The following is a 72089-nucleotide window of genomic DNA, read 5'->3' on the forward strand; positions in this document are numbered from 1 at the left end:
GCGGCTTATATGTACGGCGCTTGGTTGTGGTGCTGTATATATGTACCGAGCTTGGTTCTGGCACTGTATCTCTGCATTAGCCGGGAGATTTGTCACGGCTTACTGCGCACACCGCACTGTCCTCCACCCTTCTCACAGTGCACAGCCTAATTAAATGGGCGGAGGCCGCTTAGGACGTTAAATGCGCGCATATATGTCTATTCGTAAAGGGGTGAGTTTAATATAATGTGTGGTTAGATAAGTATGAATGCTTATTTAACCCCTTCGCTCTTTAGCCACTTTGACCTTCCTGACAGAGCCTCATTTTTCAAATCTGACATGTTTCACTTTATGTTGTAATAACTTCGGAATGCTTTAACCTATCCAAGCGATTCTGAGACTGTTTTATCGTGACACATTGGACTTTGTGTTACGGGCAAAATTTGATCGATACATTCAGTATTTAAATGTGAAAAACACAAATTTGGCGAAAAATTGCAAAAATTTGCATTTTTCTAAATTTAAATGTAAGACAGGCAGTTATACCACACAAAGTAGTCGCTAATTAACATCCCCCATATAGCTACATTAGGCCTTATTCACACAAACGTGTTATACGTCCGCGATCCGCGCGTGAAAATCACGGACCTATGTTAGTGAATGGGGCCGTTCAGACTATGTGATTTTCACGCAGTGTATGTGCGCTGCATAAAACACACGACATGTCCTATACTTGCACGTGTTTCGCGCAGCACGCACCCATTGAAGTCAATGGGTGCGTGCAAATCGCGCACGGCACACGGAAGCACTTCCGGGTGTCGCGCGTGATTCGCGCTATAGCTGGTAAAGAGAAGGGAAACCTAAAATACCCTCCTCCTTTACGGTGTCGACACATAAAAAGGGAGTGTCATAAGGATGCCGGCTGCGCGACAATCACACAGCCATGCACCATATACACATGCCACACTGAACATTTGCGCGCGCAAAACGATCACGTTCGTGTGAATAAGGCCTTAGAATGAAATAGTTTTTTTAACATCCTTTTATTTTTCTATGACGTTACAAGGCTTAGAACTTTAGAAGCAATGTCTCACATTTTCAAGAAAATTTCAAAAGGCTATTTTTACAGGGGCCAGTTCAGTTGTGAAGTGGCTTTTAGGGCCTTCTATATTAGAAACCTCCAAAAAGTCACCCCATTTTAAAAACTCCACCCTCAAAGTATTCAAAACAGCATTTAGAAAGTTTCTTAACCCTTTAGACGTTTCACAGGAATTAAACCAAACTAGAGGTGAAATTTACAAATTTCATTTTTTGTTTTTGCAGAAATTCATTTTTAATCCATTTTTTTTTTTGTAACAAAGTTTTACCAAAGAAACGCAACTCAATATTTATTGCCCAGGTTCTGTAGTTTTAGGAAACATCCCACATGTGGCTCTAGTGTGCTTATGGACTGAAACACAGGCCTCAGAATTAAAGGAGCACCTAGTGGATTTTGGACACTCCTTTTTATTAGAATATATTTTAGGCACCATGTCAGCTTAGAAGAGCTCTTGTAATACCAAAACAGTGGAAACCCCCCCAAACGTGACCCCATTTGGGAAACTACACCCCTCAATGAATTTATTTAGGGGACTAGTAAGCATTTAAACCGGACAGTTTTTTTGCAGAAATTTTTTGGAAGTAGGCCATGAAAATGAAAATCTACATTCTTTCAAGTAAAATGTAGGTTTAGCTAATGTTTTTTTAATTTCCAAAAGGACTAAAGGAGAAAAAGCACCACAACATTTGTAGAGCAATTTCTCCTGAGTAAAACAGTACCCCACATGTGGTCATAAACGGCTGTTTGCACACATGGCAGGGCTTAGAAGGGAAAGAGCGCCATTTGGCTTTTGGAGCTCAAATTTAGTGGGAATGGTTTGCGGAGGCCAGGTCGCATTTGCAGAGCCCCTGAGGGGATTAAACAATGAAAACGCCTCAAAAAGTTTAATTTTCTCAACAAATAAAGGATAAAAAGAACCCCAACATTTGTAAAGCAACTTCTCCCGAGTACGGCAATACCCAATATGTTATCATAAACTGCTGTTTGGGCACATGGCAAGAAACAGAAGAGAAGGAGCGGAATTTGGCTTTTGGAGCACAGATTTTTCTGGATTGCTTTCTTGACACCATGTCGCTTTTGCATAGCCCCTAAGGTACCAGTACAGTTGAAACTACCCAAAAGTGACTCCATTTGTGATACTACACCCCTTCAGGAATTAATCTAGGGGTGTAGTGAGCATTTTGACCCCACAGCTGTTTCATAGATTTTATTTGAATTGGGCAGTGAAAATCAAAAAATTTACATTCGTTCAACATTTGTTCAAATCAACATTTGTTAAGCAATTTCTCACGAGTATGGCAATGCCCCATATGTAGTCATAAACTCATTTTTGGGCACACGGCTCAAGATGTGACCTGCACTTGTTTTTCGTGGCCGTTTTTTTACGCGGACGTTTTTCAAAACGGGCCGCTTAAAAAAAACGGCACATTGGAACAGAACGCCGTTTTTCCCATTGCAATCAATGGGCAGATGTTTGGAGGCGTTCTGCTTCCGATTTTTCGGTCGTGTGAACATACCCTAATCCTGCCTGTGATGATAATGAGATGTCCGCTGAGAAGTGATCTCTCTACGGAACAGGAATTGTGTGTCTATTGTGAGGCTCAGTGGCCAAAGTGAAAACTGCAATATTTTAGGATAATTTTTAATATAGATAATGACACAGAAAATAAAAAATTCTACATTTATTTTTAATACAACGTTCACTGTGTGGATTAAATAACATAAGAGGTCGTCGTGGACATCGTAATAGAAAAATGCTTTTTTTTTTTAAGGGTTTTTTTCAGTCAAGTATTTTGTAAGAGGAAAATTGGGTTTTCTCTTTTACTTTGGAATTTTCTTTTTTGATTAGTAACTTTATTAACCCTTTCAACACCAAGCTCATTTTGGCCTTAAGGACCAGCCCCATTTTTTCAAATCTGACATGTCTCAATTTATGTGTAATAACTCTGGAATGCTTTTGCTTATCCAAGTGATTCTGAGATTGTTTTCTCGTGACATATTGTACTTTATGTTAGTGGAAAAATGTGGTCAATAAATTGATTGCTTATTTGTGAAAAACCCCAAAATCTAGAGAAAATTTGCAAAAATTACGATTTTTTTTTAAATTTTAAATGTATCTGCTTGTAAAACAGATAGTAATACCACACAAAATAGTTACTATTTCACATATTCCATATATCTACTTTATATTTGCATCGTTTTTTTTTAACATGATTTTATTTTTCTAGGATGTTACAAGGCTTAGTACTTCAGCAGCAATTTCTCACATTTTCAAGAAAATTTAAAAAGGCGATTTTTACAGGGACCAGTTCCGTTCTAAAGAGGCTTTGAGGGCCTTATGTACTAGATAGACCTCATAAATCACCCCATATTAAAAACTGCACCCCTCAAAGTATTCAATACAGCATTCAGAAAGTTTCTTAACCCTTTAGGCGTTTCACAGGAATTAAAGCAAATTATAGGGGAAATAGACAAAAATATTTTTTTTTGCTGCAATTCATTTGTAATACGTTTTTTTCTGTAACACTGAAGGTTTTACCAGAGAAATGCAACTCAATATTTATTGCCCAGATTCTGCAGTTTTTAGAAATATCCCACATGTGGCCCTAGTGTGATAATGGACTGAAATACCAGCTCCAGAAGCAAAAGAGCACCTAGTGGATTTTGTGGCCTCCTTTTTTTAGAATATATTTTAGGCACCATGTCAGGTTTGAAGAGGTCTTGTAGTGCCAAAACAGTGGAAATCCCCCAAAATTGACACGGTTTTGGAAACGTCACACCTCAAGGAATTTTTCTAGGGGTATAGTTAGCATCTTGACCCCACAGGTCTTTTGCTATATTTATTGGAGTTTGCCTGTGAAAGTGAAAATCTACTTTTTTTTCTGAAAATATATTTAAAAAAAAAAAATATTTGCCAGGAATAAAGAATAAAAAGCACCCCAAAACTTGTAAAGCTACTTCTCCCGATTACAGCAATACGCCATATGTGGTACTAAACTGCTGTTTGGACCCACGGCAGAGCTCAGAAGGGAAGGAGCGCCACTTGGATTTTGAAGCGCAGATTTTGCTGGATTTGTTTTCAGTGCCATGTCGCGTTTGCAACGCCCTGGAGGGAGCAAAACTGTGGAAACCCCCCAAAAGTGACCCAGGCAGAATTTTTTTTATTTTTTCTTCACTGGAGCTGTTTGAGGGCTTATTTGTTGCGGAACAATCTGTAGTTTTCATTGGTACCATTTTAGGGTACATGTGATTTTTTTTTAATCACTTTTTATTAGATTTTTTGGCAAGCAAAGTGACAAAAAAACATAAAATTCTGACAGTTTTTTGTCTTTTATTTTTTACAGTGTTCACCGTGCGCTATATATGACATTTTACTTTATTCTGCGGGTCGATACAATTATATAGTTATAGTTTTTATTGGTACTATTTTGGGGTACATGCGATCACTTTTTATTCTATATTTTTGGAGGGTTGAGGACCAAAAAAAATAGTGATTCTGACATTGTTTTGTAATAAAAATTTTTGCGGTGTTCACCGTGCGGGAAAAATTATATTATAGTTTTATCGTTTGGGTCGTTATGAACGCGGTGATACCAAATATGTGTACTTTTTTAAACATTTTCATTTTTTTCCTATAATAAAAGACTTATTATAGGAAAAAAAGCATTTTTTTGTTTTTGTAACTTAACTCGTTTTTACACTTTTATAAAACATTTTTTATTACTACTTTTTTTTACTTTTTACTTGAATACCTGCAGCACTGATGGCTGCTATAATACATTACACTACCTAGGTCCCGCCATCGGTCCCCGGGAAAGTTTGTTGTAGCAACAAAATTTCCGGTTCGTTGCTACAACAAACTTTCCCTGCGATCACATGACCGGGACCTGAACCAATTAGGACCCGGTCATGTCTCCGGGACTAGAGGCAGGGGATAACAGCGCGATCCGGGTTTCAGCGCTACTCAGACGCCCGGATCGCGCTTTTAACACCCACCATGAATTCACGTCGGCACTGCACAGAGCCCAGCAAGCGCCAACGTGAATTTACAGTGGGCGGTCGAGAAGCGGTTAAACCATTTTTTTTAGTCCCAGTTTGGGACTTCAAAATGTGATTGTTTGATTGCTGTTATAATACGCTACAATAGTACTGTATTGCAGTGTATTATGCCTGTCAGTGTAAAACGGACATGCATCCTATTGCTATGTTCACACTAGGATTGCACAATGCATCGAAATATCGATACTATTTCGATGCCGTGCTCCCCCAAACGGTTCAATACCGTGGACTCATGTATTTCGATACTCGCAGCACAGCTTAGTATTGTAATACATGAATTTAGTCAGTAGAATGATGTCCTGTGGCCGGCCTCAAAGACAGAGAACACAGCGGGTGCACTGCAAAACCTCCAATCTCCGCCGCTATTCCCTTGAAAGCTGCGATCAAAGCTGACCACGGAATTCAAGGGTAAAATGAGAAGGGGGATACCCTTTTGATCGCGTCACAGGAAATCCATGTGACGCGATCAAGGGACATACCATATATGGGCAGACAGCCCAGGGTCCATTGCCCATGGCTGTCTAAACATATTTCCTGTTAGGTCATACTTAGTACACAGGCAGTTGTTAGGACATACCCATCAGTAAACAGGCCAATGTACTGGCACACAGATATATACTAGTACATTAAGTTTAAAAATAGAAAAGTTTAAAAAAAAAGTAACGTTAAAAAAAACTAAAAAAAAACAACATTTTTTTTACAATACACATTAAAATAAGTCTCAATACAGTGAAGGAAATAAGTATTTGATCCCTTGCTGATTTTGTAAGTTTGCCCACTGTCAAAGTCATGAACAGTCTAGAATGCTCCCTGCAGTGTGTTCGGTCCGGGACTTGCGGCCAAAATACGTTCCGTCCTTTACGGACCGAACATGCTCGTGTGAATCCAGCCTTATGCTGCGAATTTTCCGCAGTATTTACACTACGTGTGAACTTATCCTATAAGACCCGATTCACATCTGCATTGGAGCCTCTGTTAGGGGCCTCCGTCACAGACCCGGTTAAAAATGCCGGAAACAATAGTGTCAGGTGCTGAGTGTGTTCGTCATACAACGAAACTGGCGCTTCTGGTATTTTCGTTGTTCTGCTCCTTTGACAAAGCAGAACAGAAAGACCGACGCAGAAGTGAACGAGGCCTTAGGCCTTCACTGATGGCAGACCTGGGATCCTTTGTTAGGCCCGGCTGCAAATGGAGACCATTGGCACCCTGCAATCGTATCATGTAGGTGCGAATGTGGTCAATAGTGACCTCGGCATCTAAGGAGTCAAAATTGCAGAATCTGAGCGAGCACCGATCCTGCCGATTAGAGCTGGAGCTAGGCTGTCTTTAGACAGGCCGATACACACTTTAGCCGGCATGGGATACCCATGCCAGGCTTATGACACACTTCTGTGAAAAGGTGGCGCTGTGGCATAAGTACCCTTAAATAACCAATGGTCATTGAGGTTAAAATTCTTTCAACTCTTGGGTGACAGATACTTAGTAGGAGACTTTTCTTTGAAAGACACTTGAGAACTTTTTTTAAAATGAACACTTTCAGTTAGCATAGCAGTGTAGACCTCTGGACAAACATGGAAATACATTTCTATAGATCTCGAATGGCTCATGCACAAGACCGTTGTGCCACTCAGGCCGTTTTTGATGGCATCAGAGTGGCACCCGATAGTCTTCATGGACCCATTTCCCTTTAGCGGGTGAATCGGGTCCGTGAAAAATGGTCCGAGTCTCAGATCCGAGGAAAGATAGAACATGTCCTATCTTTCCTCGGATCACTGACGGTACTCGGACAGCACACACGGTCGTGTGCATGAGGCGTTAAACTCCACATACTAATACATTAAGGGCCTGTTCACATCAGCGTTGTGCCTCCGTTTGGCTTTCCGTTTCTTTCCGTCAGAGGAACAAACAATCGGAGAGTAAAGTTTCAGTTTGCATTTTCCTTTGAGTTCAATGGTTTTTATTACCGTATTTTTCGGACTATAAGACACACCTGACTAGAACACGTACCCAAGTTTTAGAAAGCAGGAAATAGGGGGGGGGGGGTCCTATTTTACTACTTTTACAAAGAAAAAACCATTTGCTAAAAAAAAAAAAATTGTTCTGTTTCACCACATTCTGAGAGCCATAACTTTTATATTTTTCATCCATTGTGCAGGGTGAGGGCTTATTTTATTGTGGGACGAGCTGTAGTTTTTATTGACACCATTTTTTGATACATACGATTTTTTATCACTTTTTATTTAATTTTTTTAGCGCTAAGGTGAACAAAAAACAAACGATTCTGGGGTTTTTTAACTATTTTTTTACGCCGTTCACTGTGCGAGTCAAAATTTTTTATATTGTAAGGGTTCGGACTTTTTGCAGACGCAGCGATACCAATTATTTTTTTTACATTGTGCTTGGGGAAAAATGGGAAAAGGTTTTTTTTTTACATTCCTGAAAACGTAGCCAACTTTTTTTTTTTTACACTTTATTAGTTCCCATAGGGGACTCGAACCAGCGATAGTTAGATCGCTGGTACAATGCACAGATGAGTTGCGGAAACAGCATAACTCGCTGAGCTACACTGTTTCCGTAACTCCGATAGTAGTCAATGGCAGTTATAGAAGCAGCGTAACATGCAAGTTATGCTGTTTCCGTAACTACTATTCAGTTCTATGGGAGTTACGGAAACAGCGTAGCTCAAAGAGTTACGCTATTTCCGTAACTCGACCATGCATGCTGTTTTCGTAGCTACCGAGTTCCGTAAACAGCGTAGCTCACGGTGCTACGTTGTTTCCATAACTCCCATTCACTTCTATGGGAGTTACAGAAACAGCGCAGCTCAGCGAGCGTTTGGCTGTTTCCGTAACTCCCGACCTCCTAACCAGAAAGTGGCCGGTAGACAGCGGAGCCGAATAAGATAGAACAGGGTTTAGGGGGCCCCGTTCTAGAGATAGGTGTGCGTCCCAGAGGTGGGACACGCATCTATCTGACATTTATGACATATCCTGTGGATATGTCATAAATGTCCTTAATAGGAAAACCCCCATAAATGCTGCGGTCACTAGTGACTGCAGCATTTAACTTGTTAAACAACCAGGAACAGCGCCATCGCGGTTCTTGGCCGTTAGAGCAGCGTGTCATTTGTAAAACACCGCTGACACCTGCAGTGTAAGGCGCGGGCTGAGCGTGTGCTCCTGCTCCGATCCAAACATCAGCCCCTCCCTACTCCATGAAGTGCCCGCACATCATGGGTCGGGAAGGGGTTAAGTAAGGAAGTCAGGGGGTCTGGCGCAGCCAGGTCCCTTGACTGACGACTATAAGACGCAGGGACTTTTAAGCAAGATTTATTCTTGCTAAAAACGGTCTTATAGTCCGAAATATACGGTAATACAAAAAAATATATATATATATAAACAAAATGTGACAATATATTCAAAGCAACCAATAATTAAACCAAAATCTTCACCTTTATCTTGCGGATTATGATACAGTGGCGGTCTCTACGAGACCATTTAGTCGGGGACCTAAATGAGGAAAGACTGGTTCCTAGCGGTTCGGCCCCATTCAAGAGAACTTATTGATACCGACGTATGCTAGAATTCTTAAGATGCTCGGCCGAATTAAGACAGTAAATTAATATTTTTTTTAATGCATGTAAAGTTATTAGATTTTTAAAAAAATATTAAACTTTGTTAGAACTCCTACCTAGACCATAATATTATGGATGTAATGTACAAGTCTACAGCTATAGACTGTACCTAACGGACAAGAATCACAGAACTTAGGTGCAATAATATAACTTTTACGGATTTTAAAAATCAAACTACTGTTAATCTACATATCCTATATCTAACTACTACTGTTTCATATGTGGAACAATATAATTTTTATAAGTATAATGCCAACTTTATATAAAACTGTAAAAGAATTTTAGAATTCAAACAATGTATATGTGTAAAAAAATTCAAATGTAAAATAATTCCTTTTTCTTTCTTTTGGGACAACATCTAGCACTAGGGAGCTTGAAGTCTCTGAAGCACTGCCGGAGGAACCCGCCACCACTGACCCCTCTATCCCTCATATGCACCTCTGCTCAGGCAAGTGAGGGTCCCCTACCAGAAACAAGAAACATCCCCTTCCGTGCTATCTTCCCAAGCAGCTATATCTGCTTTTGTGAGTTCGTACGGTGGGGGGGGGGGGGGGGTATCTGGTAGGAGATGTCCAAGGGAATTAGGGTCTCGCAAGACACACACGGAATGGCTTGCGGAGATTGGACGAATAGATTAAGTCAGATTAGATGGTCTGAGGGAGCGGGGCTGTCCAATCAGACGCCCCTTTCAACGAATAGTCAGTTCCTCGAAACTCTAGCCCTTTGGATGGACCAAATGACACCCGAGCACAGATATGAGTGCCGGATGGTATGGACTCAAACAGTCTGGCAAATTCTTCACCGCCCTCCATCCCACTCCTATCCACCTGCCCATTCCTTTCCAACTAGCCAGTCATACCTTCTTTTACAGCCCATTCCACCAACCCAGTCCTATCCTCCTGCCCAGTCTCAATCTATTGCGATTTCTCACTCTCTCTTCTCCTCATGCTTCCTTCCCGACTTCTCATTTTCCTCTTCCTTCCACTATCTCAACCCCTTCCACACCCAGATCAAAAAAAACTATCCTCCTTTCTCTGAATTGTACCATCTCCATACTGTACCATTCCTGCAGGATTTGCCAGATCAGGAGAGTCGTTGCCCAGTACCATGCCCGAACATAGACAAGAAGATAGAGGGGTCAGGCACATTTGTCTTTCTCCCAACCATCAATAAAGGCAGTTGCCTTGATTTGTTTATTCTATGGTAAAAAGTAAATTTGTAAAAAAAAATATATATATATATATATATATATATATATATATATATATATATATATATATATATATATATATTTATTTTTAATTGAACACTGACATTTAAGTGTTATTTTTTTTATCAAAATAAATTAAAGTCTGCAATAATCATGGACTCTCAAAGTTGTCTTGCTCTTTGCACCATCAAAACCAAGCAGAATATTTGTATGCACACTGTAGCGACTTGGAAGGGCTGCCTTAAACACTCAAACAGCACACTTCAGGGACTTGGGAGTGCGGCCTCACCACACCAAGCTTCTGTATTAAGGACATACCTATCTCTGGCCACCATGGTAGGTTTTTTGCTGCTCTGGGGCAGCCCTTCCAAGTCACTGAAGTGTGCACACAAACAGCACACTTGAGCAACTTTGAAGTGCGGCCTCAGCGAAGCAGAATAACATGAGGATCTGTGTGATACCTCCATAAGGCCACCTTTTTATATTTTAATGATGCAACATATCAAGGAATCCCACATCACACTAGCGTTTCAAAGGTTCACACAGTTACACGATTTGGGTGGGCTCCCTCAACACCTAAAAAAGGAAAGGGGGGGCCATGGAGGCATCACACTGATCATCAAGCTCGTGCTGCTCATATGCTGTGATGAATCAAACAACTCAAGTGTACAGTTATGCACACCAGGGGGGTTGCCTATGAAAAAAAGAGCAAGAAGCAAAAACCTCTCATATTTCTGACAAGTGTGCAGAAAATAAGCACAATTGTTTGATCTAAGAGATATAGGTGACTGCTGCAGATTTAAAACTATAAAAAAAAAATGAAAAAATGAAAACACAGAAGTAGATACATTACATTACTGTGTGAGCTCTATATAATGTTCAAACATAGAGCTTTCAACAATAAATGCTCTATTAAACAAAATTATACGTGGCTCACACAATAATTTTACGGCTGAGATTACACAAGTAAATTTATTTCCTGAAACAAAAAAAAAAAGGGGAAAAAGCATACAATTTTCAAATCTGGCAAACTGATGGAAATATGGAATGCAAAGTAATATCAACAATCTGATGTTACACCATACCGTCCTGTCAATCAACCCACCCTGCATGTGACAGAAAAATTTCTGAAAAATGTTCCTGCATGTGGTTGACAGCTGTGGCGGATTTTGGCCCAGATTGGTCCATGCTATGCAAATCAAAATACATTGTCTGTGGGTCAACTCCTAGTGGCACTTTTGTCAGGACAAAGTAGTGGAGGACGACGACGCAGGCCTTAACAACATCATCAACCACTTCAGGTTTTAACTGGTAAAAATCCTCCATTTGTTTGCCAGAATCCCAAAACAACACTCCACCAGTCACCTCGCTCTTCACAGTCTGTAGTTGAAGATTTTTCAGTAACTTAGTCCACATCTGGAATATGGCTTCAACAAATTGGCACACATCTGGAAGGCCTCATCGCCAACAAAGACTAATGGCATAGGAGGTCCATCAGTCCCAGGTAATGGCATTGGTGGTGGAAGTCCAAAATCTCTAGTGTACAGTCTTCTTTCCAGGGCAGAGTTCTTGAAAACCCTGGAGTCGTTTGTTCTGCCATATGACCCAATGTCCACAGCCACAAACTTGTCCTGGTCATAAGCAATAGTAATCAGAATAGAAAAATATTTATTGTAATTAAAATAGAGTGATCCACTCCTTGAAGGTTTCTGGATAGGAATGTGATTTCCATCTAAAGCACGGACAGTTTGTAAAATGGGTGACTTCCAAAAACTCCTCTTCTATATCCTTCCACTGCTGCATTGAGGGATGTGGAATAAAGTCATTGCGTAGCAAATCCCACAGGGCCCTGCTAGTGTCCGCCACAATATAGGAAATAGACTTTTCCAGTTGGAATTGATAGTTGAGTGATGAAAAGCTTTGTGCAATTGCCAGGAAGCTTAAAGAGGCTCTGTCACCAGATTGTGCAACCCCTATCTGCTATTGCAGCAGATAGGCGCTGCAATGTAGATTACAGTAACGTTTTTATTTTTAAAAAACGAGCATTTTTGGCCAAGTTATGACCATTTTCGTATTTATGCAAATGAGGCTTGCAAAAGTACAACTGGGCGTGTTGAAATGTAAAAGTACAACTGGGCGTGTATTATGTGCGTACATCGGGCGTGTTTACTACTTTTACTAGCTGGGCGTTCTGATGAGAATTATCATCCACTTCTCTTCAGAACGCCCAGCTTCTGGCAGTGCAGATCTGTGACGTCACTCACAGGTCCTGCATCGTGTCGGCACCAGAGGCTACAGTTGATTCTGCAGCAGCATCAGCATTTGCAGGTAAGTAGCTACATCGACTTACCTGCAAACGCCGATGCTGCTGCAGAATCATCTGTAGCCTCTGGTGCTGACACGATGCAGGACCTGTGAGTGACGTCACAGTGTGATCTCTGGAGAACACGGCTGTGTCTGCACTGCCAGAAGCTGGGCGTTGTGAAGAGAAGTGGATGACACTTCTATACACAACGCCCAGCTAGTAAAAGTAGTAAACACGCCCCGATGTACGCACATAATACACGCCCAGTTGTACTTTTACTTTTCAACACGCCCAGTTGTACTTTTGCAAGCCTCATTTGCATAAATACGAAAATGGTCATAACTTGGCCAAAAATGCTCGTTTTTTAAAAATAAAAACGTTACTGTAATCTACATTGCAGCGCCTATCTGCTGCAATAGCAGATAGGGGTTGCAAAATCTGGTGACAGAGCCTCTTTAAGTGAAAAATAAAATAAATTTTAAAAAAGATACAATATATAAAAATTAAGCTGAGCGCAGACAGGTCATTTCTTTAAAAACGAATTTCATTGCTAATATATTACATTTGCTGTCTAAAATGAAGCTGGTGCTATAACTGCAACTAGGGAATTCCTTAAAGTGCAATTCCAATGACATTCATAATATACGCTAGTTAAAAATCATAGGAAAAGCAATCTGTACACACAATATGGCCAATTAAATTCTATACTCATATCTTAAACAATTGTGAAAATAATTGAATGTTTAATGCAATGGATTCACTACAGCAGAATACACATTTATATCCTAGGAGAGATTATTTTAAGAAAAAGGAAAGGGATTTCTAGTGCAATTCTAATGATTTTTAATAATAAAATGACAGACAAATGATATTGCACTTGCCTTAGGGTGACTAGTAGACTCATCTGGTGGGACACTCCTCTGGAACTTTGTGTCCTGTATTTGAATACGGTGTGAAATCCGGGTTAAAAAGGTAGTCAAAACTTGACACCATCATGCGCGCGTAGTCCGAGAACTTGTCTGGGTGCTCACGCAGCTCCAAGTATAGGGTTGTGTACACGCCACGGGTCATTCTGGCAGAAGTGATGGGGTGGACCCAATATCTGCATTGACGTTGCTTCATGGCCAGTCTTCTCCTCATCCTCAGAAGATCAAGGCTGTAAATAAGATGTGCAGGCAGCATTTTTTAAAGAAATTACGCCGATAGGAAAAAAAATAAATTCTGCAGCACAGATGAAATGATACTCACCTCTGCATGCAAGGTTCGCATCCAGAATGATTTGTGAACATTCCTTCTTCCTAGTTTCATCACTTGCCTTTATCCAATAGTAGGGGATAATTAAAAAAAAAAAAAAAAAAAAGTTAAAGATTTAACGGATCTGTTAAACGGATTGCAACAGAATGAAATGCCTCTGTTTCCGTTTTTAAGTAGATTTCCGTTTAACTTTAACAGATCCGTTAAAAACGGAAGCCCAACGCTGATGTGAACAGCCTAAGAGACAACCCCATTTATGCAATTGTTGAGCATATCAACTAAAAACAGTGAATCATTCATTATAATTCTGATATATTCTTTCAAATGGATGAGCTTGGATCGAACAGTATCCCAAGGCTGAGAGAGAGTGTGACTGAACTGCAGCCTTATTAAAGAGTTATCACACCTCACCCATGATTAATAGCTAGAAAGCCCAAGACCAGGACTGTGTGGATGGAGTGGGGACCCACCCATCTCTCCCCACTCCAACAACCGGGCCCTTTTCCAGGTTTAAATAAAACCTATTGCAGAGGGAGAACCACATTCTCTGCTGAATTTATTCCCTGGTTGTTTTCAGATAGCAGAAGACAGAAATCTTGGGGAAATATAGACCCCATCCACAACCTCTCCACACGGTCTGTCACAATAATATATATATATATATATATATATATATATATATATATATATATATATATATATATATATACTTGAGAAAGGTCCAATTGCAGGACTGAAACGTTGCACCTTTTTGTGATGTGGACTGAATAAATGATACCCTTTTTGCTTATTGGAGTGCTGCAAGATCTTTTTCAAAATCGATTTTATATATACACACACACACACACAATCTCCACAAATATGTCAAGAACCTTGGAGGACAGTCTCATCCTGTTAGGCTGGGTTCACACGACCTATTTTCAGGCGTAAACGAGGCGTATTATGCCTCGTTTTAAGTCTAAAAATAGGGCTACAATACGTCGGCAAACATCTGTCCATTCATTTGAATGGGTTTGCCGACGTACTGTACAGACAACCTGTCATTTACGCGTCGTCGTTTGACAGCTGTCAAACGACGACACGTAAAAATACAGCCTCGTCAAAAGAAGTGCAGGACACTTCTTTCAGACGTAATTTGAGCCGTTCTTCATTGAACTCAATGAAGCACAGCTCAAAATTTACGGCTGTCAGAGAAGCCTCGCATGGGAGGAGCATTTACGTCTGAAACGAGGCAGCTGTTTTCTCCTGAAAACAGTGTCTTTTCAGACGTAAAAGCCTCTTATCGTGTGCACATACCCTAAATACGAAGTAGGGATTTCACTTTGAAAGCCTTAGGGAAGCAAAGACTTAAACTAACGGTGTTAATTTCATACAGTTTTAGGGCGGATTTGCACGCGCAAAAGGTACTTAACAGCTCAGTGTGTCCTCACCATATGATGCGTGGCTGCGTGATTTTCGTGCAGCCGCCATCATTATGACACTCTGTTTGTAAACAGAAGCATGTGGTGCTTTTCAGTTTTCAATTATACTTTTTACTGCTGTTGCGCGAATCACACGCGTCCCACGGAAGTGCTTCCGTGTGCTGCGCGTGATTTTCACTCACCCATTTTTTTTTAATGGGTGCGTGATACACGAGAAACGCAGAAATATAGGACATGTCGGGAGTTTTACACAGAGGACACCCGCTGCGTAAAAATCACGGACTGTCTGCACGGCCCCATAGACTAATATAGGTCCATGCGAGGCGCGTGATAATCACGCTCGTTGCACGGACGTATATCACGTTCGTGTAAATCCGCCCTAAGGCCTCATTTACACGAGCGTAATATACGCGCGTGCGACACGCGTGCTTTTCACGTGTGTCGTACGCACCTATATTAGTCTATGGGGCAGTGTAGACGATGCGTGAATTTTGCGCAGCGCCAGTGCGTTGCGTAAAACTCACGACATGTTCTATAATCGTGCGTTTTTCGCTTATCACGCACCCATTGAAGTCAATGGGTGCGTGAAAACCACGCATGCCGCACGGAAGCACTTCCGTGCGAACTGCGTGATTCGCGCAAGAGCTGTCAAAAGGATGAATGTAAACAGAAAAGCACCACGTGCTTTTCTGTTTACAAACATCCAAACGGAGTGTCAAATTAGAGATGAGCGCACCGAACTTCACAGAGTTCGGCCGAACTCGTTTTGACCGAACCCGGCAAAAAATGTTCGGGTACGCGACGGCAGGAGACAGTCACTGTCCACGGTGCTGAAAGAGTTAAACTGGTTCAGCACCATGCACAGTGACTTCCGATCACAATATACATATAAAAAAAACAAGAGGTTCTGACTTACCGATAACTCCCGGCTTCTTCCTCCAGTCCGACCTCCCGGGATGACAATTCAGTCCAAGTGACAGCTGCAGCCAATCACAGGCCAAGCACAGCCTGCAGCCAATCACAGGCTGTAGCGGTCTCATGGACTGCCGCGTCATCCTGGGAGGTGGGGCCGGATGACGAGAGGGACGCGTCACCAAGGCAACGGCCGGGAGACCGGACTGGAGGAAGCAGGAAGTTCATGGTAAGTATGAACGTCTTTTTTTGATTCACAGGTTGGTGTATATTGTGATCGGAACTCACTGTCGAGGGTGCTGAAAGAGTTACTGCCGATCAGTTAGCTCTTTCAGCACCTTGGACAGTGACGGGCGTCGACTAGCCTCATCTCTATGATGGCGGCTGCGCGAAACTCACGCAGCCGCGCATCATACACGGATGACACACTGAGCTGTCAAATGCCTTTTGCGCGCGCAAAACGCAGCGTTTTTTGCGCGCGCAAAACGCACACGCTCGTGTAAATCAGGCCTTGGGCTGAGTTCACATCTGCGTCAGGGCTCTATTCTGACATTTCGTCTGAGCTTTCCATCGAAACGGAGCCCTGACTGAAACAAAGCCATAGGTTTCCGTTTCCATCACCATTGATTTCAATGGTGACGGATCCTGTGCAAAAGGTTTCCGTTTGTCTCCGTCGTTTTGACGGAAACAATACTGTAGTCTACTACGGTATTGATTCCGTCAAAACGACTGAACCCTTGCAAAACTGAGACAAACGGAAACCCTTGGCACCGGATACATCACCATTGAAATAAATAGTGATGGAAACGGAAACCTATGGCTTTGTTTCAGTCAGGGCTCCATTCTGACAATAATCTCCGACGGAACATCAGAATAGAGCCCTAACGGATATGTGAACGAAGCCTTATACAAAAGTTTAAAGTCATGACCGACTTCTGTGTTGGAAAAGAGTCATGATTTACAATGAATAGGTGTATAAATTGCTAAGACTATTTTCTGAGTGTAATCTTTTTTTCAAAGAGCATTTGTTAAACACGTGTTCAAAATTTGAAGTTAATGTTGTTAAATGAACGGTCTAATAAACTAAGGCAGTTCTTTAACGCCTTCCCGCTCTGCGCAGTACTATTACGTCGGGCTGAGCGCATCGTTCATGCTCAGCTCAGTAATAGTACATTGAGGATTTAATAAAGCACCATTTTTCCCCGACGCGTGTATGAGATTTGATAACTGCTGTTTCCGAAAGCAGGCTATCACAGCTCAATCCCCAGAGACCAATTGCGGTGGTACCGCCTCGGTGATCGCTGACATCATATCCTGCCGCTGATATCCGATGATGCTGCACCCGCCCTGAACTTCTCTCTTGGTGTTAGGCCCCATGCACACGACTGTAAAAAACCTCAGTTTTTGCGGACCGCGATTGCGATCCGCAAAAATTGACCCATTCACTTTCATTGAACGCGGACACCTTTCCGTAGCACTACGGAAGGGTGTCCGTGCCGTGCAAATGTTCCTGGAATTATGGAACATGTCCGTTCTTTTGCATTTTGCGGCCCGTGCTCCCATACTTTGTATGGGAGCACGGCCCGAAAATGCGGCTGTCAGTCGGCGGCCGTGCCAGCAATCGCGGGCCGTGATTGCGGGCATGGTCGTGTGCGTGGGGCCTTAGGCCCCACGCACACGACCGTATTTTTAAACCGTAATTACGGACCCATTGATTTTTATGGGCTACGGACACCTTTCCGTATTTTTATGGATGGGTGTCAGTTCCGTAGAAACGATCCGTAAAATACAGAAGATGTCCTATTCTTGTCCGTAATTACGGCACAGACTCCTCATAGAAGTCTACGGGCGCTTCCATAATTTCGGACGGCTGAGGATGTGCACCTGTAGCTGTCCATAATTATGGAAGCGTTGCTAGGCGATGCCAGGTTTGCAGAGGTTATACATCATTTGTGGTTTTCTTCTTTTTGCGGATCCATATATACGGGTGCACTATGGACTGTATTTGCGGATATCTTTCCGTATATGCGGATGACTACTGATCCGTTTTTACGGATGGATGAAAATACGGTTGTGTACATGGGGGCCTTAGGCCCCATGCACTGGACTGTATTTTTCATCCGTAATTACGAACCTTAATTACAGACCCATTAATTTACGTAGAAATGATCCGTAAAGTATAGAACACGTCCTATTCTTGTCCGTAATTACGGCACTGACTCCCCATAGAGGTCTATGGGTGCTCGCATAACTACGGATGGCTACGGATATACACCCGTAGCCGTCCGTAATTCGGAAGCGTTGCTAGGCGATGCCAGGGTTGCAGCTGTTGCACATCATTTGTGGTTTTCTTCTTTTTGTGGATCCGTATACACGGATGCATTACAGATGCACTACGGACCGTATTTGCGGATGGCGTTCCGTATATGCATATTTACGGATGAAAATACGGTCGTGTGCATGAGGCCACCGACGGCCGCGGACAGCCACCCGCATTTTCGGCCCGTGCCCCCATACAAAGTATGGGAGCATGGTCCGTAAAAAGCAAAAGTCTCATCTTCTGCGGTATACTACTAGGGCCCGTAAAAATACGGGAAGGCGTCCACGGTCAATAGAATTGAATGGGTCCGTAATTTCGGATCGCAATTACGGAAAATGTGTACGGTCGTGTGCATGGGGCCTTAGTGAGTCCTTCAGAGTGGGTGTTAGCGTTTGTGAAGAGGAACTTTGCTGTGCTTTTGCCAAGAGCATTTTTGTGTTCCATCCACTTCCCACTCATATCCTCCTTCTCCTTGTGTCTCCCTTGTCATCCCCACTTTTTTAGTCAGTGATCTCTGATCACTGACCACTTTGCAGTCTTCAGGGCCACATTTTTTGGTCTCTGGGGGCTTTTTTTCCCTATATATATATATATATATATATATATATATATATATAAAATAACATTAAAAAAAACGAATATATATATATATATATATATATATATATAAAAATTTAGTTTAGATAGTTACCACTTCATTTAGTATTCAAATGGAGGGGTGTGGCATTATGTGGCCACTATCTATAGGGACTTTTCGGCACTAGCTACATGGGCACTGTGGTGTTTTCAGGGGATTAGGACAAAAAAAAACCTGACAAATTAAATCCATCTGGTTTTTTAACGGCCATGACATGGCAAACGGATGATAAAACTGCCATTAAAAACGTATAGACTGAGTGGAAATGGATGAAAATTTGGAGACACAATGATGCAAAACGGCCATGAAAAACGAACAGTTAGTCAGTTTTTAATGGCCATTTTTTTTTCACGGTCGTGTGACTGTAGCCTAAATGACTGATGCCAGGAGTCTGGTTCACATGTACCTAGGTCGGGCCAGCTGACACACGGACCGTCGTTTTTCACGGGCCGATCACGTCATGTGAATCCAGCCTTAATGTCATTTACTTAAAACCCCATTGTCCGGACGGTACTGCACAGGGTTGTGCTCAGACTTCAGACTCTATAATGTAATCTAGTCTTGGCTCAGGGGGCCCTCAGCCATATTTTTGCATCTTTGCTTCAAAACTGCTGCAAATTAAGCATGGTTTGTGCATAACATGCATTGTTTCTAAAATGGTTCTAGGCAATTGCCAGAAAAACTGCTGCGATTTTGCCGTGATTTTGCGCAAATTGGAGAGGAGCAGGAGCTTTGATACATTTTTTTTTAATTTAGCCATGAAAACAATATTGCATTGGTGGATGGAGATATAAATATCCTATTCTGCTAGCGGGGGGGGGGGGTGTAATATTTTATATTTCTACGTTAGTATAGTTACATAGTTACATAGTTACATAGTTAGTACGGCTGAAAAAAGACACATGTCCATCAAGTTCAACCAAGGGAAGGGAAAAGGGAAGGAAAAATTTCTACACATAGGAGCTAATATTTTTTTGTTCTAGGAAATTATCTAACCCTTTTTTAAAGCCATCTACTGTCCCTGCTGTGACCAGCTCCTGCGGTAGGCTATTCCATAAATTCACAGTTCTCACTGTAAAGAAGCCTTGTCGCCTCTGCAGCTTGAACCTTTTTTTCTCCAGACGGAGGGAGTGCCCCCTTGTTTTTTGAGGGGGTTTTACAAGGAACAGGATTTCACCATATTTTTTGTATGTGCCATTAATATATTTATATAAGTTAATCATGTCCCCCCTTAGTCGTCTTTTTTCAAGGCTAAATAGGTTTAATTCTTTCAATCTTTCCTCATAACTTAAATTCTCCATGCCCCTTATTAGCTTCGTTGCTCTTCTTTGTATTTTTTCCAACTCCAGGGCATCCTTTCTATGAACTGGAGCCCAGAACTGAACTGCATATTCTAGATGAGGCCTCACTAATGCTTTGTAAAGTGGCATTATTACATCCCTGTCCCGCAAGTCCATGCCTCTTTTAATACACGACAATATCCTGCTGGCCTTTGAAGTAGCTGATTGACACTGCATGCTGTTATTGAGTTTATGATTTACAAGTACACCCAGATCCTTCTCAACAAGTGAATCCGCCAGTGTAGCGCCCCCTAGGACATATGATGCATGCAGGTTGTTGGTACCAAGATGCATAACTTTACATTTATCTACATTAAACTTCATTTGCCAAGTGGACGCCCAAACACTTAGTTTGTTTAAATCTGCCTGTAATTCATGAACATCTTCCATAGTCTGAACTATATTACATAGCTTGGTGTCATCTGCAAAAATAGAAATAGTGCTATTAATCCCTTCCTCTATATCATTAATAAATAAGTTGAATAATAGTGGTCCCAGCACTGAACCCTGGGGTACACCACTTATAACCGGGGACCATTCAGAGAAGGAATCATTGACCACAACCCTCTGGATACGGTCCTTGAGCCAATTCTCAATCCAATTACAAACTATATTTTCTAAACCTATAGTCCTTAATTTACCCATTAGGCGCCTATGGGGGACAGTGTCAAATGCCTTTGCAAAGTCCAAAAACACTAAATCCACAGCGGCCCCTCTGTCTAGACTTCTGCTCACCTCTTCATAAAAACAGATTAGGTTAGTTTGACAACTTCTGTCCTTAGTAAAACCGTGCTGGCTGTCACTTATAATGCTATTTATTGTCACATAATCCTGTATATAGTCCCTCAATAGCCCCTCAAACATTTTCCCCACGATGGATGTTAAGCTTACTGGTCTATAATTACCCGGGGAAGACCTAGAGCCCTTTTTGAAAATAGGCACCACATTTGCCCTTGGCACTATACCTGTCACTAGAGATTCTCTGAATATTATGAAAAGGGGGACAGAAATAACTGAACTAAGCTCTTTAAGAATTCTAGGGTGTAACCCATCTGGTCCCGGAGCCTTGTGCACATTTATTTTATTTAATTTAGCTTGGACCATCTCTACATTCATCCAATTCAGTATATCAACTGATATAATAACAGCACTGGCACTGGCTACATCAGCTGCTCTTTCTTCAGTTGTATATACAGAGCTAAAGAACCCATTTAGTAACTCTGCCTTCTCTTGATCCCCTGTCATCAACTCCCCATTACCATTATCTAGGGGTCCTACATGTTCAGACCTTGGCTTTTTTGCATTTATATGCTTGAAGAATTTTTTAGGATTTGTTTTACTATCCTTGGCCACCTGCCTTTCATTTTGTATTTTTGCTAATTTTATTACATTTTTACAGATTTTATTAAGCTCTTTATATTTTACAAAGGCTACAGCTGTACCCTCAGATTTGTATTTTTTAAATGCCCTTTTTTTGTCATGTATTGCCCCTTTCACAGAAGGTGTAAGCCATGTGGGGTTTAATTTGAGTCGTTTATACTTATTACCTGTAGGAATAAATTTTGCACTATAATAACTCAAAGTAGATTTGAAAATCTCCCATTTATCATTTGTTCCATTATTTGACATTAGTTCTTCCCAGTCTATATCCTGAATTGCAGCCCTCATCCTGGGGAAATTGGCTTTCTTAAAATTAAATGTTTTTGCCCTCCCAGCCTGCGTTTGTTTTTTACAGTATAGGTAAAATGTAACTATATTATGATCACTGTTACCGAGGTTTTCACGAACATTGACATTCCCAACAAGATCTGCATTATTAGAAATGACCAGATCCAACAGAGCTTCACCTCTAGTCGGGTCTTCCACAAACTGGCCCATAAAATTTTCCTGCAACAGGTTGAGGAAATGTCTCCCCTTTGCAGTTGAAGCCGAACCATGACACCAATTAATATCCCGGAAATTAAAATCTCCCATTATCACTACAGTACCCGCCTGTGCAGCCCGCTCCATCTGTTTATATATCTGACCTTCCATCTCCTCAGTTATATTGGGGGGTCTATAGATTACACCAAAAGTAATTTTTTCAGTGTTTACCTCCCTTTCTAGTTCCACCCACAAGGTTTCAACCTCCTCACAGTCTTCACCCACTATTGTCTCTTTCACACTCGCCTTCATATCACTTCTCACATACAGACATACACCACCACCTTTCCTATTTGTCCTGTCTTTACGAAAAAGTGTAAAACCCTGTAGATTTACAGCCCAGTCATGTGAAGAGTCCAGCCATGTTTCAGCAACACCAACTATATCTATATTTTCTTCCAGTATCAAGGCCTCCAGCTCCCCCATTTTGCTTGCTAGACTTCTGGCATTTGTGAACATACACTTTAACTTGCCTGTCAGTAGATATTTCATTTAGTATTATTGCCCCATAACTCAGCAATACATTAGGATAACTAAATGAAAGAGAATCCACTTTCACTGGCCTCCTACAATTTTAACCAGTCTCTGACAGCCAACTCTCCTCTCCAGCAGCTGCACAATATTACTTTAAGGAATCCAGCATAGCTGTGTTGGCTCAGTTATAAACAGAAGCTATGACATTAGCACGACCAGAGCTTTATTTTGTTTGTTTTCCATAGGAAAACTTGTATAGCTGCTTTTATATTTCACATTAAAAAAAATTAAGGCACATTTTTGTTGGAGGTTCTGCTAGGTCTAAAATTGCGGAAATAATAGCGCAGCATTTTTCTGGTAAAATGGACACCTTGACAGAAACCTAACAGAACCCATTAAAGTCAATGGGTTCCGTCATGTGACAGATCCGTTACTTTCATTGGAAATGCCAACACTGATATGAATAAGAGTTCATGTTGGTTTCTTGCATTTTTTCTATTTAATTGCTTAATTCGTTAGAAAAAGCTTTATCCTTTCATCATTTTGGTATTCCTTTATTCTGAATCATGTTCACCTGCTATTATTGTGACTGAAACACATGCCCAGTACTTCTGCATGGCACTAATTACCATAATGAGACCATCAAACTGCCCAGACCACCTATACTGAATGATTCATTAGGAGACTATGTGTAACACTGGCAATTACAACATGGCTTAAGTTCAACAACGCTTGGCAGGTTCTAAATTCATTCCTTCCATTCATGATTTTAAAGTGGCCCTGTAGCAGGATATAATAACACACACACATTATATATATATATATATATATATAAAGCAAGCATGGTTAAAAGTGTGACCATAGTGTGCTACTTGACTGCAACACAGGCCTCAGAAGCAAAAGGAGCACCTTGTGGATTTTGGGGACTACATTTTATTAGGGTGTTTTCCAGCCACCACTGTAGGTATGCAGAGGCATCGAGGTGCCAAAACATAAGAAACACCCCTATAAAGGCCCAATTTTGGAAACTACACCCCACAAGGAATTAAACTATATATATATATATATATATATATATATATATATATATACACATAAATAAAATCAGTTGTTTTGTTTGTTGTTTTTTTTAATAAGATGTAGCTCAATTTCTCATGAGTGTGGTAATACCCCATATGTGGTCATAAATTACTGTTTGGGGACACGGAAGAGCTCAGAAGGGAAGAAGCGCCACTTAGATTTTGGAGTGCAAGTTTTGCTGGATTGGTTTCTCGGCGCTATGTCACATTTGCAGAGCTTCTAAATAACTAGTAAAATGGAAACCCCTGAGAAGTGACTATTTAGGAAACTACACCCCTGAAGGAATTCAGCTAGGTGTTTATTAAGCACTTTGACCCCACAGGTTTTTTCTGCTTAATTTATTACTAATGGCAAGTGAAAAAAAGGAGAAAAAGCACCGTAATATTTGTAAAGCAATTTCTCCAGAGTACGGTAATACCCCACATGTGGTCAAGAACGGCTGTTTTGGCTCACTGTAGAGCTTAGAAGAGAAAAACAAAATCACAAAAATGAGCTATAGTAATTTAAAATAACTGAAAAGGCCATACTTACTCACAAGGGCAAGCATACACACACCATTTCCCAACCGAATGCAGACAAACCACAATGCTACATAGAGGGAGATTGCTCACGTGCAATATACTGATGAACAGCAGCCTATTAGTTACGCCCATACTGTTAGATCAGGCAGGCTGCCCAGCACCATCTTAGGCCTCATGCACACGACCGTGTTTTTGCGTTCGCAATTCCCCCGCAAATCCACGGGAGAATTGCGGACCCATTCATTTCTATGGGCCCATACACACTATCCGTGTTTTCACGGGTCTCCGCATGTCCGCAAATCCGTGCCGCAGAAACTCAGGACATGTCTTATTACGGGCCGCAAATTCGATGCGGACATGCCAATAGAAGTCAATGGGCCCGTGGAAATTGCGGATACACCTCCGTGTGTCATCCGCAGTTTTGCGGATTTGCAGAAGTGTTGCTAGGCGACGACCGGGAATTAGTTCTGTCGTCATCCTGTTTTACCTAGGCTTTTTTTTTTTCATCCGCATTTTGCGGATTACATACGGATGAACTGCGGATTACATACGGATGAACTGCGGATGACATTTCACGGAACACGGTCCTGGAATTTGCGGACCAGAAAAACACTACGGTCGTGTGCATGAGGCCTAAGTGTACCACACAAAATACTGACACTATTCTCCCCCAGCATCACAAGGCCTGGCTGCATCCTGAAAAGATATCCATGATAAACGAGAAATATCCATAATAAACATGCGAGTCCCTACACTCCTATTACAAACAAATCACAAAAGTGTTTCGCCTGCATTCTGTTAAGAATTGGTGTGTATAGCTGCCCTTGTGAGGAAGTATGGCCTTTTCAATGATTTTACAAGGGAAAAAGCGCAGTTTGGATTTGCAGTGCAGATTTTGCTAGATTATTTTTTGGGTTCCATATCACATTTGCATGAGGGACCAAAACAGCGGAGACCTCCCAGAAGTAACCCCATTTTGGAACTACACATCTCAAGGCATTTAAGTAGGGGTGTCGTGAGCAGGTTGACCCCACAGGTGTTTGCAACATCCACAGTACAGTAATTACTGGGAGAGTGAAAATGGCAATTTTTCAATAGATCAGCCCATGAGCCGGTTCCAATCTTCCCCTTACTAGCTATGGCGTAGCCCTACGTCAAGTGTCGGCAAGCGGTTAATGTATATTTCGACAGGAGAGTAAATAAGCAAACAAATGGTCACTGACTTTTTCGCAGTACTATAATAAACTACATATTGGTGTTCAAAGAAGTAGTTCTACAATATGTTCTTAGCACAATCTCTATTGAAACCGTGTTCTATTAACTCAAAATTTATGGTAGCGATTTAAAATAAACAGATATACTATATCATGGTCAGTTATAATAATGGTCTCTGAAATTCTAATTACAAGACATTTAGGGATTTTAGTAACTAATTCATTCTTTATTAGTAGAAGCGTTGCAGGCAGCTTTTACTTTATACACATTAAAACGTGATTACTCTTTACCCATCACTGAATTTTTTAGCGTAGACAAATAGGCTGTGAAACCTCAAGGCCTCTTTCACTCCACAGCTTCGTTTATCAAAGCTGACTAAGAAGGAAAACAGGTTTTGTTGCCCATAGCAACTAAAGACAACTTTTATTTTTCCATAGCAGTTTAAGAAATTAAAGCTGAGCTCGGATTGGTTGCTATGGGCAACAAAGCCAGTTTTTCTAAGGCCTATGAAATGTGTGTGGCTTTTTGGTTCACTACTTTATACAATGTCAAATGGAGGGTGACTCACTATTAGCCTCATGATCGTCGTATGTGCGAGTGACACTGGTGATTTCAATATTCCAGATAAATCCCTCAAGCACCACGAAAAATGGTATTTGAAGAAATATTGATATAAAAATGTAGGACAAAATATACCATATCAAATATATACCACAATATTAATCAATAAAAACAATCTATGAAATATGTATCACTAACATATCTATAGAAACAGAAATGATGTACCTTTTTAATGGTGCCTTTACTTGCAAAAATTAGTGACTTGGCGGTCGCACATTAATGTAACAATTGAGTTATTCCTTATACATAGACAGGTATGACTCTTATGGGGTTAAAGTTCTCAGTCTCTTTACTTCCTAATAAACACGTCCATAGCGTTTGGATGTACCTGTCCATTTCCCTGTACTATGATGGCTGCTCTCGGCATATATTTTGCTTTGCGCATGCGCAAACATGCGCTTTGAGGCAACATACTTCTGACAATACTCAATGCCCTGACATGCACAGTAGCGCCACAGGGACGCCGTTATCAGCGTGTATAGTCAACCATTATATGGTACAGCCGGCTGTGAGCACTATTTGCACTTTATTATTATTCCAGATGATGTGGATTCATAATTCTATCTTATTACACTAGTTTTGCATTTTTCTATTGTAGCATTTATCGGATCATCAAGAACTTCAAGGAGAGGGTTCAATTACAGTGAAGAAGGCTTCAGGGCACCCAAGAAAGTCCAGCAAGTGCCAGGACTATCTTCTAAAGAGGAATCTGCTACGGGATTGGTTCAACACCAGCGCTTGTTGAGGAATGACAGCATTCAGGTGTCAGTGCATCTGCACATACAGTGAGGCAAAGGCTTTTGGAGGCTGGCCTGATGTCCAAGAAAAACATCAAGGACAGACTGACATTCTGCAGGATGTACAGGAATTGGACTGCAGAGGAGTGGGGTAAGGTTATTTTCACTGATGAAGCCCCCTACAGACTGTTTGGGACATCTGGAAGAATGATTGTCTGGAGAAGAAAAGGTGAGAACTACCATAGTCCTGTGTCAGGATTCTTTACTGTTGGCATGAGACCATTTATGTGTAGGGTTCCTTTTCATCCAAGGGAGTAGACTCACTGACAATTTTGCCTAGGAACACTTTAATGAATAAAGAATGGTATCTAAACATCCTCCAAGAGAAACTTCCAATGATCCAGGAGCAATTTGGTGCTTTTTCAAGCATGATGGAGCACCATGTCACAAGGCAAAAGTGATAACTAAGTGGCTCAGTAAACAAAACATTGACATTTTTGGTCCATGGCCAGGAAACTCCCCAGATCTCAATCCCATTGAGAACCTGTGGAAAATCCTCAAAAAAGCAGGTGGACAAACAAAAACACAGAAATAGTGATAAACGCCAAGCACTGATTAGGAAGTCTTGTATATAAAAATAAAAAATAAAAAAAGGGACAACACTGTAAATATTGTCTTTGCATAAACGTGATGTTTTTGTCAAAAGTTGGAAAACGTATCAAATGCTTATAATTGTACTTCCGTATACCATAGAAACATCCGAAAGATAAGAAAAACACAGAAGCAGCAAACTTTGTGAAAACCAAAATTTGTGTCAGTCTCAAAACTTTTGGTCAGAACTGTACATGTGCTTGTGTAGTGGAAGATGCAGAACTCCGAATTAGGGATGCACGATGCATCGAAACTTTGGTACCGTTTCGATGTTGTGCACTGGGAAACGGTTCGATACCGTCAATTTCGATACTAAGCTGTGCGTCCGCACAGCTTACTATTGAAATACATGGAGAACATGGCGTGCGCACACAGTACAGCGCCAGCGATGTTCCCTTTCAGTAACCGCCCAGCTCGTCATTAGTGCGGAACGCTCCTCCCTCCTTTCCCGCTGTCACCAATGATGAGCTGAGTCATCCCTCCTGTTTCCGCTGCCACCAATGATGATCTGCTTCTGTAGGTAGGGGCAGGGAGAGAGGAGAATGACGCAAGCAGAACAGGTGGTGGGTTCCTGTTGTCGTGCTAGTGCCTGTGTCGCTCGCGCCCTAAGTTTTGAATCAGGACTGTGCTGAAGTGTAGTCGCTGAAAGGAAAGCCCCAGGCAGGTATCAGAGCAGAATAAAAGCCTAAGATAAAGGCACTAGTATTTGTTACAGCCAGCATTGAGGAACATTGGGGTTAATGTGACCAACATTAACCCTAACGTTGCCATTACTATTAAAGGGGTGTTGCCTCAAATCACATGTATCCCTTATCCACTGGATAGGGAGTACATGTGTGATTGCTGGGTGTCGGCCACTGGGACCCCGAGCGATTAAAGCGGGGGGACCGGAAGTCCCCAAAAGAATGAAGCGTTGATGAGAATGTTCAGCAAGCGCTCCATTGATGGAAACAGCGGTCCAAGGAGGCCCATAGAAATGAATGGAGCGCTAGCCAAGCATGCTCACCAACGCTCCATTCTCATGGAGCACTTAATGGGAATTTCGGTCCCCCTGTACTCATCGCTGGGGGTTCCAGTGGTCAGACCTCCAGCGATCACACATGTACCTCCTACCCTGTGGATAGGGGGATACATGTGTTTGTGGAAAAAAAATCTTTTAATGTGAGGCACATGGTGTATCAATTATGAGACTAACTTTAAGACCGTGTTCACAGTGATAAGTATAGGAACGCAGTCCTATTTTTTGCGGCTCATTTCTATGACCCAGACACACACCCGTAAATATACGGGAAGGGCCGATAGAAATGAATGCGTCAGTATTTAATCCACAATTACGAATCCATAATTGCGGATAAAAGCTACGGTCGTGTGCATGAGGCCCTAGAGTACGCCCATACATAGCGGAAATACTGCGGATTTTCCACAACTTATTTCATTGTTGAAAATCCACAGCATAATACAGTAGCAGCAAAGTGGATGAAATTTGAACAAATCTCATCCTCAAGCTGGATAGAAAAAAAAACAAAATTCATAAATTGACTTGCGGTGCAGTTTTTAATTCGCAGCATGTCAATTTATGCTGCGGAATCGTTGCTTTTCTGTTAAAACCCGCAACAAATGTTGCAATTTTCATGGCGGAAATGCTGCGATTCTGCGGAAAAAATCGTAACTCAGAAAACATTTTTTTTTTGTATTAAATGATTTTAGAAGTTTATACTTACCACCGGCCGTTGTCATAGTGACTCTTTCGTTTTCCGTCCAGCCTGGCCTCCTGGGATGACGTTTCATCCCATGTGACTGCTGTAGCCAGTCACCGGCTGCAACGGTCACATGGTCTACAGCATCATCCCAGGAGGCCTTCCCGGACGATAACCGAAGAAAGCGTCACTATGACAACGGAAACTGGGCCACTGTTTTCCGCAGTGGAGATTCAAGCCAAAAGTCTGAACCACAATTTGGTGTGTTTTTTCGGGCTGAATTCAGTGCGGGTTCCAGGACGGATATGATGCGTACCTTTTATACAGCGTATCCGCCCTGTGTGAACATGGCCTAATAGTAAGTTACCCAATCATGTACCTCACAAATTAACCAAATGTTGCCCATTACGACTTTCAGGTACTTGTAATGTGGATTTATTGATGATACACTGTAGGCAGACTAACAACCAAACAACTTCTTTATTAAACAGCAGCGTATAAGTTTCGGCAAAGCGGTTAATAACCGAGGTCGGGGAACTCGACCTCCGCGGGAGTTTCCACCATGCCCGTTTGTGTCAAAGGAATCAGTGGACACACAGGTCCCGCCTTTTATAGTGCTGCCACGGGTCACAAAGACGCCACTCTCTACCACACGGCTTATCCCGATGTCTTTATTTACCTATGTCACCGAGTTGCGCCAGATTCCTTTGTGGAGGACGCCCTCCTACCCCTGCTACACTTACACGGGTTGTTGCGGAGGCACCACTACCTTTCGCGCACGGACATCCTCGGCGGTACTCTGGCAACAGTCAGAGTACCTTAGGCACAATTATTTAAGGGGGTATTGTAAAGTAAGTAGATAGTCCAAAGTCCATGCAAATCAGTCCATTGAATAAGAGGATTACCGCTCCTTTAAGACCGCTTTGCACTGACTTTAACATAAGCATACCTTGCTTGTAACTTGTATATTTATAACAAGGAAATATTACTTCAAAGATGACTGTTTACTCAAATTACCACAAGGAGTGGAGGGACGACCAGACTTGCCGTGATAATTATATTCTGGATATAATTTATTCAGTCAATATTCAAACCTTATTCTCAGGTCCCTCTGACTTGATGACACTTTGTGGTGTTAGGCTGGGTTCACACGAGCACATTAACGTCCGTAATGGACGGACGTATTTCGGCCGGAAGTCCCGGACCGAACTCAGTGCAGGGAGCCAGGCTCCTAGCATCATAGTTATGTACGATGCTAGGACCCCCTGCCTCGCTGCAGGACAACGGTCCCGTACTGTAATCATGTTTTCAGTACGGGACAGTAGTTCCACGGAGAGGCAGGGACTCATAGCATCGTACATAACTATGATGCTAGGAGCCCGGCTCCCTGCACTGAGTTCGGTCCGGGACTTCCGGCCGAAATACGTCCGTCCATTACGGACGTTAATGTGCTCGTGTGAACCCAGCCTCAGATTCCTAGACACATGTTCAGTTTCTTTCTACCTATTGTCACTAACTCCCTCCACTGTCATTACCTCACACTTTCCCACCTTTTTCTAACTCCACCCCTTCTCTCTCTCTCTCTAACCTCTTTCTAACCAGATGTCGCACCAATCACCTTGACCAGTGCGGTCACCTGATCTGTGCACTAATACAGGGCTCAATAGGAACCCCCCCCCCCCCTTAGTGCAGGGCTGCTGTGTCTCCTTGGTTGTTAGGGAAACCCTGCCTCACCCCCACCCACTGGGAAGACAGCGAAACAGGAGGATACAACCAAACAAGACAGACACCGGGGGACACACACAAGAGGGTGAGATAGTAAAACATGCAACCATTTACAATACCTGGTGGGTGACCAGGAAACACCCAACATACTTGGATCAATTACTATAATGTGAAGCACATGGCGCTATCAATTTTGGACCCCCATAAGCCTCATATTAATAGTGAGTAAACCAATCATGTACCTCACATTAACCCAACTACAAAAGTTCTTATGTCAGGTTCCCTGATTGGACACTGAACATCCCAACAACTCCGCTGAGATTGGAGAGACACACACAGTCAAGCTTGAGCAGCAAGAAGGCAGGAACTAGCATGGCTAAGCCAAAAACGGCAGATGTTCTCTCACGTCCACAACTTGTTGAAAAAAAGTGTGAATTCTGGATATATTTTGCCTACATTGCTGATGAAGACCGGCAGCCAACAGAAATTACAAAACCAGTGTGCAAAAGGGGTTATAAATCCCTCCACCGCAAAGCAGGCAACACCAGCAACTTGGCTATGTATTTGGCCAACAATCACCTCGACTCCTACAAAGAGTTGAAAAGTCGACTGGTTAAATGTCCTGTAAAGAACGTTCATAACTTGAGGTTAAGTTGCACACCCCCATGATTGCTGCATTATAAACACCAATATTTCACATTTTTAAAGTTAGCCCACATGAAATTTAACGATTATGTGGGCTATGTTCTAAATGGACTTTTAGCGATGGAAACACAAATATGTGGAGCATCATCAGGAGTTCACAAAATCACATGGTAAGAGGAATAATTAGCTTGATGCAAAAAGCTGTTACATTCTCAACAGTTCTAATTATTCCTCTTACCATGTGATTTTGTGAACTCCTGATGATGCTCCACATAATTGTGATTCCATTGCTAAAAGTCTATTTAGCACATAGCCCACTCAATCGTTAAATTTCATGTGGGCTAACCTTAAATGTGAAATATTGGGGTGTATAATGCAGCAATCACAGGGTTGTGAAGCTTAACTCCAAGTTATGAATATTCTTATCACACTTTATTTTCCTTACACACAAGCAGAATTCAACTTCTACCACTTCTCCAAGTTCATCCAGTCAGGCTACTATTGTATCTGTGCTAGATAGAAATAGAAAATATGGCAAAGACTCCAAAGAAGCCCAAAGACTAAACAGAGCTGTAGCTGAATACATCTGCATGGACCAAGTGCCTATATTTATGGTTGAGAAAATTGGTTTCAGAAATCTGATACAGCAGTTAAGGAGTTTGACATGCCTGGTAGAAAGGACTTCATGTATACGGAAATACCGCAACTCTACAGTGGAAGTGTCCCTTAGGTTGTTGAGGCAGAACTGGCTGTAGTTCCATTCTTTGCTTGTACTACAGATCTCTAGACAAGCAGAGCTACAGATTCATACATGGCTGTCACCATTCAGTTTATAACAGATCCATGGGACATGCAATCTTGGTGTTTAGGCTGTACAGCGCTGCACACAGATCATACTGCGGAGAGTTTACATGAGGCACTTCAGGAAACAATAACTGAAGAGTGGAAACTGGACATATCCAAAATGGCTGCAATAACAACAGATAACGCCTCTAACAATATCAGAGCACTTGAAGAATATAACTAGGTCCCATGCCTTGGCCACAATTTGCACCTGGCAGTAGACAAAGCCTTAGATATTGACAGAGTGGCAGCATGTCTGTCCAGACTACGTAAGGTGGTCTCAGCCTTCTGCAGATCAAATAAGACGAGCAGAGCACTAAAAGAGAAACAGAAAACACTGCAGATACCTGGACACAAATTCGTTCACAATGAGCCGACCAGGTGGAATTCTATTTATGACATGGTAGAGAGGTTCTGTGAACAGCAGCAAGCGGTCTGTGCTGTTCTGGAAGAGAACCGCAAAAAGTGGCATCTTATGCCGAAGGACGCAGATGCCATCATTCTGGAGACAGTCAGAGATGTGCTTGCACCAATGAGTGACTTCACAGATAATAATAATAATAATCTTTATTTATATAGCGCCAACATATTACGCAGCACTTTACAATGTAGAGGGAACATGAAAACAATATCAGACATTACATAGTGACAAAGTTCATTTACAATTCAAACCTGGGGAGTGAGGACCCTGCTCGCAAGAGCTTACAATCTATGAGGACATAAGGGAGACACAAAGTGTAACAGTGTTTGTTCTGTACAATGGTCCGGCCATTTTTATACACATGCGGTGGTAACATAAAGCTGCATGAGCCGGTCACCAGCCAGTATCCGTGTATGACGGACATGAAGAGAAGGAGTGTGAGGGAATCTTATTCTGATGACTAATCTAAATGGAGGGCCATGAAAAGGAGTCAGATTAGGAAATTTTATAGGCCTGTCTAAATAGATGTGTTTTCAGGGCAAGTTTAAAACTGTGGATATTGGAAATTAATCGGATTGACTGGGGTAGCGCATTCCAGAGGACGGGTGCAGCACGAGAGAAATCCTGGAGACGGTAGTGGGAGGTTCGGATTATGGAGGATTTTAATCTAAGGTCGTTGGCAGAACGTAGAGCCCGAGTAGGGTGGTAGACAGAGATGAGGGAGGAGATGTAAGGAGGTGCAGCACTGTGGAGAGCTTTGTGGGTGAGAGTAATAAGTTTGAATTTTATTCGGAAGGGGATGGGCAACCAGTGCAGTGACTGGCACAGATTAGAGGCGTTGGTGTAGCGGTTGGTCATAAAGATGAGCCTGGCTGCTGCATTGAGGATAGATTGGAGAGGGGAGAGTTTAGTGAGGGGAAGACCGACTAGTAATGAGTTACAGTAATCAAGACGAGAGTGAATCAGAGCAACAATGAGAGTTTTGGCAGTTTCCTCCGTAAGAAAAGAGCGGATTCTGGAGATGTTTTTTAGGTGAAAATGACAGGAGCGTGAAAGTGATTGTATGTGAGGAGTAAAGGAAAGATCTGAGTCAAAAATAACCCCGAGACAGCGGGCGTGCTGCTTAGGAGTTATGATAGTGCCACACACAGAGATAGAGACATCAGGTTTAGGGAGGTTAGTAGATGGTTGGAACACAAGGAGCTCAGTTTTAGAAAGATTCAGTTTCAGATAGAGAGAGGACATGATGTTAGAGACAGCGGACAGACAATCACTGGTGTTCTGTATTAGAGCAGGGGTGATGTCACGGGAAGAGGTATATAATTGGGTGTCATCAGCGTAGAGATGGTACTGGAAGCCAAATCTGCTGATGGTTTGTCCAATAGGAGCTGTGTAGAGAGAAAAGAGGAGTGGACCTAGGACTGATCCCTGAGGAACCCCGATATCAAGGGGAAGAGGAGAAGAAGTGGAACCAGCAAATGACACACTGAATGAGCGGTCAGAGAGATAGGAGGAAAACCAAGAGAGAGCCGCGTCCTTGAGGCCAATAGAGTGGAGCATGTTAAGTAGGAGTTTGTGGTCTACAGTGTCAAAGGCTGCAGAGAGATCCAAAAGAATCAGGAGAGAGGATTTACCGTCCGATTTAGCCGCCAAGAGATCATTTGAGACTTTAGTAAGGGCAGTTTCTGTGGAGTGTAGAGTGCGGAAACCAGATTGTAAGGGGTCAAGAATGGAGTTAGAAGAGAGATAGCGGATAAGGCGAGAGTAGACCAAGCGTTCCAGGAGTTTGGAGATGAAGGGCAGATTAGAGACTGGTCGGTAGTTGGCAGCGCTGGATGGGTCAAGTGTTGGTTTTTTCAATAATGAGTTTATAATGGCATGTTTAAAAGCGGAGGGAAAGATACCAGAGGAAAGAGAGAGGTTAAATATTTTAGTGAGGTGACTAGTGACAGCTGGGGAGAGGGACTGGAGGAGGTGTGAGGGGACAGGATCACTAGGGCAGGTAGTAGGACGAGAAGAAGAGAGGAGCCTCGAGACTTCTTCTTCAGTTATTGGGTCAAATGCTGAGAGTGAAGTAGAGGGAGTGTGGGGGGGAAGGGGATCGATGTTACTAGGGGACTGGGAGATAATATCATGTCGGATGTTGTCAATTTTAACTTTAAAATAATTGGCCAGGTCTTCAGCACTGAGATCTGTGATTGGTGTCTGCACTTTAGGACTAAGGAGGGAGTGAAAAGTATCAAAGAGGCGTTTTGGATTATTAGATAGTGTGGAGATGAGAGAAGTGAAATAGACTTGTTTGGCTCGGTGAAGGGCAGAGTTGTAAGTTTTGAGTATAAATTTGTAATGGAGGAAATCTGCATCCAAATGCGATTTTCTCCACAGTCGTTCGGCACATCTCAAGCACCGCTGAAGAAAGCGGGATTGAGGCGTGTGCCAGGGTTGTCGTCGTCTTTGTCGGGTGGTTCGGAGTGTAGTGGGGGCTGCTTCATCCAATGCATTTTTGAGAGTGTTGTTATAAAGTTTGGCAGCCAGATTGGGACAGGAGAGGGAAGAGATAGGGGACAATGAGGACTGTAGACTGTCTATGAGTTTAACAGTGTTAATGGCATGTAGATTTCTGTATGTCTGATACGTAGGGATGACCTGAGGAGGCAGAGAATATTTGATAGTAAAGCAGAGAAGATTGTGGTCAGAAAGTGGGAGAGGAGAGTTAATAAAGTCAGAAACTGAGCAGAGCCGGAAGAAGACCAGGTCAAGTGAATGCCCGTCTTCATGTGTAGGAGAGTTAGTAAGTTGTGACAGACCGAGGGACGAGGTTAAAGATAGAAACTGGGAGGCAGATGAGGAGATTGGGTTATCAATGGGGATGTTGAAGTCACCCATGATGAGAGTGGGTGTTTCAGAGGATAGAAATTGTGGAAGCCAGGCAGCAAAATGGTCCAGGAATTGGCGGGGTGAGCCCGGTGGGCGGTAGACAACTGCCACTCGGAGGGGAAAAGGGTGAAAGAGTCTGAGGGTGTGGACTTCAAAAGAGGGAAATGTGAGTGAGGGGACCGGGGGAATGACCTGGAAAGTGCAGTGTGGGGAAAGAAGTATACCTACTCCTCCACCCTGCCTGTTCTCAGGTCTGGGGGCATGAGAGAACTGGAGACCACCATAAGATAGAGCAGCAGGGGAAGCAGTGTCAGACAGGTGTAGCCATGTTTCTGTAAGAGCCAGAAGGTTGAGAGAGTTAGAAAGGAATAAGTCATGAATAAAGGTGAGTTTGTTGCACACGGACCGAGAGTTCCAGAGAGCACAGTTAAAAGAGACAGGAGAAGACCTACAAGGAATGGCAAGAAGATTTGCAGGGTTTCTATGTGTGGCAGGTAAGTGGTTGAGCTTGGCAGAAGAAAAGGGAGGCCCAGGGTTGGGAGAGATGTCCCCTGCAGCTAATAGCAGGAGAATGGAGAGTGACAGCAGATGGTTCTGTGATTTATGAGAGCGTTTTTTATGTTGGGCAGTGGGATGAGATGGGTTAAGTTGACTGAGGAAAGTGAATAGTGAATGGGAGCTGTACATGGGTGAGGCCAGGATAGAAGGACTGATGCGGACTGTGTTTGGGCAAGTCTTAAATGGGCGATAGGATTGAAAACCAAGAGCAGCTACAATGATGAGAGCGGTGGCAAACATGTTTGTTTACAGATAGTTAGAAATCTAATATTGAGAGCGTGGGCTAGTTTGTCTGGTTTGGTAATGCAGCTTACCTGTCACTGGCCCTGTCCAACTGCCATGTATAACTGCCAGGACACTTTGACAGTATGACACTTAGCCAGAGATGACTTCTGCCGTCGTGCCCCCCTGCACGAGTGCCTTCCCCATATGCTACATCTAAATTTATAGGGGAGTAGATGCTCAGATCTAGGCCTAATTAAGCTCGTTCAGCTATTAATCAAATCAACTAGACACATGAGGTGAAAAAGCTATGCAGAGATAAACAAACAAACTAGCAGGTCTGGATGCTCATAAAACTTAACGACGATCAAACACTTTGACAAAACTTTGAGATAACATTAGACTATATAGCAAGACAGGAAAGCAGAGTACCATAAAATAAAAGTTTCAGCTTTTTGAAATGCAGCTACAGCAGGGATGAGGTTCATGCAGGAATGAAATGGATTATATACCATAAAATAAAAAGTTTCAGCTTTTTGAAATGCAGCTACAGCAGGGATGAGGTTCATGCAGGAATGAAATGGATTATATACCATAAAATAAAAAGTTTCAGCTTTTTGAAATGCAGCTACAGCAGGGATGAGGTTCATGCAGGAATGAAATGGATTATATACCATAAAATAAAAAGTTTCAGCTTTTTGAAATGCAGCTACAGCAGGGATGAGGTTCATGCAGGAATGAAATGGATTATATACCATCAAATAAAAGTTTCAGCTTTTTGAAATGCAGCTACAGCAGGGATGAGGTTCATGCAGGAATGAAATGGATTATATACCATAAAATAAAAGTTTCAGCTTTTTGAAATGCAGCTACAGCAGGGATGAGGTTCATGCAGGAATGAAATGGATTATATACCTGTATGAAGAGAAGAGAGATGGATGTTAGATCTGTGCCATGTATAACTGCCAGGACACTTTGACAGTATGTGCTTTAAGTGGTGAGAAGGACCCCACTCTGTCTTCAGTTCTTCCCTTGACATGGAAAATATATGCATGTGTAACAGAAGAAGAATCTGACCGCATTCTTGCAAGAGAAAGGAAACAAAAGGGTCAGAAATGACATGAAAAAGAGGTATGAAAACGAAAAGTTTCAACTCATTCTCAACATTCCCACATACCTAGACCCAAGATTTAAGGAGTCGTTTGGGTCTATGGAAAATGTGAAGGAAGAGCTTCTGCAGAGAGCTTCCAATATTTCGCTACCAGAACAGGAGTCAGAAAAAGTTCAGCAAGGTGGAAGAACATGATGCAATGGGACAAGTAGCAAAGAAAAGAAAAACTGATCTGAAAAGCTTGATGTCTAGCATCATAACAGAGAACAGGCGATCAGCAGGCAGTTCTGCCGGTACAACGGAGAGTGAAGCATCATCTGACAAAACTCCTGCTGAAAAGCTTAGCAGTGAGTTCATGTTGTACAGCCAGATGAAGGAGATAAGTCCTGAAGAAGACCCACTTGCCTGGTGGCAGAGACCAGCCAAAAGTCTGCCTATTCTTGTACATTTTGCTAAAGCATATCTGTGCATTCCTGACTCTAGCTATGCATCAGAACGAATGTTTAGTACCTCTGGCCTAATCTGCAGTCCGAGGAGAATGAGACTGACAGAAGACCACATAAGACACAATGGTTTTCCTGGCTAAGAACCTTAAACAGGCAAAGAAACTCGCAACCATATAACTTCAGAAAAATAAAGAGGCTGGCCATGTTCTACATATTATTGTATTTAGTTTTATTACATAGTAAATTTACTTGCAGTTGCCGAATTATAATTTAATTATTATTAGTTAAAGAGACTGTCACCACATTATAAGTGCCCCATCTCCTACATAATGTAATCGGTGCTGTTTTTTATTTTGAAAAACTATCAATTTTTTTTCAAAATAAAAAACACTTGTTATCTACATTACAGTGGTGATCACATTATGTAGGAGATAGGGCACTTGTAATGTGGTGACAGAGCCTATTTAAGCACCATTAAAGAAGTATACCCATTTGAGACATTCATGGCATAGCCATAGGATAATCCATGAATGTCTGATAGATGTGAGTCCCACCTCTGGCAATCTGAACAAAAAAAAATCTGATTCAATCCAATAAACATTTTATGTTTAGAAAATGGAAGGTCTTTATATCTTTGTGTTTGTTTTTTTTATTGTTGGCAAAGTATCGTTTTGATATAGAGAATCGCAATACTACACAAAAGTATCGGGATCAAAGACCAAATTATGGTATTGTGACAACCCTACGCCGAATTGGTTCAGCCGATTTGTTACTTGGATACAGCCAAGACGCTCAATGCACAGTTGGATAGCAGAAAGAACGCTGTAAATATGCAATAGGCAATTATGTTTATTTTCTTTAGATGTGGTTGGTAGTTACTCTTTTCATCAATGTTGGCGTTGGTCAGTCTCAGAGTGACACCCATGCAGACAGGTAGTAGCTATACGCGTTTTGTCACTACAGCCAGCAAAAAAATCAAAACAGTCAATGTCAAATGCACCAGATTCATTAAGGTGTGCGTCTTTGAATAAATTAGGCGCAATTCTCTCCAACGGTCCTCTCTAATTTCTGGTGCATTATATACAACCATTATTATATGTGGGCCACTACAAAAAATAAAATCAACTTTTTGAGGACAAAACAAGTGTGTTTTTTTGTACGTTTTTTTCACTACATCGGCTTCCTAAATGCTAATTAATATATGCAAAATCAGATCAGGCAGTTTTCCATTCAAGATTTTGCTTTGTTCTCCAACTGATGGAGCATTAAAGAAATAGCCTATGGAATTAAAATTTAATTACAGTAAACACACAAAAAGACTAAATAGGGGGAGGGGGGACACAAACATAAACAATACGCCAAGACTAAAAAAATTCAGATTCCTTTTCACAGATGCGATTACAATAAAATTCAGAGCCGGACGCAACAAACTTTCGTTTTGCACAAATGCAAGCAATTGTCTGTGCAACACTTGGAAAGAATTTGAAACTAGCAAGAGATTGCACTTGAGTAATGCAAATAATTGCTTTCACTTCCCCTTGACCTGGGCAGCGTATTCCTTGGTATAGGAAGATTTTGCATTTAACTGTCCAGTTCCTTTTTTCACACATTTTAAAAACTGCATTCGGCAAACGGTCGTTAAATTTAGCGGACATCTATAATATTTGGTGTTTAGAAGGGATAGAAAAGATAAATAATGGGGGAAAGATTTGTCTTAGACCTTATTCACACGACAGGGTTCCCCGGCCGTTCATAAAACAGCCGTCACACGGCCGCAGTAGGAACAATAGACCCCTAATGGGGCTATTCACACGGGAAACCCGGCCGTCAAAAAATGGGACATGCTCTATTTTCGGCCGTACTCCAGGCCGCCCGGCTCCCATAGAAGTAATACACGGCCATCACTGGAATGTGTCCCGAGTGATGGGCGTGTCTTCCGTCGCTCGCTCTCTCTCTCTTCTCCTCCTCACAGTGCGAAGTGCATGTCAGGAGGAGGAGGTGGGTATTTGTTTGCTCCCTTTAGGAGCAGAATCCCCGGCCACAGCTTCGGCAACGCTGTGGCCGGGTTCGGGGATTCCGCTTCAAAAGTGCTTAACGTCACTGTGTCCATATATGTACACAGTGAAGTCAGAGACTTCTCCTTGAGCGGAAACACCAGCCACAGGGTCGGGGATTCAGCTTCAGAAGTGCCTGACGTCATACATGGACACAGTGATGTCAGGCACTTCTCCTGGAACGGTGGCGCTATCTACAGTCAGGTGGGGGGTGCCATCTATCGGGGGGGGGGGTGCTGTGTAGAACTACCTACGGGGGTTGTGTGGCATTACCTATAGGGGGGCTGTGTGCCACTACCTACAGGGGGGCTGTGTGCCACTACCTACAGGGGGGCTGTGTGCCACTACCTACAGGGGGGCTGTGTGCCACTACCTACAGGGGGGCTGTGTGCCACTACCTACAGGGGGGCTGTGTGCCACTACCTACAGGGGGGCTGTGGCAGTATCTACAGAGGGTAGTGTGTAGCATTATCTACAGAGGGAAGTGTGTGGCAAAAAAATGTACAAATTAAATTTATCCGATTTTAAAAAGGACAGGGAAAAAGGACGGATGCAAAACGGGTCAAAATCGGCCGTTAAAAATGCCAACACGGCCCGAAACGGATGCAAAACGGTCGTTATCATCGGCCGACACTCGGACCCTGTCGTGTGGATAAGGCCTTGGGCATGTGCACGGCCGTGATTTTCGGGTCGGCCGGCCACGAAGTGACAGCCGCGAGCCGTCCACAAATCGCGGGCCGTGCACATGGCCGCAGCCATTATTTCAATGGAGGGCTCCGGGGCCATGCACGGACCGTGAAAATCACGGTCGTGTGCATGGCCCCATAAGAATGAATGGGGCCGCAATTCTCCCGTGTACTTTCGGGGGGAATTGCGGCCACAAAAGCATGTTCGTGTGCATGGGGCCTTATTGTAAAATCCAGCCAAAGGAAGGGTTCACACAGTTTTGCAGGAGGAAAATCTGCCTCAAAATTTGAGGCAGATTTTGCTCTGCCTGCACGCCAATGTTCGGAGCGTTTTTCGCCCACGGCCATTGAGCGCCGCGGGCAAAACAACGCTGTGAAATACGCTTTCTCTGCCTTCCATTGATGTCAATGGGAGGCATTTTCTGCAATTTTTTGGGCAAAAAACTCCGCGTGAACTGGCCCTAAGACCAGTGCTGAATGATGACATTGGGGAGAGGCTGTGTCTGGGATTCTTTGTGGGAAATATCCATGGAGTGGGCAAAAATGGTGAATTACTATTAGGAGTTTGGTATAAGGCACTGAACAGGCTGAGGAGGAAATGCTGCAACAAATAAAACGGGAAATAATTAATACATATGAAAGTTTCTATTAACATTGATACATGGGATAAATTTAGTAACAAAGATGTCTGTGTAATTTGCTGTTGCCGGCTTGTATCCGGTTTTATCCATCTATTTGTAATGCTGTTTGTATATATTTCAATTGAAATATAATAAAATTATATTTTTTATGGAAAAACGCTCGGAAATTCTTCTTTATAGGTGATATGTATTGGACTACATGTAAGAGTCCCCTTTCTACATTTTTTGACGTAGAATATTTTTGCTTTAACAAATAGAAAAGGCAGCAAATAATAATGGGGTCCTTATGGGGGATTTCAATTATCCTGACATTAGTTAGGACATAGAGGCCGCTAGATGTGCTAAAAGATGCACGTTTTTATACGCAATTCGAGACAATTATTTCATTCAGGTTGTTGATAAACTAACCAGAGGAGAAGTTTTGCTGGATGTCTTACCTAATAGACTACATCAGGGGTCTAAAGCACGTGGCCCGCATGCGGCCCCTGAGGCTGTCATATGCGGCCCGCGACCCGCAGGGAGAGGAGAGAGCGTTTGGAAGGAGGATCGCTCCTTCATGACTTCAGTCCTCCGGCGATGCGAACGCATTGGTGAGCCCGCGTGGAGAGGATAGAGCGGTCCGAAGGAGGAGCGCTCCTTCATGACGTCAGTCCTCCCGCACTTCGAACGCATTGGTGAGCCCGCGGGTAGAGGATAGAGTGGTCGAAAGGAGGAGCGCTCCTTCATGACGCCAGTTCTACCGCACGGCGAACGCATTGGTGAGCAGTGGCCCGACCGTCCCATGTAGTAGAAACCCCCTGTGGAAAGCTCCCCACACACACACACCACTTTTGACAGCGCTACACACCCCAGTCGAGGAGGAAGTCTCAATGGAGCTACCTACATGGAGGGAGCGTGTGGCGCTGTCAGCAGGGTAGGGTGTGTTGGGCCCATTCTACAGCAAAGGAAACCCAGGCCAGTGCATCGGCATGCTTTGGCTTGGGATTCCACTCCTAAAGGGGGGGGATGTGGTACTATCTTATAAGGGGGGGTGTGATGATATACAGTGGTTTGTGGCACCATCTACAGAGGGCACGGTGGCAGCCTCTACAAGTGGGTGTGTGGTGGTATCTACAGAGGGCAGTGTGGCGGTATCTACAGAGGGCAGTGTGGCGGTATCTACAGAGGGCAGTGGGCGGTATCTACAGAGGGCAGTGCGGCGGTATCTACAGAGGGCAGTGCGGCGGTATCTACAGAGGGCAGTGCGGCGGTATCTACAGAGGGCAGTGCGGCGGTATCTACAGAGGGCAGTGCGGCGGTATCTACAGAGGGCAGTGCGGCGGTATCTACAGAGGGCAGTGCGGCGGTATCTACAGAGGGCAGTGCGGCGGTATCTACAGAGGGCAGTGCGGCGGTATCTACAGAGGGCAGTGCGGCGGTATCTACAGAGGGCAGTGCGGCGGTATCTACAGAGGGCAGTGCGGCGGTATCTACAGAGGGCAGTGCGGCGGTATCTACAGAGGGCAGTATCTACAAAGGGGCTGCCCAACCTTGACATGTGTGTCTGCCAAATGCTGCCAACTGAGCCGCCGGACTGCATTTAGCGAGACTTAAACTGGAAAACTAGATTGTTGAAATAAGCATGTGGAGAATTCTCTCAAATTTTAAACCTAGCAGTATTATTATAGTAATGTAGTATTGTTATAGTAGTTCAAATAACGAATTGATTAACAATAATTTTGTATTGTGTCAAATTTGAAAGTAATGCGGCCCGTCAACTTCCCATTTTTTCTATATGTGGCCCACTTACCCGGCCGAGTTTGGGACCCCTGGACTAGATACAATATCAGACGTTGAGACCTGGAAGCAATTGGGCAACAGTTACCATAATTTAGTAAGTTTCAAAATAATAAATCAATAAAACGGTACAAAAGGGGAGCTACAAAAACCTGGAACTTTTATAAAAGCAAAATTCAAAATAGACTGAGGAAAGCACTTAGGCCTCTCACACACGAGCATGTTTGGTCCGTGATATACAGTCTGTACGTCGACTAGAATATATGAGAGCTACCACCAGGTGTGTGCTACCCTATCCATTAGCTGGTGCTAGGTGGCTGTCTCCTGACTAATAAAGTACAGTTTGCAGGAATCTATGACCTGCAAACGTTTTTTTCTCCCAGGGATTAAGACAGTCACCTAGAAAAATATGGAATGGTTTCCCATCTGGTTAGGATCCTGGGGTAGCCTTCTCGAGGTTGACACCTTGTCTCATTTCTCATACAACAAGCAAAAAACTAGAGGCACAATTCACAGCCCAAATCAGAGACCAAGAAGCAGAGGGCAGTAGCAGTACTTCATCAGTCAAGAGAAGATGGAGACCACTTTCTACTGCACAAGCATGTCAGGATATATGTGCTGTATACATTGTTAGAGACAGCCTTCGGTTGTCTTCAAAGTTAGTTTTGGCATTACTTGCAACAAAGTTTGCAGGAGCTTGTTATGGTTAAATAAACTTGTTGAAGACCTGAAAACTCTGCATGCTGTCTTTACCATCGGTTTACCCTGAGTCTTTGAGAGTCAGGGTATGTTCACACGCACTAATTACGGCTGTAATTCGGGCGTTTTTGCCCCGAATTACGTCCTAAAATAGCGCCTCAATAGCGCTGACAAACATCTGCCCATTGAAAGCAATGGGCAGACGTTTGTCTGTTCACACGAGGCGTAATTTACGCGCCGCTGTCAAATGACGGCGCGTAAATAGACGCCCGCGTCAAAGAAGTGACCTGTCACTTCTTTGGCCGTAATTGGAGCCGTTACTCATTGACTCCAATGAATAGCAGCGCCAATTACGTCCGTAATGGACGCGGCGTTCAAGCGCATGCACATGCCGTTACGGCTGAAATTACGGGGATGTTTTCAGGCTGAAACATCCCCGTAATTTCATCCGTTACGGACGCCCTCGTGTGAACATACCCTCAGGGAGCCATAAATATCTTACGCAATGCAGTTTTGGTGCAGTTTTTGAAACCACAGCCTGGTTGTGGCTTTAAAAACGGCATTAAAAAAACTGCACTGTGTGAGTAAGGCCTTACAGCTAGGGGTTGAACTCAGGTTCAGGTACTGCCTCCTTACAACACAATGTGGATAGCAGTAGAAAATAAGCCACTCGTATGCATCTCTCTCCAGTAAAGCCTATAGTGTGCAGCCAGTTCTCCCCAGGTTGTGCGCATATTTGCGGAGACAGACAATTGCCTTGTATTGAAATCGTGGGTCATAGTACCTCTGTTTTCCAATAAGTGGGGATGATATTACTTTGCTTTATCCCCAATCTGTATTTCTAAGGGTATTTTCATATGTTGCATTTGAGGTGCGATGAAAACACAATAAAAAATGCATCCAAAAATTGCATGCGTTTTTACAGCGATTTGATGCGTTTCTTAGTGCGGTTGCATTTTTTTTTTTTACCATAACCGCATCAAATAAAAGGCATCAAATTGTGGTAAAAAAAAAAACTCATCCAGTTTTTTTTCTTTTTTAATGCGGTTTCAACCGCAACATCTAAGGATAGGTACATAATAGGCGCATACGCTGCCAAAATCTACACAATGTATCCGCATGTCCGCTGCGGAAAACCTGCTGCAATAAAAAAAAAAGTGTAAACTTACACAACCCGTAGTCATGGCGAGGGATCCCTCTCTTCGGAGAATAGCCTGGCGGGTGCTGAAATAGTTACTGCCTATCGTTTAACTCTTTCAGCACCCTGGACAGTGACTATCCCCTGACGTCGCCTAGCAACGCTCCCGTAATTACGGGTGCACACACGTAGCCACCCGTAATTACGGGAGCCCCATAGACTTCTATGGGCTGTCCGTGCTGTTATTGCGGCCTGAAATAGGACATGTTCTATATTTTTCAATGGCACGGGCACCTTCCCGTAAGCATACGGGGAGGTACCGTGGCCAATAGAAGTCTATAGGCCCGTAATTACGGGCGTTTTTACGTTCATGTGCATGAGAACTAAGGCCCCATGCACACAACCGTAATTTTCATCCGTAATTAAGGATAAAATGGCGGACCTATTTCTATTGGCCATGGACACCTTTCTGTAGATTTACAGATGGATGTCCGTGCCGTAGAAATTATCTGCAAAAAATAGAACATAACCTATTCTTGTCGGCAATTGTGGCAAGGACTCGCTCACCGAAGCCTATGGGCGCTTCTGCGATTGTGAACGGCTACCGATGTGTTTCCGTAGCCATAAGATCCATATTTGCGGACAGTAAGAACTATTATGTTACTATTATGGTTGTGTGCATGGGGCCTTAGGCCTCATGCACACGACCATAGCCGTGTGCACGGTCTGTGATTACGGCATGGACGACCCGAGGAGTGTTATCCTCGGGCTGCCCGCAATCATGGACTGTGCACACACAAGATGTGCATTTACTTTAAGGAGCCTGGACCGCAAATTGGGTCAGTAAAATTACTTGTCCTATTTTCTTGCGGTCCCGGAAAATGCACGGACTGTTGAAAGCACGGTCATGTGTATTGGCCCATAGGATAGAATGTGTCCTATACTATCCACAATTGCATGAGGCCTTAATATCAGCAACTATTATGTAACTATGTAACTATGCTGTCACATAAGAAACCAGAAAAACACTTTGAACCTATTCTGAATTTCCCTTCAGACTTTGGTATAAAGTGATTTACTTAACTTGATACCCATGACAAGCAACTTTAGCCAAGTCCCATGAGAGTTAATCTATGTCTACAAACACAACTGTTTAGGACAAGGCGCTCACATGATAAAGCACTGTAAATCCCTGCCTCTAGTTTTGTGCCAATCTGTTGCGTGCACCAAAGATTGCTGATATCTAGCAGCACACAAATCATCTGGCTGATCTGACATAAGTACACAGCGCAACAAGCGGTGTGTATTCGGATATTACAGGTAGTCTACAGTAGTTAACCACATAAACTGTGATATCATGGTCAATATCAAGCAAATAGACAAATGGCCTAAAAGTGCTAGAACAACAGTGATGTTATGTGCTGTAAATTATACAGATTAAAGAAGATCGTGTTTTAACTTCATCACCACAAAAGCTCTTATTAACACCAGCCAAATATCTGGCCATCAAAACCCAATGTAATTCATTGCTTATTTGAACAACGCGGCATACAGGTACGCTTATGCCTTAATATATTGAAGTCCGCTATAAGATCAACAAATATTTGGCTATATATATTCTGCTGGGGAGCATATATCTAACAAAATTATTATAGTAACACAGGAGCGTTTTGTAACAACTACGTTTTTGTTAAGAAAAACGACTAAACTTCCACTAATGAGCAAAGTCATAGCAGCATCTTCAGACTGCGGACATACTTGGTAGTAAAACAAGAACGCGGCTGGTAATGAATCTCAGCTGTCGTGCAGAGGTCAAACATGGAACCAAGAGAAAACGTCTCGGCTTCATTACAACGTTGGCTTTTCTGCCTGGTTGCTAAACATACGGTTTAATTACAAAGTTAGGAATATGAAGCTTCATATACTTTTTTTTTTTACCAGTCTGTTACTGGGTTAGTACATTCCAGGAAAAGATTTAACAGCTCAATTCAAAGACAATTTGAGCTGCCCAGACTAAACCCTGAAATATTTTCTGATTCAATGGATATGGTCACAAGCCGAGTACAAATTCTTGTGGCAATGGATAACACAGTCTGTGAGAGATCAAAATCAGAATGTAAACGTTAGCGATACAGATTCCATAGGCCTGTCGTTGTCGTGTCCCACTCTTTATTTACTGTACACAACCAGCGTGACCACACAACAGCAAATCACACTTGGAAGACTTATAAAGAAAGAAAATGGGCCATGTTTACCAACTATTTAGACCCCCTGCACACGGCCACGGATTGTCACCCGCATTTGCTGGCCGTGTTCCCATCATAAAGTATAGGAGCACGGTCCGCATAATCAAAAAATAGGACTTGTTCTATTTTTTGCGGGTCATTTCTACGGAACGGACACTTACCCATAAATATATGTGTGCATGGGGCCTTACAGATTAAGTAGAAAGGTATGACTGAACTCAGAATACCCGCTGTAATGGGAGAACTGTAGTTATTACAGTCTTTTTGCCAAGGTAACCAGGCTCCTACTATGCATGTGTAGGTGTACCTGCCCCGTAGTAACCTCCTCCTATGTCAAGACTGCGCTGGAGTGATTTATCGATAGAGATAAATGGCTGTGAGATCGCTAGCCGTGATTTCACAGCGATATATCCTCAGTGATAAAACGCTTCAGCAAAGTCTAAGTGTAGCCCTAACCAAAGGCTTCACAAAGCTACAGTACATGAGGATCTAAGAGCACGGTTTCTATTTTTCACAAGAGGTAGAATTTGGCTCTCATCGCACAATGCAGATTTGCTGCAGCTTTTGCATGTATTTTTTAAGCCTAAACCAGGAACTGAACCTGAATATATGAAATCTATAAAAGGAAGGCCTTATAGGTCTGCTTTCCAGGATCCAATTCTGGTTTTGACTTAAAAAAATGCATGCAAAGTGAACAAGGCCTTAAGTAAAAATTATAGAGGTTGTACCAGAATTAAAAATGGTCACCTACCACAGGATAGGTGATAATTGTCTGATCATTGGAGGTGACGGTGACACCACTGGGACACCCAACGGGTGTTCCGAACCCCCTGTGCCTCTTAGGCTTTATTCAGACGAACGGGAAAAATGTCCGTGCAACGTGCGTGATTTGCTCGCGCATTGCACGGACCTATATTAGTCTATGGGGCCATGCAGACATGTCCGTGATTTTTACTCAGCGTGAGTCCGCTGAAAAAAAATTACGACATGTCCGTTCTTTGGGCGTTTTGCGCGAATCACGCACCCATTGAAGTCAATGGGTGCGTGAAAACAACGCATGCCACACGGAAGCACTTCAGTGCGAACTGCGTGATTCGTGCAACAGCTGTCAAAAGGATGAATGAAAACAGAAAAGCACCATGTGCTTTTCTGTTTACAAACATCCAAACGGAGTGTCATTATGATGGCGGCTGCGCGAAAAACACGCAGCCGTGCATCATATGCTGCAGCCACACGGAGCTGTTAAGTGGCTTTTGCGCACGCAAAACGCCGCGTTTTTGCGTGCGCAAAAACGCCACGCTCGTGTGAACCCAGCCTTAACCACATTGAGGAGGACATTGAAAAGCGGTGCCTGTAGTCCTGCATGGGCGCTGCAACTTCATTCAAAAAGTCTACGGGAAAGATGGAAACAGTTGAGTACAGCGCTCGTTTCTGTCAGACTTCAAGGGAAATTTATGAAACCTTCTACGCCATTTCTGGCATAGAAAAGTCGTAAAAACACCCGAAAGTCACAAAATGTGTCGACAATTGCAACTTTTGGGTTTTTTACGCCGCCCTCGCCACTTTTTGAAAAAGGAAGCCTGGCTTACAGAAAGGGGACAAGGTCGCAGCAGAACGACAAATTAATTATCATTTATGCCATTAAACTGGAGTAAATTATAGCCAAAATCTACGGTAGCTTATCTGGCATATATTTCACTCTGTGGGGCATAGCAAAGTAAAGTCCCATTTCGTGCCTCATACATTGCCCCCTCCATCAGACTATCCTCCCATTGGACAATAAAAAATAAATAAAATGTGTATACATGACTTCACGGCTCCGGGGCCCCTCCGGCGATCACTCCTAGTAAATCTCCCCCACTGTTTGGAGATGTATCTTAATGGAAGGCTGTAGCTGGTAGGAATGCTTTTCAATGTGTGGATTTTTTTCTTCTAGGCATTAATGAACCAACTCTATTTTCATGACGTTTAGACATTATAATAAATACATGGAAAAATGGATCAGGATATAAAGCCTCAAAATTCAATGCGTGAATAACTTTTCAATGTCAGGATCCATAGCTAGTATTGTGAACAAGGAACTTCTACACAGTATCCAACAACCAAAATATGTACATTTCAATGTGACAGCTAAAAACACAGATGCGATAACCGATTTAGACGATTTTCCACACAGGGCTACAGTAGAATGCGGATCATCGGAAATGAAAAAATACCCAACTCAGCTTACTGACCACGGACAAGATTATGGAATGTAGAACTCACTGTACATTTCATACTCTATGACTGCCACACATGAAGGATGTCTGTAAAACTCACAGGAAGCAGATACGAACCATCTCACATAGTCATCAATGATATATATATATACCTCCTGCTGCCTTACAATACAGACCATACGTACAAAACACGTGATCAGGAGCTGCAGCCTCCCCAGTAAATAAGGAGCACTGTGTATCAAAGGATCGTCTACAAGTATAATAAATGTCCAATCGTATCCCTAGACCAGAAAACATGGTCTTCAAAGTTTCTCCGCTACTTGTGTTGAATGGTAAGAGCGCATGACCCGGTGACAGGCACTGCTCTCTGCCAGCCAGATGTTCTGGGTCCTGTCAGAGCACCTGCAGACACCGCTAAACACAACAGCATAATGGGCACAAGTGGCAGCTTACCCAAGTAGAGGCGCAGATCCAGGAGAATTTGGGGGGGTCCTCCGTTCAGCTGGTAGAACATGGAGCCCACGCAAAAGAGCAGCAGAGTTGCCATGCAGAATCCATAGTCCCGCAGGGAGCAGCGAGGGGACAACCTGGGGAAGCAGCCCCTGTTATTAGTGGCACCGTGCACGTTGTTCTTGGGGACATGGTGGCTGATGTGATTATTGTTAGTGGTCTTCTTCATCATATCTCCTCCTTACACAGACCGGCAGGAAGAGCTCACCCATCCGCCTGAAGAAGACAAGAGCTGCTGCCGTCTGGCTCATTGGAGAAGTTGGAGGCAGAGTTTGTGAGAAGCCTCTTAAGTTAGGAGAGATGTTCTTTCCATTGGCCGGACAGCGGTGTTCACTGGTGCAGCGCGTTCACTTCTTCCCTCAGGCTGTGCTAACCTCTGGTGATGTCTACGGCTGCTCCTCCGACCTCCTCTGCTAGCTGTCCGGTGTTCTTGCTGCTTCCAGTGCTGCCTCCTCGCCCCTCCTTCTCCTCCTCACTTCTCTCCTGTCCTGACTCCTCTCAGTTACAGTCTCCCGCGCTCTCCAGTGCAGAGCTGCAGGGCAGCGTGAGGTAGACTCGGCTCTCGTCTCTTCTCCTTGTGGCTCCTTCTCCTCAGGTTACGTCTGCTATCACATTACCATTCTCCCTAGAACACCAGGCTTTGCTTTTTTTGCAACGGGCAAATAGGAAGAAAGTTGTTTTCATTTCTCGCTTTCTCAGCCTTGCCCATCCCCCCACATTCTCTTATGAGTTTTCTTTATTTCCACAACAGCGACCTCTTGGGGCATCGACTAGATTTCTTCATGACGGTTTTAAAGGGGTATTCGCAGAATCAAAAACATGCCACATTGTCCCAGATTTGTAAAATAAATACAGTTTTCAAATATGATAAATTTTTTAATTGAAGTGTTTCCCAGGCATAATTTCCCAATGGTATTTTGTTGTTTGTACTTTGGTACTACTGGATACGCCCTCCAATAGTTATTTTTTATTTTTTCCACATGCACAAGGGATGTTCGCTATGTCGTATATGTTCTATGTTTCTCTCCCTGTGCACACATGTACGGTTTTGCTGTCCTCACTGTATAGGCCGTGCTTGTGCACTGTCCGGGTATGTTCACACGGCCTATATTCAGTTGTTTTTCGGGCCATAAATGTTTCAAAAAACGGCTGAAAGATCAGAAGCTGAACGCCTACAAACATCTGCCCATTGATTTCAATGGGAGAAACGGTGTTCCGTTCCCACAGGGGGATTTTTACACGACTGTTTTTAAAAACATGCATGTCACTTCTTGAGCCGTTTTTGGAGCCGTTTTTCATTGACTCAATAGAAAAACAGCTCCAAAAACGGCCACAAAAATCGGCTGAAAATCAGGGGCTGTTTTCCCTTGAAAACAGCTCCGTATTTTCAGGCGTTTTGTGGTAAGCGTGTGACATACCCTCAGCCATACACGGATCTTGCCGTAGCTCTGGAGATTCAGTAAGCGGCAGCGCTACTTGGAGGAGGATGCAGGGTGCTTCTGGGAAACAACGATTGCCAGAGTAAAACGATGGTCACGTCGGTGATGTAGGACCAACCACTTATCTCAGTGCAGATTGAACGGAGGAACGAGAAAAATACATTGGGGCAGATTTACTAATGCTGTCACACATCTTAGAATTCGAAAATTCTAATTTGTCACCATGGCTCATTTTATGCCACCGCTTGGCTAGTTTACTTTACTCCATTGTGCTGCAATTTGGCGCACCTTAATCCACACCCCTTGTCAAGCGAGTCACAAACATCTGTTGTTTTTGGCACACTTCATTGAGAAATTTGTCTAAAATTATTTGCACCAAAAGGAAGGTGCAACTTAGGCCAAAATTCCTGTTCAACACTAATTGTAAGGGTATGTCCACACGACAGCGTCCGTAACGGCTGAAATTACGGGGTTGTTTTCAGGAGGTAACATCCCCGTAATTTCAGCCGTAACGGCATGTGCAGGCGCTTGAACGCCGCGTCCATTACGGACGTAATTGGCGCTTCTTTTCATTGGAGTCAATGAATAACGGCTCCAATTACGCCCAAAGAAGTGACAGGTCACTTCTTTGACGCGGACGTCTATTTACGCGCCGTCATTTGACAGCGGCGCGTAAATATACGCCTCGTGTGAACAGACAAACGTCAGCCCATTGCTTTCAATGGGCAGATGTTTGTCAACGCTATCGAGGCGCATTTTTCGGACGTAATTCGGGGCAAAAACGCCCGAATTACGTCCGTAATTAGTGTGTGTGAACATACCCTAACAGTTGATGCATGTATGAGAGGAATTTATCAACCTTTCTATTTGAGTTTTCTGGCGTAGCAAAATTGCGTCTTTTGGCCTTTTTATGCCGCCCTCGCCACTTTTGTGGAAAGGAGGCCTAGCTTTAAAAAAGGGGGGCAGGGCCGTAACAGCCCGACAAATTTATTATAATTTACGCTAGAAAACTGACGTAAATTACAGTGGAAATTTACGCCAGCTCCTAGCTGGTGTAGATTTCACTCTGTGGGACGTAGCAAAGTAGGGGCCCGAGCCGTGCCCCATACCTTGCCCCCCTATGCCAATACCCTCCCAACACCCCCACTATCTTGTATGAGCCAAAGCATACAGAGTGGACCTGTAGGGGATAATTGAAGAGTGATGAGGTGATTATAATCTTTTTTAATTTTATGTTTGATTTTGTGATGGGGATGGATGGCTCACGGCCGAGGTCACAGCCAACTGGAAGATGCAACAGATTTATTAAGTGGTGTGTGTCTCCTAATAAATCTGTTGCATCTTACTCCATATGAAATGCCAGTCTTAGGCTGGGTTCCCACGGGTCGGATATGCTGCTTTAAAACGACGCAGCTTATCCGACCTGGAACCCACAGTACATTCTGTTGTGGTGCGGTTTTTCGGCCGGAATTTCTGCTGTGGAGAGCAGCGTAGAAAAAAAAAGTTCATACTTGACCAGGCCATTGTCATAGTGACGCGTCCCTCCTTTGCCGTCCGGTCCGTCCTCTCTGGGTGACGCTGCAGCCCATGTGAATGCTGCAGCCTCTGATTGGCTGCAGCGGTCACATGGGATGAAACGTCATTCCAGGAGGCTGGACTGAAGGAAGAAGCAGGGAGTTCTGGGTAATTAGGATTCTTTTCGCTGTGATTCCTCTGCAAAAGTCGCAACACTTGGATATCGGATTTATATTCTGCACTGCAGGTCAATTTGTTAACGTTTTCGCTGCGTTTACTTTCCGCAGAGTGAGCATGAGATCAAAATGTCATCCACTTTGCTGCTTCTGTAAATACTAATTAGTTAGGTGCAGGGTTTTCTTAAAAAAAACAAAAAATACTTTGGATTTCGGCTTAACCCCTAGATAATACTACAGCACTAATCAGGCTAGCGTTGCAAGTGAAGTAAATTGAAAAGTTATTGTATGGTATTTGTACATTACCACAGATAAAGAAAAATAATCTGGTCATCTGCAGCTTTTTAGTTGAAGAATGCTGCAGGCTGGTAAACGTTTCTAAGGGAAGAAATCTTTCAAACAATTAGCACTGCAACCAGACCGGTAGACCACCGATCCAGCTGGCATTTACACTGGGAAAAGTAAAAGTAAAAATGTTTACCTGCAATAGCACGTGTCAATATTTTTGCATAACAAGACGTTCAGCATAATAAGGAAGACAGCCGAAAACACTCAAATTCAGCAGCTGAACACATATACACTACCGGAGTATTCTCAAAAGTCAAGAGCGTAGGTGAGAGGAGAAGGATGCTGACTGAGTTAGGGTGCAGTCACATACAGCAGATTTTGTGCGACTAAAAATCAGTTCCATTCATCTGAATTCAGTTGTTTCTGCAGCAAGCACATGAATTTCTGCCATTTCCTTTCAAATGAATAGAACAAATTTTCAGTCGCAGAAATTTCTGAAACAAAATCTGCCATCTGTGACTGCGTTCTTACAGATATTGTCTGAGGCTCCCAGACTTGGTGGCAAATCACACTGAGTGTGAGGTCATGCCTCCAAAACTACACCTACTTTTTACCCATGTTGGGGTGTATTTACATGTGCTCATATTTGTTTTTTGTCGCCATTTGCATAAAATGTCACCTATAAATACACCCTAAGTCTGGCCGTTAATTTTGGGCGGAAAAGGTGGCAACCTTAGTACAAGTTAGGACAAGTCATAGCAGTCGTACATTGTGGAAGGGATTCCTAAAGTGCAGTGCTGTCCACAAAATGATAATTTTCGTAAATGTTTCCCGATATGTTAAAGTTTAATATTTTGAGGATTTTCACCTTTGCAGCTGTAGTACATAAGTACGGTATCTATCAGATGTGTCCTGTCTGGGCATATCCGTATCTTTGAGGCTGTGTCCAGACTTTTCATTTTGGTGAGGCTTACAAACCTTATTGATATTTATGTAACATCTGGACTTTGCATTTTTAAGCCACGGAATTACCCAGCTTGAAAACCACTGAAAAAGGCAAAGTTTGATCGCCACATTTAACCCCTTCAGGACTGAGCCTGTTTTGGCCTTCAGGACGAAGCCGATTTTTCAAATCTGACATGTGTCACTTTATGTGGTAATAACTTGGGAATGCTTTTACCTATCCAAGTGATTCTGAGACTGTTTTCTCGTGACATATTGTACTTTAATAGGGAAAAATTTGGTCGATAAATTCAATATTTATTTGTAAAAAAACAACAAGATTTAGAGAAAATTAGCAAAAATTAGCATTTTTCTAAATGTAAATGTATCTACTTGTAAAACAGATAGTAATACCACCCAAAATACAGACTAGTTTATATTTCCCATATGTCTACTTTATGTTTGCATCGTTTTTGAACATTCTTTTATTTTTCTAGGACGACCAGTTCAGTTCTGAAGTTGCTTTGAGGTGCTTATATATTAGAAAGTCCCCATAAATCACCCCATTTTGAAAAATGCACCCCTCAATGTATTCAAAACAGCATTGAGAAAGTGTTTTAACCCTTTAGGCATTTCACAGGAATTAAAGCAAAGTAGAGGTGAAATTTACAAATTTCATTTTTTTTTGCCAAAATTCTTTTGTAATACATTTTTTTCTGTACCACAGAAGGTTTGACCCAAGAAATGCATATTTATTGCCCAGATTCTGCAGTTTTTAGAAATATCCCACATGTGGTCCTAGTGCAGTAATTGACTGAAACACCGGCCTCGGAAGCAAAGGAGCACCTACTGGATTTTGGGGCCTCCTTTTTTTAGAATATATTTTAGGCACCATGTCCGGTTTGAATAGGTCTTGTGGTACCAAAACACTAAAGACCCCACAAAAGTGACCCCATTTTGGAAACTACACCCCTCAAGGAATTTATCTAGGGATATAGTTAGCATTTTGAATCAACAGTTTTTTTGATAAATTTATTTGAATTAGTATGTGAAGATGAAAATCTACTTTTTTTTGTGAAAAAACGTAGAAATTTGTAATTTTTACAAGGAATAAAGTAGAAAAAACACCCCAACATATGTAAAGCAATTTCTTCCGATTATAGCAATACCCCATATGTGGTAATAAACTGCTGTTTGGACCCACAGCAGGGCTCAGAAGAGAAGGAGCACCATTTGGATTTCTGATTTTGCTGGAATAGTTTTCAGTGCCGTGTCGCGTTGGCAATGCACTGGAGGGATGAAAACAGGGGAAACCCCCCAAAAGTGACCCCATTTTAGAAACTACAGCCCTCAAGGAATTTTTCTAGGCGTAAAGTTAGCATTTTGACCACACAGTTGTTTTGTTTGCTGAATTGATTGCAATTAGTCTGTAAAGGTAAAAATCTACTTTTTTTTCTGTAAAAACGTAGACATTTTTAATTTTTACAAGGAATAAAGGAGAAAAAGCACCCCAACCTTTGTCAAACAATTTCTCCCGATTACGTAAATACGCCATATGTGGTAATAAACTGCTGTTTGGACCCACACCGGGGCTTAGAAGGGAAGGAGCGCTATTTGGCTTTTGGAGCTCAAATTTAGCTGGAATAGCTTTTGGATGTCATGTCGAATTTGCAAAGCCACTGAGAGACCGAAACAGTGGAAGCCCCCCAAAAGTAACCCCATTTAGGAAACTACACCACTTAAGGAATCTATCTACAGGTATAGTGAGCATCTAGATCCAACAGGTCTTTTGCAGAATTTATTAGAATTACTCAGTGAAAATGAATATTAAGATTATTTCCACTAAAAAGTTGAATTTTTTCAATTTCACGAAGGATAAAGGAGGAAAAAGCACCCCAACATTTGTAAAGCAATTTCTCCCGAGTACGGCTATACCCCACATGTGGTCATAAATGCTTTTTCATTAGAAAGTAATTAACCCTTTCCGAACTGATCCATGTTTTGCTTTTTCTTTTTCGTTTTTACTCCCCGCATTCCGAGAGCCACAACTTTTTTATTTTTCCGTCAATAGAGTGGTGTGAGGGCTTATTTTTTGCGGGACGAGCTGTAGTTTTTATTCGTACCATTTTTTAGTACATACGACTTTTTGAGCACTTTTTATTAAATTTTTTGTTAGAACCAAGGTGACCAAAAAACAGCGATTTTGCGGTTTAAAATTCTTTATTTTTCATAGATTCCTTAAGTGGTGTAGTTTCCCAAATAGGGTTACTTTTGGGGGCTTCCACTGTTTCGGTCTCAGGGGCTTTGCAAATTCGACATGACACCCAAAAACTATTCCAGCTAAATTTGAGCTCCAAAAGCCAAATAGCGCTCCTTCCCTTCTAAGCCCCGGAGTAGGTCCAAACAGCAGTGTAATACCACATATGGGGTATTTACGTAATCAGGAGAAATTGTTTTACAAATGTTGGGGTGATTTTTCTCCTTTATTTCTTGTAAAAATTAAAAATGGCTACCTTTTTTCAGAAAAAAAGTAGATTTTTACCTTTACAGACTAATTCCAATGAATTCAGCAAAACAACTGTGGGGTCAAAATGCTAACCCCTAGAAAAATTCCTTGAGGGGTGTAGCTTCCAAAATGGGGTCACTATTGGGGGGTTTCCCCTGTTTTCATCCCTCCAGTGTATTGCAAATGCGACATGGCACTGAAAACTATTTCAGCAAAATCAAAAATCCAAATGGTGCTCCTTCTCTTTTGAGTCCTGCTGTGGGTCCAAACAGCAGTTTATTACCACATATGGGGTATTGCTATAATCGGAAGAAATTGCTTTACATATGTTGGGGTGTTTTTTCTACTTTATTCCTTGTAAAAATTTTACATTTCTACGTTTTTTCACAAAAAAAGTAGATTTTCATCTTCACATACTAATTCAAATAAATGTAGCAAAAAAACTGTGGCTTCAAAATGCTAACTATACCCATATATAAATTCCTTGAGGGGTATAGTTTCCAAAATGGGGTCACTTTTTGGGGGTCTTTACTGTTTTGGTACCACAAGACCTATTCAAACCTGACATGGTGCCTAAAATATATTCTAAAAAAAGGACTCCCCAAAATCCACTAGGTGCTCCTTTGCTTCTGAGGCCTGTGTTTCAGTCCATTATCACACTAGGGCCACATGTGGGATATTTCTAAAAACTGCAGAATCTGGGCAATAAATATGGAGTTGCATTTCTTGGGTACAACCTTCTGTGGTACAGAAAAAATGTATTACAAATGAATTTTCGAAGGAAAAAAATGAAGTTTGTAAATTTCACCTCTACTTTGCTTTAATTCCTGTGAAACGCCTAAAGGGTTAAAACACTTTCTGAATGCTGTTTTGAATACTTTGATGGGTGCAGTTTTCAAAATGGGGTGACTTCTGGGGACTTTCTAATATATAGGGCCCTCAAAGCCACTTCAGAACTGAACTGGTCCCTGAAAAAATAGCCTTTTGAAATTTTCTTGAAAATATGAGAAATTGCTTCTAAAGTTCTAAGCCTTGTAACGTCCTAGAAAAATAAAAGAATGTTCAAAAAACGACGCAAACATAAAGTAGACATATGGGAAATATAAACTAGTAAGTATTTTGTGTGGTATTACTATCTGTTTTACAAGTAAATATATTTAAATTTAGAAAAATGCAAATTTTTGCAAATTTTCTCTAAATCTTGGCGTTTCTTATAATAATCGTATACAAATAAATATTGAATTTAACGACTACATTTTTCAGTATCATAAAGTACAACATGTCACGAGAAAACAATCTCAGAATCGCTTGGATAGGCAAAAGAATTCTGGAGTTATTACCACATAAATTGACACATGTCAGATTTGCAAAAATGAGGCTGGTCCTGAAGGCCAAAACAGGCTTAGACACTAAGGGGTTAAATATTTATTTAATTTTTTCCGCTAATAATAACTATTTACTTTTGTTTTTACACATTTTATTAGTCCCCCTAGGGTACTTGAACCAGCAACCGTTAGATCACTGGTAGAATACACTGCAATACTAATGTATTGCAGTATATTGTGATTTTTACATGCTCCTGTAACAGCGCGATCACTGTTTCTGTCCATTAGTCCCGGGTATCAGCTGTAATACACAGCTGACACACACAGCGTATGGCGCGGGCTCAGCGCGTGAGATGCTCCATATATCACCCCCCACACCACAACAAGCTATTAAGTCATGGTGCGCGAAGGGTTTAATGCACAGCGGAAGGTGCAGAGTGAAAATTACAATTTTCCACTGATGTGCCATTTTAGTGCACTATATGTTATGCCCAGTTTGTGCCTCCAATACCTCATAAAATATTAACCGGGTTCTCCCGGGTATGGCGATGCCATAACTGTGGACGTTAACTGCTGTTTGGGGTACGCTGTAGGGCTCAGAAGGGAGGGAGCGGCATTTGGTTTTTGGAGCGCAGATTTTGCTTTGTAGTAGCTCTGGCGTTGTGCTGGTATTTCAGTTTATAATGTGGGGGCATATGTAGGCTGGGCAGAGTACATCAAGGGCATAATAAGAGGGTATAATAATGGGGTAAATAAATAATAATCCGCAGATATGTGGCCAGTGTTTCACTTATAAATGGCGCCCGATTCTATCCGCTGTTGGAACTCTGCACATTTTGCATCGCCATAATCTGGGAGCCGGAACTTTTTTATTTTTTCACCACCGGAGCCATGTGAGGGCTTATTCTTTGTGCCAATATCACCATATTCTGAGAGCCGTAACTTTTTTATTTTTCAGTCAAAAAAGCTGTGTAGGGGCTTGTTTTTTTGCGGGACGGGATGTAGTTTGTATTGGTACCATTTTGGCATACATGCAACTTTTTGATCACTTTTTATTGTAGATTTTGGGTGGGGTGGTGACCAAAAAAGAGTGATTCTGGCATTGTTTTTAATTTATTTTATTTGCAGTGTTCACCGGGTGGGAAAAATAATATTATAGTTTTCTAGCTGAGGTTGTTACGAACGCGGTGATACCAAATATGTGTACTTTTTTTTTACGTGTTCATATTTTTCCTATAATAAAAGACTTAATATAGGAAAAAAAAGCAGTTCTTGTTTATGTCACTTATAACTTTTATTTTTACACTTTTTTTTAAAACATTTTTATTCTTTTTTTTACTTTTTTTACTTGTCCCACTAGGGGACATTTAGACTTGCAGCTCTGATCGCTGCTGGAATACATTACACTACCTACGTAGTTTAATGTATTCTAACTGTCATTGTGACGTGACAGTCACACTGACAGGAAGCCTACGATGACCAGCCTCACTATCAGTGATCTAACGGTTGCTGGTTCAAGTACCCTAGGGGGATTAATAAAATGTGTAAAAACAAAAGTAAATAGTTATTATTAGTGGAAAAAAATAAATAAATATTTAAAGTAAAAAAAAACAACCTTTTCACATTTTTTCTCTAAAGTAATGTAAAAAAATAAAAAAAATACACAAAATTGGTATCGCTGCGTCCGTAAAAGTCCAAACTATTACAATAAACATTATTGAACTCGTACAGTGAATGCTGTGAAAAATAAAGAATTTGAAACTGCAAAATCGCAGTTTTTTGGTCACCTTGGCTCTACCAAAAAATTTAATAAAAAGTGCTAAAAAAGTTGTATGTACCAAAAAATGGTACCAATAAAAACTCCAGCTCGTCCCGCAAAAAATAAGCCCTCACACCGCTCTACTGACGGAAAAATAAAAAAGTTACGGCACTCGGAAAGCAGGGAGGGAAAAATTAAAAAGAAAAAGCAAAACACGGATCAGTCCGGAAAGGGTTAATTACTTTCTAATGAAAAAGCATTTATGACCACATGTGGGGTATAGCCGTACTCGGGAGCAATTGCTTTACAAATGTTGGGCGGCTTTTTCTCCTTTATCCTTCGTGAAATTGAAAAAATTCGACATTTTAGTGGAAATAATGTTGATATTAATTTTCACGGCCTAATTCTAATAAATTCTGCAAAAGACGTGTGGGGTCTAAATGCTCACTATACCCCTAGATAGATTCCTTAAGTGGTGTAGTTTTCCAAATGGGGTTACTTTTGGGGGGCGTCCACTGTTTTGGTCCCTCGGGGGCTTTGCAAATTTGACATGACACCCAAAAACTATTCCAGCTAAATTTGAGCTCCAAAAGCCAAATAGCGCTCCTTGCCTTCTAAGCCCCGCTGTGGGTCCAAACAGCACTTTATTACCACATATGGCGTATTTACGTAATCGGGAGAAATTGTTTTACAAATGTTGGGGTGCTTTTTCTCCTTTATTCCTTGTAAAAATTAAAAATGTCTAAGTTCTTACAGAAAAAAAGTAGATTTTTACCTTTACAGACTAATTCCAATTAATTCAGCAAAACAACTGTGGGGTCAAAATGCTAACTTTACCCCTAGAAAAATTCCTTGAGGGGTGTAGTTTCCAAAATTGGGTCACTATTGGGGGGTTTCCACGGTTTTCATCCCTCCAGTGCATTGCAAATGCGACATGGCACTAAAAACTATTCCAGCAAAATCAGAAATCCAAAATCCAAATGGTGCTCCTTCTCTTCTGAGGCCTGCTGTGGGTCAAAACAGCAGTTTATTACCACATATGGGGTATTGCTATAATCGTACGAAATTGCTTTACATATGTTGGGGTGTTTTTTCTACTTTATTCCTTGTAAAAATTAAAAATTTCTAAGTTTTTTCACAAAAAAAGTAGATTTTCATCTTCATATACTAATTTAAATAAATTTAGCAAAAAAACTGTGGGTTAAAAATGCTAACTATAGCCATAGATAAATTCCTTGAGGGGTATAGTTTCCAAAATGGGGACACTTTTGGGGGGTCTTTACTGTTTTGGTACCACAAGACCTATTCAAACCTGACATGGTGCCTAAAATATATTCTAAAAAAAGGAGGCCCCAAAATCCACTAGGTGCTTCTTTGCTTCTGAGACCTGTGTTTCAGTCCATTACCGCACTAGGACCACATGTGGGAGATTTCTAAAAACTGCAGAATCTGGGCAATAAATATGGAGTTGCATTTCTTGGGTAAAACCTTCAGTGGTACAGAAAAAATTTATTACAAATGAATTTCCGAAGAAAAAAAATGAAATTTGTACATTTCACCTCTACTTTGCTTTAATTCCTGTGAAACGCCTAAAGGGTTAAAATACTTTCTGAATGCTGTTTTGAATACTTTGATGGGTGCAGTTTTCAAAATGAGGGGACTTCTGGGGACTTTCTAATATATAGGGCCCTCAAAGCCACTTCAGAACTGAACTGGTCCCTGAAAAAATAGCCTTTTGAAATTTTCTTGACAATGCGAGAAATTGCAGCTAAAGTTCTAAGCCTTGTAACGTCCTAGAAAAATAAAAGCACGTTAAAAAAATGATGCAAACATAAAGTAGACATATAGGAAATGTTAACTAGTAAATATTTTGTGTGGTATTACTATCTGTTTTACAAGCAGATACATTACAATTTAGAAAAATGCAGATGTTTGCAAATTTTCTCAAAATTTTGGTGTTTTTGACAAATAAATATTGATTTTAACGACAAAATTTTTTCAGTATCATAAAGTACAACATGTCACGAGAAAACAATCTCAGAATCGCTTGGATAGGCAAAAGCATTCCGGAGTTATTACCACATAAGGTGACACATGTCAGATTTGCAAAAATCGGCTGTGTCCACAAGGCCAAAACAGGCTTAGACACTAAGGGGTTAATGACATGGCAAAATAGAATATTACTAGCAGAAAAAGTGTTTGTCTGCAAAATGTTTGGTACCTTCTGTTGTACTTTTATTCCCAATAATACAGCTTCTGATGATAGTATTACCAAGGCATTGGAAGCACTCAATTCCCTGCCCAACACGCTTGCGGAATCTCTGGAATAAATGACATCTTCACTAATTGGCTTGAAGGATGGTTTGGAAAATGGAGTAACCACATATCCAGTCTATTGATTTCCTTAGCAACAGTGGCAGCCATACTTGTAATTTGTTAGTGTTGTTGCATTACTTGCATAAGGGGACTAATTCAGAGACTCATTGACACTTCAATTACTAAAACAATGTACCAAGAGATTCAAAGTAAGAACGTATACGATGACTTGGAAATACCCCCTAACGACTATCAAGATTCTGAAGTATGAAAGGACTGGTGAAAACTTAAAGGGAATGTGTTGCCAGAAAAACATGTTTTTTTAAAAAAAATTAAACATTTAGTGTGTGGGTGATTAAACATTGTTCAAATTTTTTTTATTTTTTTCGCGAGTCAGGAAATATTATAAATTTTTTCTAATTTATAATACTACCCATTTTTGGTCACTAGATGGAGCTAGTTCCCAAAATTGCAGCATTGCAACATTGGGTTAAAAGCCCTCGCTCTAGTGAGCTCTCAGCATCCCCCCCTCCTTTATCCTGGCTAGTGCCGGGATAAACGAGGGGTTTGAAAGGTTTAACCTCCTACACTGTGTGTCGCCATTTTTTGAGGTAACCCACAGTGTAGTAGGTTTACATACAGTAGTAAACACACACAAACACTAACATACATTGAAATCTCTTACCTGCTCCTGCCGCCGCGGCTCCCTCCGGCCCGTCCGCTCCCTTTGCTGCCGCTGTTCCATGTGCACAAGTCCGGAAGCCGCGACCGGAAGTAGTAATATTACTGTCCGGCCGCGACTTCCGGTCCACAGGAAAATGGCGCCGGACGGCGCCAATTTCGAATAGGACTGTGTGGGAGCGGCGCATGCGCAGTTCCCACACAGACGCCGTACACGGCAGTCAATGGGACGGGAGCCGTTCGCAGTCCCTATGGGACTGTGGCTGCCGTATTCCATGTCTGTGTGTGTCGTTAATCGACACACACAGAAATGGAACAAAAAATGGCAGCCCCCATAGGGAAGAAAAAGTGTAAAAATAAGAAACAGTAAAACACAAACACACAAATGAAAATAAACGTTTTTATTAAAGCACTAACATCTTTAACATATAAAAAAATTATTTGTGATGACACTGTTCCTTTAAGGAGAGTACCTGTTTTGGATGTCTCAAAGAACATTTCTTGATAAATTTACAACAGGGGGGAATGTTAGGAAAGAGCTATGCAAGCTTCTCAGGAAAGGCTTTGGCTGACAAAGTGTTAAATATGCTTTACTTTTAATATAACTGATAACGAGTGTGAGGGGTTACTTTTAATATAACTGATAACGAGTGTGAGGGGGCTGGTGAATTCCTCAATAGAGAGATTAGAATTTAGCGGAAGATTCAACTTTCACCTACTTTTGTTTTAGGTGTAAGTATTCTATGTGAAATACAACCGCATTAGAACTAGCTAGGACTGGTTTCACTACACCCTATTATATGTATAAAAACCATGTTACTCAGTGAAAGTCTCAGATAAAGGCTGAGAGACGATTGTTGATCTATTACTGTTTGTCTCCTTATTAACCCCTTCCCCCTGCTTGCATTCTGGGCCCTAATGACCTAGCCATTTTTTACGTTTTTCCATCGTCTCATTCGAAGAGCTATAACTTTTTTATTTTTGCGTCGATATAGCTACATAAGGTTTTGTTTTATTGCGGGATAAGTTGTACTTTTTAATAGCACCATTTTGGGGTACATATAATTTATTTATTAACCTTTATTAACTTTTTTGAGGGAGGATAGAAGAAAACCTGAAATTTCGCCACACTTTTTCACGTCCTAATTCTACGCCGTTTACCGTGTGGTATAAATAGCACAATAATTTTATTCAACGGGTTGTTACGATTGCAAAGATACCAAATTTGTATAGATTTTGTATGTTTTACTACTTTTACACAGTAAAAACACTTTTTTTTAAATTATTTGTTTTTGTGTCTCCATATTTGAAGAGCCATAACTTTTTTATTGTTCTGCCGATGCAGTTGTATGATGGCATTTTTTTTGCGGGATGACTTGTAGTTTTTATTGGTACAATTTTAGAGTAGATGCGACTTTTTGATCACTTTTTATCACATTTTTTTAAAGTCAGGATTAACAGAAAACAGCAATTTTTCCTTAGTTTTTTTATTTTATTTTTTACAGCGTTCAGCATGCGGGTTAAATAATGTAACAGCTTTATAGTCTGGGTCGTTACGGACGTGGCGATACCAAATATGTGTAATATTTTTTCTTTATTCTGTTTTTTTAATAGTAAAGAATTTTGTAAGGGGAAAAAGTGGGTTTTTAATTTTTTTTTTCACTTTTTTTTTTATTAACTTTATTCAACTTTTTTAAACTTTTTTACTAGTCTCACTAGGGGACTTTACTATGCGATCATCCAATCACTTTTATAATACACTGCAATACTTTTGTATTGCAGTGTATTACTGCCTGTCTGTTTAAAACGGACAGGCATCTGCTAGGACATGCTTCTGGCATAGCCTAGCAGGCATTCTCTACAGGCAGACCTGGGGGCCTTTATTAGGCCCCCGGCTGCCATCGGAGACACAGACACTCGGCGATCTCATCACCGGGTGTCAGTGGGATGAGAGGGAGCTCCCTCCCTCTCTCCAAAACCACTCAAATGCGGTGCCCGCTATTGAGCACCGCATCTGAGGGGTTAAACGGGTGAGATTGATACTAATATCGATCTCACACGTTTGAGCAGGGATGTCCACAGCCCTGAGCTACCTCTGGCAGCTGAGAGCAGAGAGATTTCACGGCTCCCTGCTCTGTTTACTTTATTCTGATGCAGCGCCGTGAAAAGGCTATTGCATCAGAATAAAGCCCACTAATGACCGCCGTGAAAAGGCTTATCGGCAGTCATTACGGGGTTAACAAGAATAAAAAGCTGCGCTTTTCAACTTATTCAGATGACTCCTTGAACCTCTTTTGATAAGAATAGAAAATTATCCTGACACATTCCCTAGCCCAAATTAGTAAAGATGAAGTGACAGGGCTCGTTACTGGGCCATAAAAACTCTGCAGTTAGTGCACAGAGGGTCAGATGTAAAAATGTATGTAGTATTCAATTTATTTTATTGGAAAAATGCATAAAATTGCAAAATACAATGTTTCTGCCTGTATCTTTCTACCGCCATTCATCAATCATCATGCATGTGTTGTACAATTTATTATTCAGGTTACTATGGTAATGGGAATACCAAATCAAAATTTTTGTGATATACATGGCTTAAGGGGGAGGTTACAGAGCACATGAAGTTGAGAGTATAAGCATGGAGACTTTAAGCAAGTCTCCTTTAAGTCTTGTGGTCCCCGTCATACGCAACATGTGGAGGATGGAAAGAAATGGAAGAAAAAGTGCATAGAGCTTGCACAGTCATCTGGAAAAAATTTAATCCGTTAGAAACACCTAGAACTGCATGAACTTCATTTGATTGGCTCTCTGTTTTTAAATTTGATCCACCAGATGCCAGAGAAAATCAGACATGTCAACAAAATTCACGCCAAGTAATCCATTCCTAGTGTACTATCACTTGGCAGAGAACAAGGGGATTTCCTTGTATCACCTAGGATAACCACCGGCCAGAACAGGTGAGGAGTGCCTTGCTAGATTATGCCAGAATTGGTCATGAAAGATGAGTCAGGTCAACAGAATTAACAAAATTAGGTAGACTTCAGATCCCAAGAAAACTGTTTGACTCTTTTTTTTTAGGAGTTCAGGTCAGTGTAGAAATGAGAGTGGTCTGTGTGTCACAGCTGTAATATAGTCCTTAACCCCTTCCCGCTGCAGCCACTTTTGACCTTCCTGACATAGCCTCATTTTTACGTGGTTATAACTTTGTAGTGCTTTTACTTATTCAAGCGATTCTGAGACTGTTTTCTCGTGACATATTGTACTTTATGTTAGTGGCAAAATTTGGTCGATACATTCAATATTTATTTGTGAAAAACATTTTTTTTTTAAATTAAATGTGTCTTTTTGTAGGACAGATATACCACATATAATGGTTACTAGTTAACATTGTCCGTATGTCTACTTTATGTTGACATCTTTTTATTTTTCTAGGACATTACAAGGCTTATAAGTTTAGCAGCAATCTCTCACATTTTCAAGAAAATGTCAAAAAACTATTTTTTTAGGAACCAGTTCAGTTCTGAAGTGGCTTTGAGTGGCCAATATATTAGAAACCCCCATAAATTACCCCATTTTAAAATCTTCAGCCCTCAAGTAGCATTTAGAAAGTTTCTTAACCCTTTAGGCGTTTCACAGGAATGAAATCAACGTGAAGGTGAAATTTCAAAATTTCATTTTTTTTTGTATATATTTGATTAGCATCTTTTTTTTTTTGAGAAACTCAACTCAATATTTATTACCCGGATTCTTACGTTTTTAGAACTATCCCATATGTGGCCCTAGTGTGCTACTTGACTGCAACACGGACCTCAGAAATGAAAGAGCACCTTGTGGATTTTGGGGCCTTCTTTTTACTAGAATATATTTGAACAGGCTTTGTGGTGCCAAAACGAAGAAAAAAAAATCTCAAAAAGGCACCATTTTGGAAACGGCACCCCCAAGGAATTCATCTAGGGGTGCAGTGAGCATTTGACTCTACAGTTGTTTCATAGATTTTATTAGTATTGGGCAATGAAAATGAAAATTTTTATTTTTTCCAATAAGATGTAGATTTAGCGCAATTTTTTTTAGTTTCCACAAGGAATAAAGAAAAAAAAGCACCCCAACATTTATAAAGCAAAGTATGGAAATACCCCATATCTGGTCATAAACTGCTGTTTGGACACACGGCAGGGCTCAGAAGGGAAGGAGTGCCATTTGACTTTTGGAATATCGATTTTGCTGGATTGGTTTCTGGGCGCCGTGTCACATTTGCAGAGCCCATGTAATACTTATACAGTGGAAAGTGACTTCAACTGAGAGACTACACCTCATGAGGAATTCATCTAGGGGTATAGTGAGAGTTTTTACCGCAAAGGTTTTTTGCTGAATTAATTAGAATTAAGCCGTAAAAATTTTAAATGAAGTTTTTTCCAATAAGTTGTTGTTTTAGATCAACAACATTTTTCATTTTCACAAGGAATAAAGGAGAAGCACCCCAACATTTGTAAAGTAATGTCGCCTGAGTATGGTAATACCCCAAATGTGGTTAGAAACTGCTGTTTGGAGATATGGGAGGATTTAGAAGGGAAAAAGTGGTATTTGACTTTTGGACCGTAGATTTTGCTGGAATGGTTTGCAGACACCATATCGCATTTGCAAAACCCCTGATGTACCAAAACAAAAGTGACCCCATTTTGGAAATTACAACCTTAAAGGCATTTATCAAGTGGTGTAGTGAGCATTTAGACCACACAGGTCTTTTCAGATTTTAATACGCAGTGGATGATACAAAGTGAAAATTGCCATTTTTTCAATGCCATTTCAATGCTCAATATGTTGTGCGCAGCTTGTGCCACTGGAGAATCTTACCCCATAAATTGTTAAGCAGGTTCACCATCCATGAGGCGAGATGACCCCCTCCTGCACTATAATTGTACCTGTGTCTATACAATTACATGCATAAGCGCTGAATGGCTCTGGCATGTTTTGTGCCCCGCTAGCCAGCGACTTTCAATGACGTCAGCGGCGCAATGTCATCATTGCGTCGCTTGTGTCATTAAATGACAGGGCAAGGCAAACTGCGAGCGCCTTTTAATGACGAAACCGGTGCGATTACGTCATCGTTCAGCCCCAGCAGAATGCTCAGAAGAGAGCAGGCCTGCATTGCAAGAGGATGGCGCGGGAACGGGTTTAAGTGAGTATGTAAAGTTTTATTTTTTTCTGTTAATAGTGTGAGGGGCTATATGTGGAGCACTATCTACAGGGAGGGCTGTATGTTGGGCCAAATGTGGAGAACTCACTGCAGAGGATGGGAACTATATCTGGAGCGCTATCTACAAGTGGGGCTATATGTGGGGGCTATATGTGGAGCACTATCTACAGGCATCTATATGTGGGGCGCTATCTACAGGTGGGCCATATGTTGGGCACTATCAACAGGGGGCTGTATTTGGGGCTCTATCTACAGTGGGCTATACGTAGGGCACTATCTACAGTGGACTGTATGTGGGGCACTATCTACAGGGGCTACTATCTACAGGGGATCAATGTAGGGCACTATGGGCGGCACTATCTACTGGTGACACTATGTATGTGGGGCACTGTCTACAGGGGGCTCTATGTGGGGCACTGTCTACAGGGGCCACTATGTGGGGCACTGTCTACATGGGGCTCTATGTGGGGCACTGTCTACAGGGGGCTCTATGTTGGGTACTATCTACAGTAGGCTCTATGTGGGGCATGGTACAGGAGGCCAAATGTGGGGCACTGTCTACATGGGGCTCTATGTGGGGCACTATCTACATTGGGCTCTATGGGAGGCACTATCTACAGGGGGCTCTATGGGGGGCACTATTTTAGGGGGACAATGTGTGTGTGTTTGTGTGTGTGTGTGTGGGACACAGTGTATAGTTCTATTCTAATCAGGGACACCATGTATGGTTCTATTACAATTAGAGGTGCAGTGTAGGGCGCTATTATATTTAGGGGCGTTGTGTGTGGCACCATGTAAATTTTATCTTCGTTTATAGGTGCAAAAATGTTTGTAAAGTGAGAAGCTGAAGACATCTGAGCCGAAAACTGAAGAAATGGGTCATGGCCAGGAGAAGTCATCATAGAGGCCTGGACCGAATGGAGAAGAAAAGAGAAAAAAGAACAACTAGAATCTGAGAAAATGTCACCTGTGAGTTTATTCTGCCTCTAATTAGTACTGTAGTCACTGTATGATCTGCATCGAGATAATGAGTGATATGATTTTTTCTTTTTTGTGAGGCTTCTAGTAATGTAGAACAGCCATAGGGATGTCAATCAAGATCTGGGAGGGGCCATTTAAAGTTTCGCCTCAGGCAGCAGAAAAGCTATAATTGGCTTTGCCCCCGGTTATGGCACTGTAATACATGTTGATGTAAACTTCTGTTTGGGCACACTGTAAAGCATAGAAGGAAAGGACCGCCATTTGGAGCGTGGATTTTGCTTGGTAGTAGTTTTGTTTAGAGTTTTGCTGGTATTTCAGTTTATAATGTGGGGGCATATGTAATCTCTGCGGAGTACATCAGGGCATAATAAAAGGCTATAATAATGGGGTAAATATTAAAATTATCCATAGACGTGTGGTACGCTGTGAAGCAAGTTGTCACACTGATAAACGGTGTCCGTTTTTATCTCGCTTTTATCAGTGCCGCACCTGCCATGAGGCGAGGTGAGCCGACTACCCGAAAATGATGGGCGGCATTTTCAGCCAGGGACAGACTGGACCGGGGGGAGGGGGCATGCAGACTTAGCAGACGTGCCGCATGATGGGCACATGTGTATCACTCATCCTCCTCCTCTCTGACGCTGTACGCAGCACGCGCCACCAGAGATGAACAGGTCTGCAGGAGGAGCGAAGAGGAGAAGTGACGAGACGCTCTAGGTACATTCCTGCCTTAGCTTGGTCGGCCGAAGCTGCTGGGACCGGGACCCGGGACTGGGCATTTTACTGACATCAAAGGGCTCTATGGGGCTGGAATAATCCACACCATAGAGCCCTCACATCGCTATAATTCAAGGATAGGGGTGTGTGGCAGGGGGGGGGGGGTCTGAGCATCTGACTTACTGCAGAGGGATCTATGGGGGGGTTCCCCCCCCTCTAGAGCAGTCAGTCAGATGCTCAGGCCCCCCTAACCTTGCAGTATAGTAACTAGTGAGGGCTCTATGAGGGGGATAATTCCCCCCTATAGAGCCCTCTGCTGTCAGTAAAACGCCCAGACCCCCCCTTGCAGTATACTCCCGGCCCCCCAGCGTTGGCCGACCCCATTTCAATTATTGGGGGCAGGAAGCTGAGCGCAGTATAGCTCCCCCCACAGCAGTTGCCCACATCACTCCCACACAGCAGTCAGAGTCAGTACCCTCCTTGCAGTATAATCCTCTCATAGCAACCTCAGTAGTTATTACACTGCAAGGGGGTGGGGGTTCAGTGTGATTGGTGCAACTTTCTAATTACTTTTTATTAAAAGTTATTGTTACATTTTGAGATACAGCTGCTTTATATCCTGTATACAGAGCAGCTGTATATATTGCTGAATCCTGTATGCGTCAGGTCAGCGGGTCCTGCAGGATCGAGCTGTTACCGATCACATCTAAGTGCATAACTTAGATGTGATCAATAATAGGCGACCTAATGGATTCAGGTCTCAGCGCTATATACAGCTGCTCTGTATACAGAATACAAAGCAGCTGTATCTCAAAAAGTAACAATAATTTTCAATAAAAAGAACTTTTCATCGGTGTGGGACAGATGACTGAGATCCCCACCGATCGCTAAAACGAAGCAGCAGAAGTGCTCGGGTGAGCGTTGTGCTGCTTCATTTATGATCGACTTTCAGCCAAGTGAGCGGTGTATGGACTCATAGACTTTCTATTGAGCCTGTACACTGCTCCAAGGAAAGCCAAAGAGAATTGAAGCTGCACACCGCTCACCCGAGCACTTCTGCTGCTTCGTTTTAGCGACTGGTGGGGGGTCTCAGTGTTCGGACCCCACTGATCAAAACTTCTGACATGTCAAAAGTTTTTTAAAAAGTTGTTACACTTTAAAGAGAACCTTTCACCTGCCCATTGATGTGCATTTGAGTGCAGCATGTAATGGGCAGGGCTGCACAAACTCTGGGGCACTTTACATATTTTTCCTACCCTCCATCCTTATTTAGATATCGGTGCCGTAATATTTGACGCCCGATATTTAAATAACCTCATGAACTGTCAATGGGGCGGTAATTGGCAAGGGGGCATGTAACATCACTGTGACACTGTCCAATCAGCTACGGACAGTGTCAACAGCAAGAGCTGGAGATGAGAGCGTGTGCGCGCGCACACTCTCACTCTTCAGCTCTCGGCAGGCAAGTACAAGACTGTGTGATCTCTCGCAAGAGATCAGTCTTTTCGTCCTTGTCTGCCGAGAGCTAAAGAGTGAGAGCATGCGCGCGCACAGCTCCGATAACATGGAGCAGAAGAACAACAGTTCACACTCTTCTTGTCCTCTTCTGTTCAGTAGTGGTGGCAGAGCTGCGCGCACACGCTCTCCTCTCTCCAGATCTTGCTGTGACACTGTCCGTAGCTGATTGGACACTGTCACAGTGATGTTACCCACCCCCTTGCCAATTACCTCCCCATTGACAGTCCATGGGGTTATTTAAATATCGGGCGCCAAATATTACAGCACCGATATCTAAATAACGAAGGAGGCTAGGAAAAAAATGAAAGTGCCCCAGAGTTTGTGCAGCCCTGCCCATTACATTCTGCACTCAGCTGCACATGTATGGGCAGGTGAAAGGTTTTCTTTAACCCCTTAAGGACGCAGCCTAGTTTTGGCCTTAAGGCTCAGAGCCCATTTTTCAAATCTGACATATTTCACTTTATGTGGTAATAACGTTGGAATGCTTAAACCTATCCAAGCGATTCTGAGATTGTTTTCTCGTGACACATTTTGCTAATTTCATTTTTTTTGCTGAATTTCAATTTTATCCAATTTGTATTTTCTAACACAGAAGGTTTTACCAAAGAAATACTACTAAATATGTATTGTCCAGATTCTGCAGTTTTTAAAAATGTCCCACATGTGGCTCTACTTCGCTCGTGGACTAAAACACAAGCCCTAGTAGCAAAGAAGCACCTAGTGCATTTTGAGGCCTCTTTTTTATTAGAATATATTTTAGGCAGCATGCCAGGTATGAAAAGGTGTTGAGGTGCCAAAACAGTAGGAATCCCCCAATAGTGACCCC

The 72089-nt window shown here is 42.1% G+C and overlaps 1 long non-coding RNA gene and 1 pseudogene across 1 annotated transcript; both read right to left on the minus strand.

The window, feature by feature from the left end:
• Positions 1 to 11011: 11011 nt before the first annotated feature.
• On the minus strand, positions 11012 to 12998 carry LOC142760538 (uncharacterized; annotated as a pseudogene).
• A 175-nt stretch (positions 12999 to 13173) lies between these two features.
• LOC142759884 (uncharacterized) lies at positions 13174 to 50616 on the minus strand. Its single transcript, XR_012883207.1, has 3 exons — positions 49850 to 50616; positions 13535 to 13601; positions 13174 to 13442 (listed from the first exon to the last, which is right to left on the minus strand). It is a non-coding gene; the product is annotated as an uncharacterized LOC142759884 (long non-coding RNA).
• Between the last annotated feature and the right edge of the window lie 21473 nt (positions 50617 to 72089).

This window comes from Rhinoderma darwinii, chromosome 4, assembly GCF_050947455.1.
Source record: "Rhinoderma darwinii isolate aRhiDar2 chromosome 4, aRhiDar2.hap1, whole genome shotgun sequence".
In the NCBI taxonomy this organism is placed as follows: Eukaryota; Metazoa; Chordata; class Amphibia; order Anura; family Rhinodermatidae; genus Rhinoderma; species Rhinoderma darwinii.